General features: G+C 30.7%; 4 protein-coding genes and 1 pseudogene across 11 annotated transcripts; 3 read left to right on the plus strand and 2 right to left on the minus strand.

Annotated features, from left to right (window-relative positions):
- The first annotated feature begins 2,400 nt into the window (after window positions 1–2,400).
- Window positions 2,401–5,288, plus strand: LOC114168862 (uncharacterized; annotated as a pseudogene). The gene is made up of 6 exons (XR_014986374.1): window positions 2,401–2,560; window positions 2,651–2,701; window positions 2,878–2,929; window positions 3,668–3,726; window positions 4,753–4,798; window positions 4,989–5,288. The product of XR_014986374.1 is annotated as an uncharacterized LOC114168862 (transcript).
- A 1,000-nt stretch (window positions 5,289–6,288) lies between these two features.
- Window positions 6,289–9,516, minus strand: LOC114170496 (Endomembrane protein 70 protein family). Its single transcript, XM_028055987.2, has 7 exons — window positions 9,294–9,516; window positions 9,177–9,217; window positions 8,460–9,045; window positions 8,241–8,369; window positions 7,728–7,884; window positions 6,958–7,442; window positions 6,289–6,774 (listed from the first exon to the last, which is right to left on the minus strand). The coding sequence occupies exons 1-7, from the start codon at window positions 9,434–9,436 to the stop codon at window positions 6,558–6,560; spliced, it is 1,758 nt and encodes a 585-aa protein (XP_027911788.2). The 5' UTR covers window positions 9,437–9,516; the 3' UTR covers window positions 6,289–6,557.
- A 4,028-nt stretch (window positions 9,517–13,544) lies between these two features.
- LOC114169858 (F-box/LRR-repeat protein At1g67190-like) lies at window positions 13,545–15,646 on the plus strand. 3 transcript variants are annotated; one of them, XM_085668489.1, is made up of 4 exons: window positions 13,545–13,783; window positions 14,007–14,076; window positions 14,235–15,527; window positions 15,607–15,646. In XM_085668489.1, exons 3-4 carry the CDS (start codon window positions 14,278–14,280, stop codon window positions 15,608–15,610), a joined length of 1,254 nt encoding a protein of 417 aa, XP_085524615.1. In that variant the 5' UTR covers window positions 13,545–13,783; window positions 14,007–14,076; window positions 14,235–14,277; the 3' UTR covers window positions 15,611–15,646. The 3 variants fall into 3 exon arrangements, with proteins under 3 accessions (XP_085524615.1, XP_027911002.1, XP_027911004.1); XM_028055201.2 differs by having other exon boundaries at window positions 14,235–15,646; XM_028055203.2 differs by lacking the exon at window positions 14,007–14,076 and having other exon boundaries at window positions 13,555–13,783; window positions 14,235–15,646.
- An 8,455-nt stretch (window positions 15,647–24,101) lies between these two features.
- On the plus strand, window positions 24,102–31,143 carry LOC114170492 (transcription factor TGA9-like). 4 transcript variants are annotated; one of them, XM_028055979.2, is made up of 13 exons: window positions 24,103–24,335; window positions 24,473–24,634; window positions 24,776–24,864; window positions 25,030–25,109; window positions 25,246–25,482; window positions 26,326–26,370; window positions 26,512–26,571; window positions 26,678–26,755; window positions 26,846–26,891; window positions 27,880–28,151; window positions 28,388–28,609; window positions 30,332–30,474; window positions 30,784–31,143. In XM_028055979.2, exons 2-13 carry the CDS (start codon window positions 24,525–24,527, stop codon window positions 30,869–30,871), a joined length of 1,470 nt encoding a protein of 489 aa, XP_027911780.2. In that variant the 5' UTR covers window positions 24,103–24,335; window positions 24,473–24,524; the 3' UTR covers window positions 30,872–31,143. The 4 variants fall into 4 exon arrangements, with proteins under 4 accessions (XP_085525258.1, XP_085525259.1, XP_027911780.2 ...); XM_028055981.2 differs by having other exon boundaries at window positions 25,033–25,109; XM_085669132.1 differs by having other exon boundaries at window positions 24,102–24,335; window positions 26,326–26,571.
- A 4,534-nt stretch (window positions 31,144–35,677) lies between these two features.
- LOC114168718 (spectrin beta chain, brain) lies at window positions 35,678–46,056 on the minus strand. Of its 2 annotated transcripts, none has more exons than XM_028053627.2 (17): window positions 45,910–46,056; window positions 44,641–45,014; window positions 43,954–44,191; window positions 43,214–43,491; window positions 41,946–42,095; window positions 41,629–41,762; window positions 41,007–41,547; window positions 40,828–40,922; window positions 40,403–40,465; window positions 40,220–40,308; window positions 40,035–40,100; window positions 39,245–39,874; window positions 39,072–39,146; window positions 38,892–38,962; window positions 38,653–38,710; window positions 37,039–37,303; window positions 35,678–36,843 (listed from the first exon to the last, which is right to left on the minus strand). In XM_028053627.2, exons 2-17 carry the CDS (start codon window positions 44,913–44,915, stop codon window positions 36,182–36,184), a joined length of 3,690 nt encoding a protein of 1,229 aa, XP_027909428.2. In that variant the 5' UTR covers window positions 44,916–45,014; window positions 45,910–46,056; the 3' UTR covers window positions 35,678–36,181. The 2 variants fall into 2 exon arrangements, with proteins under 2 accessions (XP_027909428.2, XP_027909429.2); XM_028053628.2 differs by lacking the exon at window positions 45,910–46,056 and adding an exon at window positions 45,418–45,759.
- Between the last annotated feature and the right edge of the window lie 11,402 nt (window positions 46,057–57,458).

Genomic DNA, 57,458 nt, shown 5'->3' on the forward strand with positions numbered 1-57,458 from the left:
TTAAAATGACTAAGTTCACATATTTTGAAAGATAAAGAACTAAATTGGTCCAAAGTTTTGAAATGGACTAATTTCAAAATTCACTGAAAGTTAAGGGACCAAAAACATACTTAACCCTAAAATTTATGACAGTGATGTATTTTATTTTATTATATTTGAATTTATGATTAAATATTTGTTTTTTAAATAATTTTGTAAATATATACAGGTACCCGTCGATACCCGCCCGCGAATATGAAAAAAACAGGCGGTACCCGCATAGCGGATACCCGACAAATATGAGTATGAGTACGGGGTGGATATTTTTCCAACGGGTAGGGTATGAGAGAACTACTACCCATACCCTACCCGCTCCGTTGACATCTCTAAAAATATGTATCTAACAATAATAATAATAACAATTAATAATAATAATAACTATTATAATAATTATAGTTCTTAATAATAATAATAGTAATATAATAATAGAAATAATTATAATTAATAATAATGATAATAATATTTATAATTGATAGTAATAATGATTATTAACTGTAGTTGATAACAATAACCCGTGACTTTTCTTCACCAATATTTAATCCAATTTTGTTAAGTTTATTTGACATTTCAAGTGCGTTTCATAATAGTATTTGACTTAGCATTAAAGCAAAAATGTGTCAAACAGTATAAACAACTCAAATACAATTATGAAATGCATACAAAACATCAAATAAACCTAACAAAATTTGATTAAAATGACTAAGTTCACATATTTTGAAAGATAAAGGACTAAATTGATCCAAAGTTTTGAAATGGACTAATTTCAAAATTCACTGAAAGTTAATTGACCAAAAACATACTTAACCCTAAAATTTATGGCAGTGATGTAAATAACCATATTGTGTTCAAGAAATTCATCTTTCATCTTATTTCGAATTTTGTTTTGATAATCTTCGTTGTAGAAAATGAAACATTAAGAGTTAAATAAAATGAATTAGACAATCAATCAAGTAAAATATCTCTAATTTGTTTGTTTTTGTCAAAGATTGACATAATTCAATAATGGTCAACAAATCCTTCATATTTGAATGGGTATGAACATCAACAATAAAATATTGAAGTGATATTTTAAACTAATCATATATTTATCAATATACCTATTTTTTTAAGTTTAAGACAAAAATAATTTATCATAATCTAATAAAAATTGAGATGTAATTACTAACAAAAATATATAATAGTAATAATATTATATATTACAAATAAGAGTAATAACTTTACTACTAATAATGTTAATAATACTAATAATAATAATATATAATAGTAACATATAATAATAATAACAATTATTATTATTATAATAATACTAATATTTGTTATAATTTAACTACTATCACTATAAATAATATTTATAATAATAATATTATTAATAATTAGAAATACTAATACTTATAAAAATACTACAAATAATATTATTATTTATAATCAATATTATAGTTGAAATCATAAATAAATGAACAAATAAAAACAAATTGACTTTTGTATGATTTGAACCCGGGTCCTTTTGTACCAGAGTCTTAAAATGACGAAAAAACTAATTTTTATGACATGTGTCAATAAAAGAAAATGAGTATTGTAGTAACTTTGGTAGTATCTTCTTTTCTTAATATGTGATATATTTGGTTCTTATATTTGTTATTTTTGTTCAATTTAATGTTTTTAAATTGAGCAATTTTGTTCCTTTCCAGATTGATACCAAATTTAATTTTTATATAAATGTTATATTCATATTATTATTAAAATTCACATTTTTATTAAATATTGTTGATTTAGAGTTACAGTTAATTTAAAATTAGAATGAAATTTTAATAGTACAAAACAATACCATTGACTTAAGATTTTAAAAGGTTAAAAGTCGCATAAAATAATATAATTGATTAATATAATATTATATACATTTTTATTTAATAATTTATAATTTTAATACCCCTTTAATTTTAGTCTCAATATAAGAAAAGATAAAATTGCTTATTTTTTCTTAAAAAAGTTGAGATCGATTTGAATAAAATAATCAATATAAAAACCAAAATATAAAATAATGACTCTATTATGTAAATATTTATTTTTAAATTTGAAAAATAAAAATTATAAATTGATATTGTCTGCTAATTATTTAAATAATTAAAAAAAAACTTATCAAATTAAAAAAAATTAACGAAATCCATATTTGAAAAAAAAAATCAAAGCTAAATTGATAAATTTAATCAAAATAAAAACCAAATATATGTTTTAACGTTTTAAATATTATATATCTATATTATATATATATATATATATATATATATATATATATATATATATATATATATATATATATATATATATATATATATATATATATATTAGCTAATTCCAATTAGACAAAGCCACTGTTTCAACCGTTTCTAGGTTCTACAGCATCAACCAAACTGAACCATTGAGGTGACAAGAGCAGAGGAACATGACAGGCAAAAACCACAGTCACGGTTCCAATGAAAATTTTCGATGCCCTCACTGCGCAGGACCTCTTTCTAAGAACATGGTTTTTTCCAATTCATAATTTCAATACTTTCCCTGAAATCTTTTTTTTTTTTTTGAATTTATTGTTATTTTTTTTTCTAATTTTGTGCAGGAAACCAGTAATTGGACAGTTTCCCCCCTTGTGCGGGACAGTTTTTCTATGGTCAGTTCTTCCCACCCCACTTCCTTTTTGTTCTCAAAATTCAAACTTTTTGCGCGCTTTGATATTTATTGTTGAGCTTTGGATCTAGTATTGTGATGGGCAGTGAAATTTGTTTGATTTTTTAAAAGGGTTTCTGAGCTCTTGATTGTTAATCGAGGGATTTTGATTTTGTGCAGATTGGTTCTGCCGTTGGTGGCACTACAAGTGCATTTTATGGATTCAACCATGGTATCTACTATTTTACTTTTGTTTTTGTTTATATTTGAATAAGATTATATGTTTTTTATCTCAATGTGGTAGTTGTTATTCTGTTCTATTGGGTAGTTCAAGTTGGAAAAGATGTTCCTCTCGTACAATGAAAATGAGGATCAGAGGATGTTAAACAGAGTAACAATAGAGATTGCAGACGAACAAAAGCTTAATGTGGTTCGCATTTATGCCGTCTTAATTAATATTCATTATCCTAAAATAACATTACAAATTTTATGTACAAACTTGAGAAACTTCTCTCACTTCGATTGTAATCTTCTCTTTAGGCTGTGTTGACTTTGGTATCATCTCAAAATTTAGGTTTAGGTCTATTAGACTACCCTCTATTAAGTCATGTTTGGAAAATGGAAAAATGGGCATGCATTGTGCACATGATTTTTTGGTTACCAGTTTTTTAATGTTCCACTCTCACGAGTCAACTAATCTTAGTGAGTAGGATTTGACATAGCTCATTGTTTTTGTTGTCAAAAAACTTAAAATACTGTTACTAAAACAGATATGTTTAATTCATTCAAACTTGAGTTGGGAGATTTAGGGCAAGTAGTAATGAGATGAATAAGATTGTAGTTTTATCTGTTTGTAAATTGTAAATTGCAGACATAGTTGGCCTTCCAAACCAAAAGATTGAAGCTTTAATGTTTGATATTAACAACCTCTATTGTTGAAAGAGTTTTCTTTTTTCCATTTGTAATGCAGTTATGCCTGTTGTTAGGAGATGCGTAAAAGGGCCTATGTGGTTACATTTCCTCATTGGTGTAAGTTTCTTGTGCCTTTTGAACCATTTATTTTTCTTTTCATTCAGTTTTATTTTCTGTCAGCTAGTTTCTTTAACCCATTAACCTGACTGATGTATCCTTCTGTAATCTGTTAAGAGAATCGTGATGCTATAATAGAACTTTAAATAGAAAAAACTTCTTGCGAATATTACTTTATTTGCACCTTGATTGCTACATAGTTGCATCATCCATGATGGTAATCATGTATAGTCCTAGATATTTTGCATGTCACTTAACAAAAGGGGATGTCTCACATTCCTGAAGCTGTTAATGTATTAGCTGCATTTTGTCAACGTCTTAGAAAAATTTCCTTGAGAAAATTTTAGTGCATTTTTTGAAACACTGAAGATGTCCACAACCTTCAACCACCATATTTGTTTCCTCTTGGATCAGTCCTGTTTTGATGCATAAATCATTGATTGACCTCCCTGTAAACTATTCATACTTTTCTACACATGCTGTGGAATTGTGAATTTAGGCTCTCTCTCTCTACATGTATTCTTCTGCTCCACTCAACTTGGTTTAATTGTGTAATATGTATGTTCCGGTACACTCATTAGTTTCACATTACTTAAGAGTTGAGGTTAATGATAGATTAAATATCTTTTCTTTCTTCTACCTTCTGATGCACCTTTTAATGATAAAACAGTGATGGAAATCCAGCTTTCAAGGTGGACAATAACCTAATACAGTGATTGACAATAACAATATCACTCGATGAACTTGACATCGAACAACGTACATAAGTTGTAGTCCTTATATATTTTGTACCACAGACTGGGCTTTAATATGCAGTTTCTACCACACATTTTCTAGATTATTTTATGTTAACATGTTCATATTGGAGTATCTAAAGTGAGTTCATAGTATTCAAGCATTATAGAGCTTTCTCTCATATTGTGCCAGCAGAAACACTCAGAGCTAAACTTTCTGCTTTCTTATTCAAGCGAAAACTTGCTAGTTTTGTTAACAGCATACTTACTGAAACTGTTCTCTGATTTTCAGACACCACCTGTGATAGTATTCTCTTCAGCCTGTGCAGGACTGGCAGGTGAATTTCTGATTGTGTTATTACTTCTCCTGTCTCAAAAGTTAAAATTTCATGGTCAAGAAGTGTTCTAATCCTAATGATGTTTTCTGTGTTTGACAAGTGTCAACCTTTTCATTGGTTTTATCCTTGTGTTGTGATGTATGTTTACTGTGTATCTGAGTTGATAACAGTATGATTGTAATAACTGTAGGTGGGGCTGTTCCTGCTCTTGCACAACTTGTTTCCTCGTCATACCATGCAGCACTATCATCACCTCCTCCTTCAGAATAAGATTCAGAAGTCAAGAACTTCCTCTACCCTCTAAAATTTACACTCATACGTATATAATGGTTTTCTTCCACTATAGTCAGCATTCATGCTACATCTGTGCTGAGAGTTTTGTTTTATGTTTTTTCCTGTGAATGATGCTTTTCAGGTTTAATCTTCATTATGTAAATTAAGCTCTCATAAACTGGTTCTACAGATATACATTAACCGTGATTTTGTTTTATCGTTTGGTTTATTATGTTAATCAACGGCATTCGTTTTACTAGTTAGATTCCGTGTGCTGTAATAGTATACTTATATGATATTCAACTTACTACTATAAATATGTATTTTTATTTTATTATAATAATAAACAATTTTATCTGATGTTCTTATTAAAATAACTTTACTTTTCAGTTATTTTTATTTTTTCCTTGTTTCTTTTTCACTTCACCTTCCATAGTTCAATCCATACTTGTATATCCTATACAAAAGATCAACAGGTGAAACTAAACATTCAATTAAAGGTATATGTAATACTCATCTTCATCCAATCTATTAAGTAAAAAGTTTAGATCTAGATTTTATTTCAAAACAATCCCAGTATGTGAGATTGTTGTCGTTTTGTGAAAAGATATAAAATATTCATATTTAATATAAAACAATATTTTATCATTTTATGTTTAAAATAAATATGAAAAAATAATAAGTTCTGGTCATTGTATGAATTCTCTTTAGCTATTTATACAAGAGATAATCTGCATTGGTAATTTATATTATGGAAAAGTTTATCCTATTTTTGTTAATAGGGACAAAAACTTAACTTTTATGAGCGTAAAAGACTATGATTTATAAGTTTCTCGTTTATAAATTTAAGACTTAAAAAGAAAACACAAGTAAAAACTGAATTGTTTTATTTTCGTAACTAAATCATTATAATTAAATTAGTTTTAATATTTGTAAAATACAATTTACTTTCTCGTTCATCAATGAAAAAAAAATCTGTTAATATTAATGTCAATTCCTCGTTGACAGTGTTCAGTACCACCAAAAAAAAAAAGAAAGCTGATCAAACAACAGTGGACCTGGGACATGTTTGTCTTACATTAGAAATCTTTTCTTCACATTATACACACATTTTTAAGTAGAATTGGTAGCTGGAATTAATTTAGCACATCTTAATTATATTTAAGGATTCAAACTCAATTCTAATAAACTTCAAAACAAAAATAGACACTTGATCCTCCTCAGAAATGTCATTTCACTCATCTTTTCCCAGGGTAAAATGTGCCACCAGGAAGTCTCTTTCAAAATGTGCAGTCATGGAGTTGAGAAAAGTTAAATAAAGGATACATTGTCTGCACAAATGTTCTTGTAAAAGAATTCAAGGGATACCCTTACATCATACTGTGTAGGCTTAACTTCCTGAAGGGTAATTCATCAATTCAAGGAAGGGATACCCTTAAATCATACCTTAAAACCAATTTGGTTTTGTGCTTCTGATGTTGGTGACTTACTCTCTTTTAACATTGTGGTATATAAAGCGAACAAAGAGAAATGAAACTCCGAAACTGATTGCACCAAATATTAGGAAGAAAGCATAGCATAGGCATGCATTATAGCCAATAAAGAAGGATAGCTGCAAGAATCCACTCATATTTGATCTCACATAGAAGTAGATACAATACCCAAACATGAAAATGGCTGTTGAGCCACCACACAGCACTGACCTGCACCCACAGAAAAACAACATTAGTGATAAAGCCTCATACTAAATGGTGTGCTCAATGCTCACATTTTTTTTCCCTCCCAAATTTCTTGTGAAAACATCATCACTACATTGATTTCTCTTAGGATGTCATGGTTATCAAGGATCAAATATTTCAAGAATTGATATCAGCAACACAACATACCTCCACCACCATTCATGGTCTTCCACAGATAGTTGAATGTATGTCAAGCCAATACTGACAAGTGCAATGATCACAATGACAGGAATGAAGGTGACAAACAAAATGCTAGGAAGAGTGTATATTTTGTAGCCCCACATACTAGCATACACCTGGTGTAGTTGCAGAACAATTGCACTAAAAGGAACAAGACCCCCAACAAACATTAGAAATGGTGTTCTCCTGTACCAAGCATGCTGTTGAATGTCTCTTGGGTGTCTCTTTGGAGCAGAGGGGCTTTGAAATTTGGATCTAAATCGGTATCCGATCACTCCACCGAATGCTAGCAATGGCACGGCGAGAAATGTTAATAAAACAAGAATCACAACAATGGAGCCAAAAGGGAGTCCAACTGTAGCCCTGTAAGAGATTGCAACTATGTTGATGATAGAGGCTGCAACAAATACTGGTCCAGTGTAAAGAACCCCTGCAAGACCAACAGTCCTTTCCTGAAATTGCAACCAAATCACAATTGTTTCAGTTAGTTAAAAGTAGGGAAAAGGTTCTTATGACACCATTTGACTACAGTTTGATAACTTTTACAGAAGTAAAATGGTCTTAACAAAAGTTAACTTTTGTATTTCTAAAAAAAGAAAGGGAAGAGTAGCGAGGGGTAATGTCAAATGGGTGTAAAAAAGTTCTGGTGTCAAAGTACCATTGTTCTTAAAAGTAACATCAAAAGAGAAACATTTAACATTTCTTTTTCTTTCTTGTGAAATTGCATATAGAATTACCCATCCATTCTCAGCATACTGGCCATGGAAGGATGCTGCAGTGTAGCCAGCAAATACAGAAAAAAGAGCATACAGCAAGACAAGCCAATTTAACAGTGCTCCACGATTGTAGGGATAGAGGGTGCCAATAAGTGCTAGAAACAGCAATACACAAATCCTGTTTTATATAAAAAAGAGGAACAGAGTTAAAAGAGAGCTGTTCGTAATTATTCTTTTCCACCATTACACACATGAACAAAAATAATGATTAACAAGAGATGAAATCAAGAAAAGCAGAAATCAAGTAGGAGAATGCTTTGGTCTTTGCTATCACTTGATATTCTATATTCAGATTGCTAAAGGATTTGAATAATTCCTTGGTTGGTTGATGCATAAATGAAACTATATATACATCATCACACACCTTCATATGTTATAGTCATGACATTGCCACGTAAAAGACTAGAAGCTGAATGCATGGCTTTTGGGGAGAGGATCAGGGAATGTGTATTTTTGACAACAAGAGTAGCTTACAAGATTAGCAATTGGGTACCAGTTCCAACAACAGCAAAAAGTAAGGATGAGTTAGGAGGAGGTCTGAATACATCGCCATGGAGGCACTTCCAACCAACCTCTCTATCTTCTTCATTTGCATCAGAGTACCTAAATTGTAAATGAAAAAAAAAAATGTTAGGTTAGGCTAAGAAATATAGACAATGCTGTTGTAGAATTATGAACAAAGAAGAAAGTTACTTTTTCAAATCATTCCTCAGATGTCGCATATAAAGCAGGGCAAGCAAACCAGTCAAAAGCAAAATGATGACAATTGAGTTGATGAACGAGAACCAATGAACTTGCTGATGCACAGACATCAACGAAGCCCTTGAGTATCTATCCATCCTGTTCTCAAAACGTGTTTTAGTGGCATTCCAGGTAACAGAATAAGTGAACTTAACATCAACACCAACATCTTTAGTAATATCTACAGCACGATTTGGATCGCCAAATGCATTTACTTGTATGATTTGATTCCCATTGTAAAGAACTTCAAATTGAACATGTGTGAAAAGGTAATAGTTTTGTCCTCCACCAGGAGTCCAACTATCTTCTTCAAGTTTCCCAATGAACCCCCAAAATGGAAGATCATCCAGGTAAAATTGGAAGTAAAATTCACGGTCTATAGCTCGCTTAAAGAAGCCAATTTCATCAACTGTAACCTTCTTTGGGCACAAGGTCTCATCAATCTTGTCCTCTCTGAACTTGAACTCATACAAAGCATTGCTCAAACGGTCACCATTGAGAACTTCCCCCAGGGACTCTTTCTTTTTGACAATTGGGACTGTGAAAAACACAACCTTTTTATAATCAAGTGGTTCAAATTTCCAATCCAATGATCATTTGATCCCATTTTTCAACACCACGAGATTAAAAATTTAACCTTTAACCTAAGACCAAGAGTGAGTGACTAACCTGGGGCGCAGAATGGCAAATCATAGTATTCATAGGTCTCACTGCCACAGAAGAATCGTGTAAACAGAAATTCAATGAACATAAAGGTGAAAAAAGGAATGAGGGAAAGAATGAAACCTGGGGTTGTTGAAGGGCCCCACTTTGTTGACAAACAATGGGACGAGTTCTCCAACATTGTAAAAGTGATCGGAGGGTGAAGATGAAGAGAACTGCAGAGTGGCGCAGAGAAGAAGGAGAATGAGGTGGTGCTTTTCAGCCATGGATGCAGTTGGTGAAGAAGCTGAAGCCAGATGCAGAGTCAAATGCTTACATTATTCAGAGACATGACACACAAGTTAGGAACAGAGACAAGTATTAATTGTACGATCAAAACAAAATTAACCCAAAAAAAAAAATGAAAATGGTTCTATAAACTAGAAACTTAATTTAAGATTAGTACAGTCTAGTTCAGTAATTTGTGAAGATCATGTTAAATTTTCGGTATCGAAGTTAAAATATTTTTTTTCAACAAATAAAATAATTTTAGATCCTATAGGACATATGAAGATCTATTATTACTCTCAAAATTTCTTTTTTAAATATGTTTTTCAGTCTTCTCTTGATAAAGATGTTCATACAAACATTTTATCTGTTTAAATATATATGCTATAATTCAATATTTGGAAAATAAATATAATGACACAACCGGTATGACTTATATGACTTCTCAATATAAATATAAAATATGTCAATACTTTTAGTAATTTAAGGGGGTGAAAAATCACTAATCATATTTATTGGTTATATAGACTCAAGTTCGTTTGACAATATCGTAAGGAACAACCATTATAGATGTGAGACTTATTAGATGTACCAGAAGAAGCCCTTCAGTCGAGGATAGGGAAAGTTGTCGGCCCCACGATGGACGCCGATGTTCCAACTCGATCCAAGTCCGTCCGGCGGTCACCACGTTCTCGAGTTATTATCTACTTTACAACGTAGATCTCCGTCACAATTTTGGCCTGACCTTAAAATGTATCTCAGAAAATAAAGGGAGGAAAGAATATTTAAACTATGCTTGATCTCGATTCTTAAGCGATGTGAGATTTATTAGATATATTGAAACAAATAATAATAATAATAATAAGATAATAATGTTGAAGTAATTCTTAATTGTTATATTGACCCATCTATATGTGGTCATTCAACCCTTCAAAATATATTTCTAAGGCTAAGTAGTTGAATAAAATGAATCGTATTGATAAAATCATTTCTAATAACCAAAATACATAAATTATTATTAAAATTACATAACGTAATAATTTTATGATGTTACAAATTAAAATAAAATTTAAAGCTCATATTTAAAATGCATAAAATTTGTATATGATACTTATTAAAATTTTAACGATATATATTTTACTAACTATTGTTACTAAAGTATATGTAGAATAAACAAGAAAATTGTATACAACAACTAATCGATCAAATATCCTAAGCAGTGGACCTATATATAAGTCGATTGAACCGGTCAAGCACATTCAAGAATAGTGGTCCAACATATAGACCGATCACACTTGTCAAACATCTAAGAGTAGCGGACCAATGTATAGGTTGGTTTGTCATGTTGATTGTTACATTAAATATGACCAATGGTTAGACATCAAGCATAATTAACCAATTTTAAAAAAAAAATTAAATTAGCTAAAAATTGTATTATAACACAATTAGACCGTAATTAAGTAGGTGATAAGTATAAGTCCATTACAAATAGTATAAATAGAAGGTTCATCTAAGATATTGACTTACATTTATTACTACATTTAATACCCTTGCACTCGAAGACCTACCTATTAAGCATCAGAGTGCATTCTAAAAGTATTATCCAAGCGGTTCAAGACGATTATAACATTCCTTATATTGGACAAACAAAAGATAGGAGTGACTCAAAGATCAAGACATCAAAAAGTTAAAATTATGTCACCCATTCTATAGAAACAAAAATGATTAAGATTTAAATTTATGATTTATTTTTGTTGAACCGATTTAATTGTTGACCAATTTGACAATGATTTATCTCGTTTATAATTGGACCAATTTTACTTCTCAATTGTATTATAAAGGAGACTATTCTTCTTCTTAATAATAAGTCAATTGTTTTTAAGAACTATGGCATAAAGAATATTTAGCCAAACACTGTCTAATTTTTTGTTTTGTTTTATTTTATTTATACAAATGAAGTGGAATAAGCTATAGAGGAAGTGTTAATTTTCCGGTGTTTGCTTGGAACAAAAATATTGAAAGGGGGAAATAATTTTTTATGTTATGCACGATAAGATTTTGAAACTAATGTTTTTTCCTCTTTTCAATCAATTAAATTTATAGATAAGATTTTGAACATATCTTCATTCTGAATCTTTTCAATTTAGGCCTATATTATGAAAATGATTTCTCAAATTAAAGCCTCATCAAAGAATATTAGTTCAACTTGGCAAAATGAAGTGACACTTATAGGAAGAAAAACAAAAATGAAACTGAGACTATTAAAATATTTCATTACAAGAAAATTTTTCGTTAACAATTAATTTTAGTGACAAGAATTTTTAGTCACAATTTAATCAATTCACAAAATAAAAGTTTATTGGTGACTAAAATAGTCACGATTCTGAATAAAAAATTATAATTAGTTTCTAAATTTGTCTCTAAAATTTAACTACCAAAGTTTTGGTTATTAAATAAATTAATTTATAAATTGGTCATTAAACATTAGTTATCAAAATTTAGATTATCAAAAGAATTAGTTTCTAAATTAGTCTCTAATTGATTAGTGACTTATTTAGCAATTAATTATATTTTTTTTTCATAATAGTAATTATTTTAGTAACCAATAATTATTTATTTTATAAATATTAGTATCTAAATTTGTCACCAGTGACTAATAATTTTTGGTAACTAAAATTGATTATTATTTAAGATTTTTCTAGTATTGTTTGTATAATTTTTAAGAAAAACCTAGATTTTTTTGAAGAATAACCATTTATTATTAATGCGAGGATAGGCTCCTTAGTTTAATTTACAAGACCAAATTCTTAATTTCATTTTTTAAATACAGCGATTTTTCTTTTTTTGTTTACTTATTTTTGAAATAGAAATGCATGGTTAAAGAATTACATACGCTAAGGTTAGTTTAGTTTTGTTTATTATTTCAAGAACCGATTGCTCTCAATTTATTAATATTATGTTTTCTTCTAAGATATTAGTTTCAAATTTAACTTTATTTTTTAAGATGAAATTACTAGATTTTATATTGTTAGCGTGAATTTAATAGTGATAACTTTTAATGTATTGGGAGAAGAAAATATAGTTAAAAAGTTTATACTTAATGTGTTGAAAGAAGTTAAAATGTAAGTTATAATTAATATTTTTTGAAGTTAGTTACTGAAGTCATTTTTATGGAACTTTTTTTATTTTGTTGAAGTTGTAGTCAAGAAGAACCGATAGGTAGTCATAACATAGTGATTTATTTCTTGGTCCATTAAAATAAGTGATGGTATTTTTTGCTTTATCATCTATAAAAAGTTAATTTCACATCAATTAAAAAACAATTAACTCTATTAGAATTTAGAAACATTATTTCTGAAATGTATTTTTTATATAAGAATACAAATACTAATACTGCAATAAAAAATAGAACAGTAATTGAAGTTATTTTTTTTTTAAATTTGATAAATAAAATATAAGTAGTTAAAGTAGGTTTATATTTAAAAAAAAATATATAAATTAGAACAAAAGATAGAATAACACAAATTTTTTAAACGTCACATACCTCGTCTTTTGTATTGATTGGAACTTTAAGTTATAAAGATTAATGAGTATCACAATTCACTTAATGAAATTTTTCTCTTAATTTTGAATCATTAATAAAATTTAATTAATTAAAAAAATATGTAACTAGGAGTTAGTTCTTCAAATCATAAAACCTGAAAAGTGAGAAAGACAAAAAAAAAAAAAAAACCATATTTGTTTCGAAGTGGGAACCATGGCTGTCATATGATGTCATATTGAACACTAATACGGTATCATGCATTCGAGGTACGTTGAATCCAAACAATAAATATATATTACACTATTTTCTTGAAAATTAAAGATAAAGTTCAAAATATCCATTAAAAATAATAAAACAATTAGCAACATAATTTTCATCATCAATCAAATCACACCTAATTAATTCAACAATAAAAGGAACGAGAAAAAAAAAATTAAAAGCCTTTGATTTTTCAACTGTGTAGTTATTACAGCAGACACAGATAAATATAGTAACAGTAATTAATATTTAAATAATAAATATAAATTAAGTTTTGGATTTCCTTATTACAATAGAGATTATTATTACAATAGAGATTAACACAAATTTTCAGACCAGAACAATTGTAGTATGTGTAACTGAAACGCGTAGGAATAAAATCTTGGGAAATCCTAAATCAAACTCAAACGAACCAACTTTGGTTTGGTTTGTTTGGTTTCAGACTATGAGATTTCACGACTCGTTCTCTGGTCCGATCGCTCTCTTTTTCTCTAACCCAATAGCAATCAACAATAATCCTATTTCGTAATTCATTATTTTACAGGTGAACAACCATTTTCTCTATCCTATACCCACTTTTTTCTGTTTTTTTACAATCAATTATTGTGATTACTACTGTTGTTGTTGTTGTTGTTGACGATTATGGTTTATTTAATTTAAATTCTGATCCTTAATTCTATTCCCTGAATCCCATTTGACCTGCTTGATTAAATCTTAAATCTTGATTACTTCCCCTGATTTCGTGATTTCTGTGCAAACTGATCCAGCGAGAAGAGAAATCGACGAGAGATGTTGAGCATTTTGCATCTGATGAAATGCATTGGAATGATTTCTGAGGTTTCTTCCGAAATTGCTGTTGAATTGAATTGAATTGAATTGAAGGATTTTAAAACAAGTTTTGTTTTGTTGGTTTTTGTTTATGTTGGTTTTGTTTTTTATTGTGGTGTTGGTTGGTTCTTGAGAAAACAATACATAAGACAAAGGTTGTTTGATAGATATAGCGTTGTGAGGGGTTTCCAAGCTGGGAATTGCAGCATCATGGACCAGCTTCCTGTTGAAGTGATTGGGAACATTCTGTCTCACTTGAGGGCTGCACGAGATGTGGTGATAGCTTCTGCAACATGCAGGAAATGGCGACAAGCGTGCTGCAAACACCTTCATACCCTTTCATTCAGCTCCAAAGATTGGCCCATTTATCGAGATTTGACGACTACCCGTCTCGAGATTTTGATCACACAAACCATTTTTCAGACCTCAGGGTTGCAGGCTCTCTCCATTCTGATGGAAGATGTGGATGAATTCTCGGCTTCAACGGTTACTGCTTGGCTCTTGTACACCAGGGAAACTTTGAGGCAATTGCATTATAATGTCAAGACTATGCCTAATGTTAACATTCTTGAAATATGTGGCAGGCACAAGCTGGAAATTTTAGATCTTGCTCATAATTCTATTGTGGGGGTTGAGCCTAATTATCAGCGATTCCCTTGCTTGAAGTCTCTTTCTCTGAGTTATGTCAGTATATCTGCATTGGATCTGAATCTTCTGGTATATGCATGTCCGAAGATTGAAGTTTTGGAGCTTGTGAATCCTGAGATTGCAATGTCTGATGCACAGGTGACTATTGAATTGAGTAGCTCAACGCTGAAGAGGGTGTATGTAGAAGCTATCAGTTTGGACAAGTTTATATTGGAGGCTGATGGGCTTGAGACCTTGCACTTGAAAGATTGTGCACTTGAGTTCTTTGAACTCATTGGCAAGGGGGCCTTGAAGCATTTCAAGATTGATGATGTTAGTGTTATACATCTTGATATTGGCGAGACAGTTGAGGATCTTGAGACTGTGGATATCAGCAACTTCACAATTATATGGCCAAAGTTTTACCAGATGATTTCAAGATCATCAAATCTAAAGAGGCTTCGCCTCTGGGACGTGATGTTCGACGACGAGGATGAGGTTGTGGATATGGAAACAATTGCAACTTGCTTTCCTTACCTCAGCCATTTATCTCTGAGTTATGATGTGAGATATGGAGTTCTTCACTATGGCTTACAAGGCTCTTCCGATCTAGAGAATGTTGTTGTGTTGGAGCTTGGTTGGACTGTGATCAATGATCTTTTCTCCCATTGGGTTGAGGGGCTGCTTAAACGCTGTCCCAATCTCAAGAAATTGGTGATTCATGGAGTTGTTTCTGAGGCAAAGTCTCATGAAGAATGCCAGATGTTAGCCAGTTTCACCACAGCAATGGTTGAGATGATGAGGAGATACATACATGTAGATCCACATTTTAAGTATGAATAGGATTTTTGTTATATACCTTGCTATAGCTCATGCTTTCTATTAAGTCTAATTGTGTAGGCACATTTGCAGGTAACTCATTCAATTCAAAAAGTTTATCCTCAACTTTTAACTTGTTGTTTGGAATCTTCTGAAATCTGGGTGACTCACCAACAAAGATAGCTTCACGATACACATTCATAACTTCGACCACTTCTTAGTAGACAAAAATGGCCACGAACTAATCTGCAAATTTTACACTTTCATTTCTGTTCTGGGAATTCTGATCTTATAATTAAGACTGTAAAAGTAAATCATGAAGGCATTGTAACAGATTCAAGTTTTTAGGTAAGAGTGTTGTTATTGTAGCTGGCCTTCAATATCGTTGAAAGTATTTTTCTTAAGAGTTTCATATTCTTTTGTTTCTCTTGTATTTAGATCTATTTTCTTAGCAGTTTCATACCTCAACTGACTTTTCAGTAGTCTGATTTATTCACATATGCAAAACAATTTTCTCATATATATATATATATATATATATATATATATATATATGAGCTGCAATTAGGAACATGTTTATTACTGTGACATATTATAGTTTCTATGTTCTGTTCTTCCATGTTTATGTCTGATGGTTTTATGCCTGCACTTGTCTGCAAATCCTCAGGTAGCAGTTAGTGACTCTAATCATTCATACCTAGCAAAACATGTTAGAGTCTGTGTTTGGCATGATAAATGTTTATTAATATGACAACTAACTAATCAACTAGATGATGAATTGGTGTCAAATAGTGCTGATTGGTGATAACATGAAACTATAAAACATTGTTTCAGTTGCTACCACGTAGAGGAATGTAAAACATATGTTCTAAACCCCAAACATACTAGACAACCTTAAACACCACCATATTTATTCATCTGGGTCCTTACCAAACTTAATACTTCTTCTACTTCATTCTCTATTTTACCTATTAAACTCTTTACAACCACATGAATGACACACTTAAGACTTATGTTACAACTGTGAAGAAAAGTTTGTCCCTAGATATAAATGTGTTCACTCATGTTTCCTCTTGTTACTTACTAGATGAGGAAAACTCAATGACCCTTATTCTCATTCACTTTCAACTTTCATCTCCAGCTCTTAAAACCTCATTGTCTCCTAATTTTGTACTTAATTTTACAAACTCAAACTAATTTCTACAAGGTATATGTTTTTGGGAAATTTGTGGATGTTCTACAAATTAATTTTCAAAATATGTTAAATACATTCTGTAAACTAATTTTTGGAAGCTATTTTTAGGAATTTATACATGTCATATAAATACATTTTCAGGGTAAATTTATATATTTTTAAAATACTGAAGTTTTTGGAACATATTTAACATTTCCAATACCAAGAATGTTAAAATTTTATTAACCTTGAGAGACTCAATGGGGAAGGAAGAGCGAAAGTGAAAGGCCATGTTATTCGTACCTTCTTTTTCCCATTCCCACTCCTTAGGGCTTTTTTTTTTTTTCAAATTACCAATTTTACTCTTTCAATCTAACCTAACTGGATTACATTTTTATGGGTTAAATTAAACTATTAAGTTGTATTAATTCTTTTATTACACCCAATTGGAATTAAAATCGTATGATAAATTTGATAAATTTTAAATACATAATAACTATATAATTATATATCTGATAATGTTATCATGTAAATATTATTGATGTATGTTAATCGATGATTATGATATTGATAACATAAGAACAAAAATCCAAATAATAACAGTAATATGGCTGAGTTTTCTTACTATTGGATAAAAGCAATCTTGGTTCATCTTCAACTTAATAGGGTCAAACTATCCCAAACAGAGTAAATTAAGCTTAGAAGAATAAAAGCTTTTATTGTGCTTAGCATTAATACTTTTAAATTTAATCATTTTATGAACAAAAAATGAATTAAAAAAATAGTAAATGCTTTCAATATTAATTACTATTTTTGAAATGATTTTTTTTTTCAAAAAATTTAAATTAAAAAATGTAATACGTTTTGTTGGTTGTAACCTATGATGCACCGAAATTTCAACTTGGGTCACGTATTCGTATCCGACATGTACCTGTGTCAGATATTTTAAGATACTTTATTGATAATTATCAACGAAGTATCTAATTTATATAATCGTAGTACACAACGAAAAAATATTAGAATAATGATCAATTTTAGTGACAAAAGATAATTAGTCACTATATAATGACCAATTTAGATACCAATTTAAAAACTAAAATTAATTTATACAAAACATATGTGTCAAATATTTATATAAATAATATTATTTTTATAGAATTTGAGATTGTTGAACCCCATTCTTTAACATATTTGTCGGATTGTGTAGGTATAAATATGCATTTTTCAAGTTAAAAATAAGTTCTTGAGAATGTAATTAGAAGGAAAACTAGTTAAAAAACCAATTAAAATTCGATTTTTGAGAGACTGAAATTTTAAATTGATTTTCTTTTTTCTTTTTTATTTATGCTGTGTTCATTTGAGGGAGAGGATTTGAGAGAGAGGGAGTGAATGAGTTTGAGTGGATTTGAGAGTGAATTATGTGTTATTTTTTTAAGGAATTTAAAGGTGATTATGAGTAGATTTGAAAATAAAATTTATAAAAGTTGGTGAGAAATTTGATTGATGTGATAAATAAAGAAATATGTTTAAGTATTGATTAGATTACCATTTTGCCCTTTATGTAATAAGTAATATAATTTGATATTTGTATGAGTAAATTATTTTGTTAACATTTTTTAACCACTAAAATTAAAAAAAAAACAAATGATGTGGGATTGGATCCAAGTGATATGAGATCATATCCCTTCTCTTAAGCCATGTCCTGGATCCGTTCTAACTTTGCTGGGATAAAATTCTTCACTCACGTCATTCTTCACTATATATGATAGGGTTATTCTTGTAAAATTACAAAATTATTATATTATTTACATACAAATCTCTTGGTGAGGAGTGAGTGGACGGTGAATTTTCGATATCACGCACATTTATATTTGTATTTACGCGCAAATTCCTTAAAATGAACGAAGTGCTCATCCACGAATCGATTTCCTCAAATAATAATTCCCCAATATGAACACAGCCTTAAGAAAGAAGAAATTTAAAAAAAAATGACAAAAAATAATCGTTCAAGATTTGGTTCTCCATATACCTAATTCTATCGTTATGTTATTTGAATAAAGTTTAAATTCATAGGTGAAAAAAATAGTTTTGTTAATTTATATATATATTATTGGTATTATTGGGGGGTCATTTCAAGATTCTGGTGGGTCCATCTCTATTTGGTCTTCAAAGCCAAAAACAAAAAAGAGATAAAGAAACACCAGTTAATGTATGTTCTTTTAGTTACTTGCTTAGACCACAAGTAATAAATAACTTAATTAGCATAATAATAATAATAATAATAATAATAATAATAATAATAATAATAATAATAATATACAGCATATATAACACAACACAATCAACAAATGAATAATTATTGTTCTAGAAATCAACACCAATTACCCTTCTCAACAATTACGGCTGAAGGTAATGAATGCTCTATTTCTGGAAACAATCAAACATTTGCATGTGATGATCATCAACATTGCTTCTTGCTTGTAAGGTATAATGGGAACAAAGGTACATACATACATAAAAATATAAATTGACCTAATCTTTTTATAGCACTTCACACAATTTTTATTTTCAGCCAAATCACTACCTTTACAAATCACCAATCATGAGGGAATAATTGCTGTGAAAAGCATTAAAAGGTGTTATTATTATTAGATGAGCACAAACATATTTAATATTTTATTTTCACCACTTTATAGGGTTCATCGGGTAATTTCCCTACATGTCTCCCTCTTCCTTCTTTTTCTGTCTCATCTTAATCAGCACACACACTATCACACACCACATTTTCAGTATATAAAGTTCTATACACCCAATCAAACAGAATTTATGACAGATTCTTAAGAGGGTTTTATCACCATATATATTTATTTGTGAATAATGTTGACGAAATATGATGCTTAAGTTAAGACCGTTGTTAAGAGTGTTAGAAATTCACATGGAAGTGTAACTTTCACATTGAATACAAATAAAAAAATTAAATTAAGTATAGAATTTCAACAATAGTTTGAAGATGTTAAAATCTTTATATAAATAATTGATCTTTAACAAATATTTTAGGAATATTAAAATCTTTATATAAATACATACAAGTTTTTAATGATATCAAATATATTTAAATTCAAAAACAAAATAATTTAAATTATATATCAATTTATATAAATATAACAAAAAATGGGAGACAAAGACTCTCTAATTAAATATTATATAAGGATAAAAATTCATAAATTTATTATTTTAAATTTTTGGATTGAAAGTGATGTTGTGAAGGACTTATGTTTCGATAATATTGTCAAAAAGTTGACTTTAAATTTAATTTAATTATTACAAAACTGATTTATAAAATGAAATTTGAACTTACTTATAACAAATATTAAATCTTTCGGGTAGTACAATAGGTTGAACAAACAATAAATCTAGTTATGATAGGTTCTAGTTCATAATTCTGATATTATATTAAGTCTAACTTAATCCTACAAAACTGATTTGTAAAATGAGATCTATATTACTTATATACTATAAACTTGTGTTATCTCTAGTTAATATAAGATATCCAAAAAGTACTGTGTCTCCTAAAAGAAAAAAGCAAAAACATAAGGTAGATAGATAGATATATAAGTATGGATTTATGATAGTAATTTGAGAAAAAAAGGAAAAAAAGTTGGAAGTGATTGATGATTGTGGTGTGGTGGAGAGAGTGGAAAAGAATGTTAAGATGGCATAGTTATAGGTGGTGACAGGGAATGGATGTTGACCTATGAACGAAGGGGAAAAGACGAAAGAAATGGATGTGAGAGAGAAAGTGGAATATTATTGTAATGTTTTGGTTGAAATGGTATGAGCACAAGTTGAGTGTGTGATGTGTAAAAGAAGTGACTTTGTTATGGCTCTTGGTGTTGCTGTAAAAAAGAAGAGAAAATGAGCTTTAGTTTCAGATCTTTCTCTTTTGCCATCTTTAACAACAAAGGAAAACAAACAAAAACTTGTCTCATCTTGGTGTTGTAGAACTCGTAAATCGATGCATCACTTTATCCCATTAAGTACATGCAGTTCTGTGGAACCAATCAGATAACACAGACGGTTAGAGAAGAGAGAGAGAGAGAGTTGAGTGGGACTCACTCGTACTGCACAACTTATTTCGTTCATCGCAAATAAAAATGAAAACAAATTCGTTTGGTGAAGAAAAGTAATTTAAGAAAAGTTGCAGGATTGTCAGTTTTGAATAATGATTTTATTATTTGTTGATATTGAATTTATTTGTGGGCTAATATATGTGTACGAAGTATTTTCTTCCTTATAGTTTAATGGATAAATATGGTTATAGAAACGTTAAGTTTGGATATTATGTGGATCCTATTCTGCAGATATTGTCAGCTTTAGAGTGTGAAGTTGCATTATTTCTAAGATATTATCTATTTTGGAGTGTGGAACTCAGTTACAGTTTTATTTTTAAAAGGTGTTTGGAAAGATGAAGAGAGTAAAGAGTATTTAAACTATATTTGACTTCAACTCCTGAACTTAAACTTATTGGATGTACCACGCAACATCAACATATACATCTTTGCTTTTAAATTTTAAAATTGAATAGATTTAGTCAATGACTACCTTAAATATTTTTTATGTATTAAACAACTAATATTTAAGTTATCTGTGGTATAAATAATATTATATGCGAGCTTGTTGGCAGGTTAAAAATATTTAGGATAATGGTACTTTGATCTACTTTTTTTGACATACTTTTAACGCATTACTCCAATCGCTCTTCAATTATCTCAATTATCTATTTTGATTATATTTAGTGGTATGATGTGAAAATTTAAGGGTGATTAAAGTGGATGGTTAATAGTGAGTACAAAAAATGGGTCAAAATATTATTATCCAAAAATTTAATGCGGTTGGATTAAAATAATTATATATACTAATTTTTAAAGTTTGACAAACAAACTATATCAAAATTTAAAACATGAACGAATTTTAATTTTGTATTAAAGTTTAGAAATTAAAAAATTATTTAAGGAGTATTTTAATTATTTAGATTTTTGTTATCTTTAAAAGATGTATCACATGATAAAAAGAGAAAAATATATTTAAATTATTTCTAATTTTAATATTTGAGTATTTAAGCGATATTTTAATTATTTAGAGTTTTATTATCTTTAATATTGTATTTGGATCCACATGAGTACTGTCCATGCGGATAGAAAGTGAGTTGCGAATGTGTTTGTGTTTGGTTCTAATGATTTGTGCTGATTTGAGATGATGAATTTGTGCATGAGTTGCAGATTTTGACACTCTCTAAGGTGAAAAAAAAAATGCAAGAAAAAACAATTCATCATGTTAAAATTATTTCATTGTTCCTATGTATAAAAATTGATTTGCTTTATATGTAATTGTGGTATATATATATATATATATATATATATTTATATATATTATATAGTAATTATACATATATATTAATAATAATAATTATAATAATTACTATTATATAATAAATTATTTAAACAAAAAAAAATATTTAAATTATTCTTAATCTTAATCTCTAATCTTTAAGCAGTAAGATGTGATATTATTGAATATATCGAAACATTAAAAATTATTTTTATTAATTTTATAGCATTTAGATGATTCTTTTGTGTGCATTGACGTTACTATAAGAGTGATGTAAAATAAAGATGAGAAGGTTAAACCTGAAATTCAGAACATCCAATATCATTTCTTTTCTTCTTAGCGGAGCAAGCGGGATTAAAAATTAGGATGAATGATTAATTTTTTAACATAAAAGAGTAGTTATTTTAGCATTTAAAAGCTCAATGCGAAACAAATAATTACTTAATTTCTATTTAGATTGTAGATTGATTTGAAATGTTATAAACTCTTATTTTTAATACGAATATATATTTTAGAATTTTAATTGAACAAAATGCACACGATTAATTATATCACGTGCCATCTACCTTTATATATTTATTTTATTAAAAATAAAATAAAAACAGTTACACGGAAAGCAAATAACTTATAACATTAAATTTGGAGATAAAGGGTCAATATTCTTTAAGTTATATCTATTAAATTTTAAAGTGAATTTGATATAAATGAAAGTAAAATAATTATAAATTGTGCAAAAAGATGGTACAAATATATGAGAATAAGAAATAAAAAGATGGAAAAACAAATAAATGTCTTGCAAAATAATTTATGTACAATTATAACTTAATTGAAATTAAAAAAAAAAACTATTAAGAATAGAAATGACACTAATATTTTCTTTAGATTTAGTGATCTCTTATGTTAGGAGAAATAAATACGTGAAACTTTATATGACAAATCCTGTTTAAAATGTATTATTTGTGACGATTTGCGAAAATAGAAACAAAAAGACAAGTGTCAAAAGCACTTTCCTATAATCTATTACACTTAAACACATAATTGATTATGGATTGGTACATTTATATTTGTAAAATTCTAAATTCAATTTCATACATTAAAAAATAATTCACCTTTACCTTTTTATATTTGTATGAAAAAATTTGAAACTTATTTTAAATTCATTATTTATATACTTATATATATATATATATATATATATATATATATTAATGTTACTTTCATAAACTAAAAAACGAATCTATCCCATATTTTTAGGACAAATTTAGACAGATTTATCCCTTTACCCTAACAAAAATAGAAGTACCTCTTTTTTCTATAATTTTCCATTTCTTTTTCATATCAAATAGTTTTCTTCAACTAATTTCTACCATTCTCAAATTTTCATGTACACCAAATAATAAAGATAGTTATCTAATTTTTTTGAACAACTAAAAGCATGAATGAAAGGGAGGAAAAAGTTATTTCAATCAAAGTGATTTTGAATTCAAATCTTACAAATTCAATGTAGTAAATGCATGTTTGGTATATAAGAGTACATTCAATAATAATGGTTCATTTAAAAGCAAAAACAACACATACATATTACTTATATTTTTATCGATATGCTAAACAAAATAGATTGGTAATATTTTCTAAACACATACAAAACAAAATGGTTTTCTTAGTTTACAATTAATGTGTGTTTGATTTTCAGTCTGAGAACTCAAACCTAAATCAACACACCCTTAATAATCTTTTACATTTCAATCAAACAAAGTTAGAGTTTTACATCCTTAATCTACTCTAACTTTTCACACTTAGTTTAACACATGAAAGTTAAACATGAATTTGATGAAAGAATTAAAACAATACTCTAACTTTTATGACCTATTTGATGAGAAGTTTGAAACTCCAGAAGCTTGGAGAGACTGACACACACAACTCACAAGGTTGGTGAATTTGCTAGGACAAAGTTTGTGGTACCACACTTCCACATGATGAGTTACTGAATACAAGTATTTACAAGCAGGGACAGTGATAAAGCAAGCCAAACACACTTATCAATCAGGTTTCTTCCCAGAGAAGGAGAAAAGAAAGATAGAGACACCCCAATGAAAGATAAAAATGTTGCAAGGATGAGCACACATGAGAAAAAGACCGCACCCTCTTCTTCTGCCAACTTATATATTACTTTGAAAACAAAAGCTTTGATCTTTCTTCACTGTGTCAACTTCTCCATATACTATTCTTTTTTCTCCATTCAATTCCAAACAAAGCAGAGGTATTTAAAAGTCATAACACTACCCTCTTTTCATACACACAATTCTCCATCTATAATATATATATTTATATGGACACATGCACACAATTTTTATATTCCTCAAGTTTTGTTCTTCTGAACTGAGTTTCTGATTTCAGTTTCAGCTTCAGAGAAGGTGAGAATGTTCTAAGCTTGTGAACTCAGCTTTGCATGGCGGGCCAAAGAATAGGAGAAACGGGTCTGTCTGAATCAGGACCTTCAAGTCACCATGTTCCTTATGGAGTTCTTCATGGGATTAATACATCAGCATCAAGCCTAATGTATTGTTCTTCAAATTTTTCTCAATCTCAGTTCTCAGTGTTATCAACACTTTGAAAATTTTTCTTACATGGAACTTCTGTTATATTGTGTTTCTTTCTTCAGTTTTGATTTCTGTTTTTTTTTTACCCTTTGTTTCTTAGGAATCAAGGGTCTGGTTTTGATTTTGGAGAGCTGGAAGAGGCTTTTGCTCTGCAAGGAATTAAGATAAGAAGTGATGAAGCCAAAGCATGTATGTTTCATTGTTTTTCTTCTTCTTGTTCTTCTTCTTATGATGAGCATAATCTTTGAAACTTGAATGATGTTCTGACTCCATGGCTACCTTTTCATATGATTGATGCTCATAAAAGCCTTTATTTTTGGTGATCCTCTGAGATTTTTCTTTCTGTGATTGTAGCAGCTTTATTCACAGGAAGGCCTTCAGCCACACTGGAAATGTTCCCTTCATGGCCAATGAGATTCCATCAAACCCCAAGAGTACTACTCTCTCTCTCTCTCTCTCCCACTTCTCCATCTTTGACCAATTCATATCCAAAAAGATGCTTAATTAAGTACTAACCAATGAAACAAAGAGACAAGTTTGAACATTTGAATGAAAATTTATGGTACACAGGGAGGTTCAAAATCAGGAGGAGAAAGCACTGATTCAGGATCAGGAGTGAACACTCTTTCAAGCAAAACTGAGCTGCAATTTGAAACAGAATCTCCCATAAGCATAAAAGCATCTTCTTCTTCAGATCATCAACATGCTTTTGATCAGCTTCAACAACAACAACAGGAGACAGCAACTGATGCATCAAGGGCAGGGACATCACAGACTCAATCAGCAGCCAAATCACAACAAGAAAAGGTTCATGAAATAACTATTGTTTGCACTGTTAATCTCTCAGTTTCTCTCTTCAGAACACTGGGAAAGTTGACCTCTTTAAAGGCAACTATTATTACCCTGTTGCTTGGTCTTTCTCTCTTTCTCTCTCTCTCCCCTCTTTCTGCACTTATCTTCTCAGCACAGATCCCAACAGCCCTCAGAAAATCAAAGAGACACAGAGTTTCTCTGATTCCTGAACGATTTTCTGATGAATGTCTGACATGAAAGTGAGAGAGAGAGGGAAAGATGAACGTGACAAACAAAAAAACAAAGTGAGAATCTTTTCAGTACTTATCAATCAATGTTTCTGTTTTTAACAGTGACCCACTCCCACTTCACTACTCCTCCTTAGACAAAACCTGTGCTTTCTTTCTCCCAATTTAATTGTGGTGTTACAAATCTGATTCTACAACCACACTATACACCAACACAATGGCAGATAAAGATGCTTTTTGCTACCCTTATCATGTTCATGATTGCACACCACCACAAGAGAAATTGCCTAATAAAGGCTCTTTTCATTCAGAAATGCCTCCCAAAAATTCTGTGAGCAAATCACATTCATTCATTTCATCTTGCATTCTTGTTTTAAAGCATGACATCTCTTTGTGCTTTGGTTTCACCCAACCTCAAACCTAGGATGAATTTGAGTAACGTTGACCAATTTTCTTCATTTAGTAGCCACAAATCTACAATTTTTCTGGTTTTTATTAAGTCCCTTTAAGCTAAGTTATTTAATCTATTATTCGAGTTCATCTTTTTATGACTTCTCTCTCACCTTTCAAATCCCTTAATTCTTTTTCTTTTGGGGTGCTTTTTATTCAGAGAAAAGGAGCTGGTTCCACATCAGAGAAGCCACTTGATGCAAAGGTTTTGAATATGACACACAATCACACAAACACGCATTTACATACAGTATTAATTAATATATATTATATTTCAAGGTTGGTTATTTTTTGGATTTTTCACATGGGATTTGTGTCAAGATTTTCTTTTTTGGTGTGGATTCAGACACTGAGACGTTTAGCTCAAAACAGAGAAGCTGCAAGGAAAAGCCGTCTCAGGAAAAAGGTGTGTCCCATCAATTGATAAAAACAGAAAAAAGATCATATATTATAGTGAACAAAATGTAACCTCAGACACATTCTGTAAATGTGCTGTTCCATTGCAATATTAGGCTTATGTGCAGCAACTAGAGTCAAGTAGATTAAAGCTCACACACCTTGAACAAGACCTTCAAAGAGCTCGCTCTCAGGTTCTTTTCTCTCTCTTTACACACACAATATTGCATAATGTATTTTATTATTTATTGACTTCTGCTGATGATTATTGTTTATGTTATTAGGGAGTGTTTATGGGTTGTGGTGGTGCTGGTGGAAGTATAAGTTCTGGTGAGTTTAGCTGTTTTTTTGTTACTGGTTTTTTAAATGCAATTTCATTTTCTAATGCCTCAAATTTCATCAAAGATAGAAAAGGTTATTGTGTCATAATTTTCTGACATATCTATGATTATGGAGCTAGAAAAAAACTGGTATAAGAAGTACCTCAAAGATTTTATTGGCCTGATCTTTTGACCCTCTTGTACAGTTTCAAAAGGGGAAAATGAGGCAAAGAATTAAGAGACTCGGTAGGGAGCCATTGTTACATTTACACGTAACTTCTTTTTGTGCCCATTTGAAGCCAAAAACAAAAGTCAAATTTTGATTTTGAAATGGACTTTCAAAATCTAGAATCAGGTGGACAAGTCTCAGAGTTTGACCAAAATCTGTGGCCTAATTCGCGTTTGAATTCTGATTAATAAAACATAAAAATACTTATAAAATAAAAACAGTGGATCATTATTCTGAAAAGATCGTACTGTTACACATTAAAAACTGTGCAATCCTTTCTAAAGTCCTTTCTAAACATGCATGTAAAGCCTTGTTTAACTTTTGAGCGAATTATTGATCCATCATAACTGCTTTTTCCACTTTTAGTAAAAGAGCATGGTGTTCAGATAAAAAACAAAGAAAAACAAAACAAAAGTTTTGAACATAGAATAATAATACCTCCCTAGATAATGCAGTTAAGAATGATGATCAATCCACTGATTTTCTTTTCAGAAGATGAATGCGCTATGTCTGTTTCATTACAAACCACATTGCACTACCAAACAACCTACATTTAACTTTCTATACAAAAGTAATCATTTCTTACATTATATTCACCAAATATTTCATACATAAAACCAACATCATATGAAAAATAATCTGTTAAAAGTACTTAATCAGTTAGTTATCAGTTTCTAACTCCTAACAAGACTATTCTCCATACCATAACACAGTAGCAATATTATGCTAATATGCATATTACTGATATAAGAAAATGGAGCTGTTGCAGGAGCTGCAATGTTTGACATGGAGTATGCAAGATGGCTAGAAGATGACCACCGGCACATGGCGGAGCTCCGGACCGGGCTGCAGGCGCCGCTGTCCGACGGCGAACTAAGGGTGATTGTTGATGGATATCTGTCTCATTATGATGAGGTTTTCAGGCTGAAGGGAGTTGCTGCTAAAACCGATGTGTTTCATCTCATCAATGGCATGTGGACTTCACCAGCTGAAAGATGCTTCCTCTGGATTGGTGGTTTCAGACCATCAGAACTCATCACAGTATGTGTTCTCCATGCACTATAGTATATGTATATATGTATATATCAGTGTTCATTTTTTGAACATGAACACAGTTTAGAGAGTTCAGTAAAAACAATAATGATGTAGTATAAGAACTGTTTCTCATCATACAAGTTTTGTTTTTCTCAAAGACCCTCATAAGAGAACCCTATTTTGTTGGTAAAAATGTTAACTTTTTTTACGTATAATGAAGTTATGTGTGTTATTTTGGTCAGATGTTGATACAACAGTTGGAACCCCTTGCTGAACAGCAAATTATGGGTATATGTGCTCTCCGCCAATCTTCAGTGCAAGCAGAAGAGGCTCTCACTCAAGGCCTTGAACAGCTTCAACAGTCTCTCGTTGACACCATCGCCGGTGGCTCCGTCGCCGACGGCGTTCAACAGATGGTCGCCGCCATGAACAAGCTCGCCAACCTTGAAGGATTTGTTGGCCAGGTAAATTATAGTACAGTATATATATACATACATAATATATATATATATATATATATATATATATATATATATACATAATATATATATATATATATATATATATATATATATATATATATATATGTAGATATTAGAAAAGAAAAGAAAAGGGGTAACTTTTGAAGCAAAGATGTGATATTATTGAATTGATTGATAAATCACATTATCTAATATTATAAATAGCTAGGGCTATGTTTTTCTTATGTCTTAGGGCTAAAGTAATACTTTAATTTTTATGCACTCAATTTGGTGGGGAAGTTGACGTAAAGCCTCAGGTGACATCTGTTTCGAAATTGTTTGCATGAAAAATTTTCCATTTTACTGTAGATAGGAGAGAGAGAGAGTTCTTCTGCATACATTCATGTCAAAGTTAAATTTGAATTCATAGGTGACTTGTTTGTTCATCCCTGGATTTCTAATTTTCAAACAGCAATTGGTTTAAGAAACATGGCGTGTTTGAAATTACTGGAACATTAAATTCTTGTTGTTCTATTTGTTTTGTTGTTGTTGACTTGAATGAAACATGTCTAAGGACCACATCTCATTAATCCATGACACGTATTAATGAATTTCAAAATCTGGTTTTAGGATAATGATATCTGTATATGAATGAAGTGGTTTTAGCAACGGTTGATGAAATGTTACTTTCTGATCCATTTTGTTTCTTTTGGTCATTCATTGTTCTTCATCCTCTCTTTTGCATGTTTTGCGCCGCAATGCATATAAAAGAAAACTTGAGCTTATATCTTAGGTCACACCTTCTTCTCACTTCAACTTGATTTAACATGCCAGTAATTTTCTCTATTTTTTTTCTTTCTTTCTACCTTTTCTTATACTTGTAAAATATGCAGAAAGTCAAAGAATAAAAACTTGAAATATACTCTTTGTTTTATGAGTAATACTCCTTATATATATATACACCACTTGTCAAATTATAGACACTACACCTTTAGTTCTCTGATAAGCATCATGGAAAGGTAGACTCTATTGTCTCAAGCTACAATCTTATTAGAGAACTTATTTCAATATGATTAAATAACTTAATAATTTCCCATAATTAATTGGGTTGACTTAACTCACCCACTACATGTTAATTAGACATTAGACAGGTATTTATTAATTCAAATAATTAATTGTTTTTGGGTATTTTATAGTTTATTAACATGATCATCATTTTTGGTACTAGTATTTAAGGTGCATGATGTTTGATTTGATGTAGTTTTTTCATCTCAAAATGTTTCAATCAGAAGTTGGTTGTGGACAGTGATGGGTTGATGTTTATACATAAACCCTAGGTAGACTTATAATCATGAGTATTTTAAAAACCAAATTGACAAGTGATTCCTAATTGATTATATTAAATTCCAGTGTCATAAAACAAAAATGAGAATACACTATTTTAATTATATATATATACTTGTATTAATTAGAATGAGTCTAAATAGTTCATAGATAAGACAAGTTCATATACCCTTTGAAAGCAAAGTCTTGTTGTCCATTTGTGGATTAGCTAGGGACCCATCTTATGGGGTAGTTGGGTTTTCATTATACTATAAGCTTATCAGATAGATAGATATATAATTGATTAAACATCATACTTATAAATTTTCTTTTGACTCCATTGTTTCAGAATTCTCACCCAATTATTTTAATCAAATTTTTTTGTGTTTATATGAATTGAAGGCTGATAATTTGAGACAACAAACCCTTCACCAGTTATGTCGATTACTCACAGTTCGACAAGCTGCAAGATGTTTTGTTGTGATCGGAGAGTACTATGGTCGTTTAAGAGCCCTAAGTTCTCTTTGGGCATCAAGACCTAGAGAGTAAGATTTACACACCATATCTTATCATAATTTTCTAGTTTCATTAATTCTGAGAAAGAAAATTGATATTTTAACAACTAAATTTTGACAAATTTCTCTTACCGTCTGAAATGATACTTTAAATGATTTTGAAATATAGAAAATAAGAAAATGAAAAATTACTCAGAAAATATCACCTTGTAAAAAAAAGTGTTAAAGTTTAGTTGTTAAAAAATTATTATTATTTTTTTTAAAAAAAGAAATTTAAAGTACTATGCACCATTGAAAACAAGATTGAATCATTCTTTTTTGATTTGGTTGAAATTACAGGAGCATGATGAGTGATGATAACTCATGTCAAACAACCACAGAACTGCAGATGGTTCAACCTTCTCAGAATCATTTCTCCAATTTCTGAAAGATAATGTAATTGAAACCTGACAAATGAATTTCTTTGAGCATGCTTTAGAAGAAAAGGAAAGGGTGTCACCACCATCATCATCATGAAGAATTAATTATAATATTTTTTTTGTTTTTCTCTTTTCAATCTTCTGCTCCTGTGTCTCTATGTTTTTTCTGTAATTAAATGGAATCTGAGTTTTAAGTGAATGATGAGGAGGCTTCTACTTTAGCTAAAAGAGTATATATAAAAGTTTCATCATAAATAAATCTACATAAATTGATGCTATACTTTTAATTTTCTTTCACACACACCATATTTTATATTAATTAATGGCTTAGAACTTGGAAATATAAGGTGGCAGAAAGTTGGTGGAAGAGAGTTGCATTTGTATAGTAGTGGTTTTGGTTGCAAGTGGAGAATCCTATATATATAATATTTAATGCAGAGGAGACAAATGATAAAAGAAGAGGTTTTTTTATATTTATATATAAAAATTAAGAAGGTTGTTGTATGGTTTTGGTAGTTATTCCACAATTTGCATAGGATTGTGTCTCTTCGTTTATTTGAAGTGGTTTGGTTACATACAATACAAAATACAAAATAAAATTTATATGTTAATTTATTTTAAAATAAAATCAAAGAAGGAATAAAGCTTTTGTGTTTTGGGGGGCATATGTGTTTATATATATATATATAAAACATGGAAATGATTTTTTTTATTATCATTATAATGCAGCAGGATACAAAGAATAAAAAGTATTCAAAATATACTAAATTAAACTTATAATATTTGATTGGGGAAAGGTTCACGGACATTGGATTTCATCAATTCAGCTCAATGCAATGACTCTTAATTAATCTCAATATGAAAATATTAATCTCTTAATTAATTTACACAATATTTGCTTTAAAAATAGATGTTTAATTGACAAAGAGATAATGATCTATGTATAGAATCAAACCTCTAAGTTGTTCAAATTTTAGCTAAGTTATAAAGCATTTTACAATGTTTAGATACAACTAAAAGTATAGATTATCAACCATGCAATATTAAGTGCAAAGAAAGGACACAAAAGAAGCATGAAAGATATTTATATTACAAAGATAAAATTTCATCTAGAGAAAATTAATTATATCCAACCTTGAAGAAGTTAGTTACTCCTAAACATGTGAAGCACAAAAAATGACAAGAAGGAACAGTGAGACTGAAGTGAAAGTAGTTCTAGAGCTCCTCCTTAAATCTTTGCCCTTCCTCTCATCTTTGGTTCGGTTTTCCTCCCAAAAACTCATTTTTGTTCAAAGCTCAACTTCTAAACAAACATTTTTTTTAATCAAAACAAGCTTTCTTGATTGACTGAGCAAATGATTTTCTCGTTGGACGAATGAACTGATTCTCATTGGGCAAATACAAGACTAGTTTTTTTTCTTGTATAGGATAATTTTACATAATTGTGAAAATATATAGGAAGACGAAAATGATCTTGATAGTTAAAGTTATATGCTAAATTTGTTAGATTTGTATGATGAACTAGTTTTTTCTATGTAAAAGGATTAAAACACCTCAAATGCTTTGTCATTAACATATCTTTTATTTGCTAATAAAAAAAGAAGAAAAAAACTAGCAAGACAAACATGGGACTAGCATGAAACAATTCTCATTAGGCATGAGAAGTGCTAATGAAGCAAGAAGATCTTGAAAATACTTTATTAAATTAATGCCTTTATCGGTAGTGACACTTCTCTTATGTGAATGTCTTATTAGTGTTTAGAAAGAAGAGTGGGGAAAGAACGAAAACAATGAGTAGGAAGGAGAGAACGAAAAAAAAATAGAAGAGAAAATAGAATAAACTTTATCAAAATTGTAGTTTTTTTAATTATTTAATTATTTAATTGTATATATTTGTTGAGGTTTGAAATAAACCTAAACTATTTTGCAGACGTCTATAAATAAACCTTCAGCACTTAATAAACCTCTGTTACTCAAATTTTGTACTGAAGTTACATTATCGTCTAGTAAATAACCTCTGTTAAACACAATATTTTTTAGGTTAAATCATTGCAGGTCCTCATTTTTGTAACACGAAATCTTAAGTAGGTTCTTTTATTTTATTGACTTAATTGGGTCTTTATTTTAAAAATTTTGTTATAATTAGGTCATTTACGTTAATAATACACTAATGGTATTAATTATGTGTCACGTATCAACACATGATTTTTTTTAATTTACGGTAGTGTTAACTCATTCTGTTGCATATACATATATTGAACTGCTGTTTAAGGTCTTACAAATATCAAACTAGACACTAAATTTGTTGTACCTTTGACATACGAAGCATATATTAAAAATCTCACAACTACCATAAATATAAAGTCATCATTTGGTAAGGGTTTGAGAGCATCCCAAAAGTCTGCAATGGTGTGATTAAAATGCATGAGAATGCAGAGAAGTAAATAAGAGTGAAGAGTGCATGTGTTAATAATCTTCTTCTACAGAGGGAGTTTTATCGGAGAGATACAAACATCAATGAGATATGAGCCCAACCATATAAGACATTGACACTATTCTCAATCCAAAACCTTAAGACAATAGGTTATGAATCTTCATCCTTATATATGGTGTTCAACTTTCTCAATTTTATCGGATGTGAAATTTTAAACTCGTACTTAGGATTTCGAACGCATACACACCCTATCATTATAACTTGAATCGTAGACATAAACTTTGGGTTCTGACACATTTGTTCCCGATCTTAGAGTCTCAAAATTAATCAGCAGCAGCAACCAAGTCACTGCTTCTGGTATTGAGGTTGAGTGGAAAGGGACTAAACATAACACATTAATTACGTGCATGCTCATAGTACTTCATGCACCACTGTACCTGCACATGCATATCACTCATTTGTCTATGCATTAACCTGAACTCCTGTTCATCATTTAATCTTCCACCATAAGCTCTAATAATACCAATTTTCTTCCCTATATTTCTAATAATTATTTCATATTTTTATTCACTTAAACTTTGATCCAAGAATGTGATATCTATATGTTTTTTTTTCGTGTAATCTCTTTCGTTCGAAAATAAATGATCTAGAAGTTCAGCTTCATTTTGTTGTTTTCCATGTTGGAAGTTGACTGTGCCTAGAAAAATGTAAAGATTTTACATTAAATTAAAAATAAATTGTGAAAAAGTATTAAATAATTACCATAAATATTAAGATAAAAAATATTATTTTAAAAGATAAAGCAATTAGTGTTGCTGTAAGACATAATTAGTACTATGTTGTTGCACTACAAACAGTTAAGCCTACTTTAACCTAAAAGGGATTTGATCTATTTAGTGGATGACCACATGGATAAATGTAAAAGGAAACAAAATTCTGATTTCTCTAATTTAATCAATTTTAAAAAAAATGTACATGTATTTTGAATATTTAAAAAAAAAATGTTATCGTACATCATTTTAGTCGTTTCAAACATGATTGTTTTTGAAAAAATATACTTGTAAGCTCAAATCAAGTTACATAGTCAATAAGTATTCAATAAGGTTTGAATGTTGTATATTAATATTTTATTTGTATTTATTTTATGTGAAGTTGTTAATTATAAACACTTATTAGAACACAGAAGAAAAATCTCTTTACTTAAGAATTTTAATGACAACTTTTCAATATATTTTATTACTAATTAAAATATATTGAGTGTTTTGCAATGGTGGGGTCATTTCAATGCTCAAGTTTTGCGTATATTGAATTCAAAAGTTAATTAAGGAATAGAATGAATGCATCTCTTGAAGTGATAGGTTGAGGGTCTTCATAACCTTGTTCTTATAACCAAAGACAATTATTTTTGTCTGATATTTTTCAAAATTTTAATATTTTTATTCAACTACATAAAAAATACTTAAAATAATTCATTGATTATTCATCAAAGCAAGTGTCTTATTCTGACTCGATTTTTCAGAATAAATCTTATCTTGTCCATTTATACATTATATAATGTTATACTCTTTTGTAAACCATATCGTATTGATTTAGCATGTAGCAGGCTCTTATATTCGATCATTAAGAATTTGAAGGAACCTCCAATTGGATTTAGGAATGGGAATTAGTTGACATGCTCTAAGAAGAGTGGTTATAATATAATTTTTATTTTTTTCTGAGAATTTATTTTTTATTTTTATAGTTTGAATAGTTTTGGCCTGTGGATTTGTCTACTACTTTTGAATGAATAATGAGCAAATGGAATTAAAGTATTTGGAAAGATAGCAATATGGGTCATTATCGGCGTGCTTATATATTAACCGTCCAATCTTGAAGAGATTTTAGAGGACAACTTTATTTTTTGTTCGTAGTTTAATTAATGCATACGTCTCTTTAGATTAGGTACCATTTTATAATTTATAGCAAAGTAATGTTTCTTTTGTCTTTTCTTTTTGTGTATCGGATTGAGAGTGGGGACCTGCATTAAAGTATTGAAACGAAGGAAAATGGAAGATTTCTTCTGTTTTTAAGTTCTAAAATGACCACACTTTATGTTACTAGGTTATATGATGATTCTTGCTGTGAAAGGAGCAAAAAGAAAACTAAGTTAACAGTGAATCATATAATAATAAAACGAAAATCAAATGGTGCAGTCAGAATTGGCCTAGTATTATGGCATTTTGTCATGAGAAGTTTTCTTGAGCTTATTAGAATAAAATATTAAATAATTTCTTAAAGCATAAATGTCCAGTTGAAAATGAATACCAAGCATAATTGGAACAGTAAAACAAAGTTTACACACGAGGAAACTGGTATTAGGTGGCTGCAGATGGAACTATAATTTATATGTTAAATCCCAGAAAAATTATATTAAAATTCCATTCCCCATTATTCAGGAGAAAGCAATCAATAATGTGGGAGTCACGTTGTACAAGGACAAAATAGATTATACACTGTAACTTAGCTGAAGTCACAGCTTGAGAAATGAAAACACTGATATAATCTAATGTTCTATATAGATAGCAATTTCTGAGACAATGGCTAGAAACCCAGAAAAAACTAGTTAGATTCATGAGAGAAGTGATGCAATTTCATGAAATCCATGTTTGAAGCTTCCTCTATACAACTTTCAGTAAAAGAATATGGAATTGCAATAACAAGTTTCTCCACGTCTCCCGTTTACTCTAAAAATGTGTCAAAATTCGTTAACCCAATCACAAGTTTTCTCTGCAGAGAAACTCAAGCACCATCAAGATCTTGATGCCAACAAGGTTTCAGTGAATACATACAAACTCTCCTTCAGACATGATACGTGTAACGCGTAGAGTGTGAGCTATATATCCCTTCACATTAGCATATTTAAGTCTGATAGGTCGTCCATTGGAATTTCAAGGCCAATAGAATCATGGTCTTGCAAGCCATCTTCATCAAAGTTCAACCAAGAACTAAGATCATGTGCGCCACCAAATTCTTCTATTGAACTTAAATCAGGTAGTGGCAAATTCCCAAAGTCATTGGATTCCTTTATTTGAGAAGTGTCCACAGCAGATAATGTAGCCCCATCTTTGGTACCATTTTTTATTGTATCATTAGCTGGTAAACGAGCAGAATCCTTTGCTTCCATAAACCTATCATGTCCACTACCACTAATCTTTTGTTTCTTAGCTTTTGGTTTGTTCTCATTTTGGCTACTGTCCAGTGACATCCGTCCAGCTCTACCAATAGGGTTTTGCCTGCTCTGGTCCCGGCTTTGATTCCTGTCTCTCTCACTTCTCTTTCCCTTGACTCCACCATGAACAGCGCCGTCAAGATTTGATGCTCTTGAGGAAGAACCACTGACACCACCATTGACCAGCATTTCCCTCTTCTTTTCTTTGATAAACACGGACCCATTCTTAGATGATGCTTGTTCAGATGACTGAATTGAACCTTGAAAAGAATCAACCAATCCCCTGTCTGCATAATCTCTATGGCAATCATACTTCTCGGATGCACTAGAAACTGCACCTGTAGCAATAGACACAACAAAAATTGAGTGGAAAAAAATCAAGTCAACTGGTCAACACAGACAAATCTCTAACAGTCAATGGAAAGGAAGAAACAGGGTGATTGCTTATCAATGTTTTCTAAGGCCTAATATATACTAAAAAGAGTAACAACGCATCCAATGATATCAAATACAAAAGCAGAATTTTGGAATACCTGATTTTCTGGCTTCAATTTGATGGGAAATTTTGTTACATGTATTACTGGCTGTGCCAGAGACCATACAATCTGCAGGTTGAGTATCATTCTCACGTGAAGGTGGGGCAAACATTATATTTTGTAGGGTAGGTTCACTAAAGCAGTTAATCCCAGCCTCTTCGTATCTTTTACATCTTCCAAGAGTACGCTTAATAAAACCCAATGCAACTTGCTTAGACACCTTGTGAACTGCACCTTTTGAATTTTTGCTTCCACGGCTTGCCTGCAAACATTTTAAAGTGATGAACTAATTATTACAGCTAATTAAAGGACTCCACTCATTCATTAACAAAATATTCCCAATTACCAATGACCTTCGAATTCTAACCTACATTACCCACAAATCAGTCAACTGATTATCTAGGAAAGACTAAATTATATATGGAGAAATTGTCTACCGGTGAGACACGTAAATTCTCAGGCAGAAGATCATCACCATTATCATAGAAACTAGAAAGAACTTGCGTGGAAACAAGGCAGAAATAGAATGGGGGAAGAGTAAACTATGAATCACTCCCATGTATGACTCAAAAAGATAACCAACAACACAAACTAAAAGACAGCTATCTAAAGAAGTAGAAATCCATGTTCCCAAGACAGCAGGAAACAAGACGGCATGTTCACAAATTCTAAGACCCGAACAAAGAAAGAAAATAACTTGTCCGAATCAATAGGAATTCACTCTCTACACTGAAACCAAATCTAACAAGGACCGATTTGGTGTTTAAGCATGTAGGTTTTACAAAGCCAGTCTGAGCTTCCTACAGTTAGAATATAGAAGCCAACAATATCTGCAAAGCAACCAAATATGTTGCTCTGCATGACTGTATGGCGGGTACAAGGCCAAATCACTGTTATGCTCTGCCCGGTTATCAGAGCCGAGCACATAACTGGGTTGAATTGCTTACTGATTCATAAATGTATCCAATTATGATACCAGCAACCACCCCAAGCAGTTTAAACTATCTAAACTTGGTCCTGGAAAACCATTTTTTTAGTTGGGGACTGATGTTTTTCATGCAGTCGAAGGTGAAGAAAAACTGTTGTACTAAATTGCAAGAGCCAAGATGGAGGAAAGTTGTCCACCATGTGTGACCGAAAGTTTTTGTTTGATTTAGAATGAAGCCTAAGACATTTGCTCGCTCTAGCTTTTGAGGTATCGGACAAGGTGTTTAAGCAAAATACACAAAATGCAGTAACAAGAACTGAACCCATTGACTCGGAAGGCTCATGTGCAGTATCGTACCACCAGATCACCAAGTTTTCTTTGAATAAGTATATGCAAAAAATACATATACAGACATATTTTAAACTTTATTTTACTTACACTGATTCAAATAATTCAATTAGTAACTATGGTTCAACCGGTACCCAATGCCTAGTTCTGATAAAATTGGTCCGAACTAGTGTAATTGTGTATTATATTATAAAGTACATGATTTTATGACTAGTGGGATATTTATTACAAATCTGGTAAATCTTAAATAAAATCATGTATAAAAATGGTAAGAAGATTTGTAAATCATATCTTAATAAAATACAATAAAAGGTTAATAGAGGAATATTTTGTACCAATCTCTTTCTGTAAGCCGTTTCAGTAAGATAGTCAAATGCAGATTGTTCAATCTTCCTGCACATCAAGCACAAAATCTTAATAAAAATCAATTACATCTTAAGCATAAATTCAAGAAATGGAAAGTCGTTACTCATGAATACTGGAAAACAAAAGGAAATTAGGACAAAAGCTATAAATATAATGAAATTAAAGATACAAAGAGGGATCTCAGAGGAAAAACATATTTAGCACTTACCGCCTTTCCACATCCCTCTCTTCTTGAATAGCTTTATCAATTTTGTCCAAAGTACTCTTCTTCCTTTGATTCTATTAATAAATCAAAATAAGGGATACAGATATAAGAATGGACCAAATTTAAGGTCAATGAGATAGATTTGATAAATTAATTAACGTGAAAAATTATTTCAATGTACACCTGTTCATATAGTGCTTTCTCAAGTTTCACAATATCTTGATTAATAATAGCTTCATCTTCCTCAGCTAAATCAGGCTGTCCCAAGCAAAGTAAGATTAAGGATTATAGACATAAATCTAGTAAGCTTCAAATAACTATGATAAATGTAATGACATATATGAAAAAAGGCCTACCAATATTTCAGGATATAAGCCAATGCTCTGCAACTCAAGCAGCAGTTTGTCATCCAGAGACATCAGCTGATACTGGCCATCAGGAGAAGGAAAGCTAGGAACACTTAACTCAGCATGCTGCAGTTGATCAAGATCATTTGAACATATTTCACCAGTGTGCGTGATATCTGAGAGGGAAAATTCTTCATCACCCTGCCAAACTCCAGTGCTTTGTAAAGAACTGGATGTGTTTGGGTATCTAAATGTGTTGGATGTGGTGCTCTTATCACAGGATAGTCTATCCAACACGCAGTTCTTCTGAATTTGAAGATCCACCTCTGATTCAACTTCAGAATCCATTCTATCCCGATCTTTGGGTTCAAAATCAATTTGATTACAAGAACCACAGTGAGAGTCATCACTGGCACATTGTCGGGATATATTCTTTGCATCAATTTGGTGATACGATTCTTCACATTCCTCTTCTTCAATTAAAGCACAGAGAAGTCTTTGAAATAGTGGGGTAACCTTCTCCGGTCTTTCCATGTCCTTCTTTCCACCCAAAGCATCAAACTTAGTTAAATCCTCATCACATTGACTTCTCTTTCTTTCTTCTGAATCTTGAGTGGCCTTGTTATTTATAACAACACCCTGAGGAAATACAAACTTACTATTAACCACATTCCTCCAGATGAAAATTGTGGTTTAATAGAGAAAACCTTAAATTTACAGAAGAAGATCACGACAGGAGTCCTTCATTATCGACATAATGAAAGATGTAGGATAGTTTTTTATAATGCCAAATACTTACCAAAAGATCTTGATCAATGCCAAACATATGAGATAAACTTTTATCAAATTCCACGGCAATATTGAGCTGATTAAACAACCAAAAAACAAAAAACCAGTAAGTCGGAATCTATTCACCAATTGGGAGTCAGATGGTAACTTCACATTTCAAGAAAAAACACAACATGCTTAAGACCCAGTTGCTACCTGTTGCTTCAAGTAAGATGCATCATCCAAGCTGATAGAAGCAAAAATAGACTCCATTTTATTCCAGAAAGGACCCGAACAAGCAAGGTCTACATAAAATAACCCACCAAAGTAGTGAAATATAAAATTACAAACCAAAAAGAAAAACATTTAGAAGAAGGTAAAATGGTTAAAGAAGCATACTGCTAGCATCACGAGCGGCATTTGCAGCTTTACATAACTCTTCACGATCATCATCAGATTCACCTGAAAAATCACATTACAGTGTGTGAAAACATAATGAAAAGCAAATATATATAAAAACATTTAACCGGCTACATATTAACCTGAAAACAAAATTAAACCATTTATTGAATACAGAAAAATAATTTTAATGATAGAATAAGTTATGCGTAAAATAATATATGTATAACTACAGAAAATTTCGTTATTATAGCCTCTACGCGCCTGAAAGGTTCAGTGTGATATGACATTTGTAAAAATATTTCAGTTGGGTAAAACCTACACACTAATATCACTACCACACATAAGCAAAGTGAATGAATTTAGCCAACCCTATCATAGAACAAAATTTCCCAAATAAATAAGCTTCTAAATATCAACAGTACCTCCAAAATCAGCAGAACCAATGTTCAGTTGCTTCCCTACACGAGCCACAACTTTGCGCTCTTTCTGCTTTTTTGAAGGAGGGCGACCATATTTGCTGCATTCAACAAAAAGATACAAAGACAGTTTTAGAAATGAAAGGAGAAAAGATGAACTAGATCTAAAAGTAAAGTCAACTCACATTTTACTCTTATCATTAGGCTTCATGTCCTGTACTGGCTTCATTATTGGTCCATTTTCTGCCTTCTCCCTTCCAGAAGGGAGGCCCGGCCTAACTAATGATAAATTCCTTCCATTTCTTCCATGTCTCTGCACACTATCTCCAGATTCATCATTTGATATCTTAGTCTTCCTCATTTGAAACATTGAAGCCCCCGCCTTATCTGGTGCCATAGCAAAGTCACTGCCATTCACTCCTTTCTCTTTTATTTTGTTTTCCCCAGCTCCAGATTCCTCACTTTCAGATAATCCAAAGGGAGATGAAATATCATCAGGCGGTCTTTTATATTTTGGATTACTGTGGTCTACACTGCTTGGCAGTGGAAATCCATTGTTGCCAGCAGAAGAAGCTTTAACACTGAAATCGGAAGTTAGACAGCCTTCAGATGAGGCCTGAACTTCAAGATTGCGTGAGGCAGGAGAAACTACTTTAACTCTTCGTGAGCGTGAATTTTTAGGTGGTCTCTGACCAACCCACTGGGTCATTGGATGTATAGAAGAACCTATGGATGTAAAAAGGCTTTTAATTATTCGTTATACCAACCAATGAGATTTCATATTAGAATTTGAAGGCAGTTACCAACCAGGAAAAGCTGTAGATGAAGGTTGAGTGTTTGATGATTCTAGTGCACTAACTGAACCTGTCCTTGGTGCTCGAGATACCTTGTTTTTAATTATCATGTTAGGGCTGCTCGCCAGGTCCTCCTGAGTGCTAGCCCTATTTATAGAAACATAAAAATTTAATAAATTTGTAAATAGCAATCAAAACACCTAAATGTAAACAACAACCTGTGTAAAACATTATTGTGATAAATCTAAGTCTAGAATCAAACAAAATTGACAGATAAAACAACTAGGCTGTAGAAGTAGAAATAAAGACCATGTCAATATAGGTTCAAACCTGGTGTTTCCTTTAGCAACAACTCTCTGCTCAGCTATGTGCTCCCTGTGAACAGAAACACCTTGCTCACTTGTAAGCATCATGCGCACACCTGTATTAGTAAGCTCTGAAGAGCCCTCAGACTTGATTCCACCAGATCCAGACTTCAATCTACATCCAAAAAAGGGTATTAATACACAAGAGAACTACTTTTGCTTTTCTGTTCCCCAATAACAAAAGTTTCAACAAACTATTTGCCAATGATATGAAAACCTAATATTTGTTGAATCACACAGGTAAACAATATTCCAAAGAGGAAAATTAATGGACTAAAAGATTGGTGGGAGAAAAAGACCATGCAACATAATGTAGATGAACTTCTATCTAATGCTAATTGTGATAGGTTAGTCAAATGAAGAATATAAACAAACAATAAACATGTAATTCAAACTTAAAAGCATTCCTGAGTCTATCCTCTAGCAGTGAAGCTAATCAACATAATTAACCTAAATACATTCATCAATTGTGAATGTAATATACAGAGAGGTCTACGAATCATCTATCTATGACTAACAACCTCCATCTTGGATATATTCCTGCAATTGATTCATAAATTATTTCACTACCAAACATAGAACGCAAAACATGTAACTTTCCAAGTAAGGAATAAAAAAGACCTTTAAACAAGTAATTATTCAGAGAACTACTTTAGTATAAGTACTTTTCTAACCAAATTTTTTTCAATAGAAATGGGGATTATCAGAAGTGTCTGAATTAGATATCAATCCCTTTCGCAACTACAAAAAATTACACCATGAAAAAAACTGCATGTCCAAGGGATCATCCAATATATTCTCTGAACACTCACCAAACAGGAAAAAAAAAGCGTACAGAAGGAAAGGTGAGAATTATCATCAAAATCCCCAAACTGAAAGCTGTAATTTTACCAAACAAAAACAAAAATGCCCAGAGGCCCAGGCTCCGCTTCTGTTTAATAGCCAATGAAGAGAATGGAAGTAAGAAAGTTTTTTTCCCCTCCTAAACAAGTAAACAACAGGAATGCTTTAAAAACTGAACAAATAGCAACAGATTACTGAATGAACCAGATAAGTACAAGCATCAATATTGCGACACACTAAATGGATTCATTTGGAATGCTTTATTTCACACTTAACATAGTGAAATAGTCTTCATACGTAATAAGGCGTCCAAGACACTCTCCATCTACAATTTACATTTGAAAAATATATATTGCAATTGAGAATAAAGAGAAAAATAAAACTAAATACCTGAAACCCTGAGCATCATAAAGTCGCATCTTCAAATCAGTGTTTGCCTTTGGATGAGCAGTTCTTTTTACATCCCTTTCAGTAGTTGTAATTCTGTTTCCTACAGTTCCAACAGACCTCTTTTTCTTTATTTTTTGATCCAACCCTTCACCTCCAGCAAGTAATCTGCGAGTTTTCTCTTCGTTTCGAACAGAGCTACCTCCAAGTGTTTGAACCAGATTTGCATCCTTCTCTGTGACCATCCGTGACCTTCCGATAGCAGTAGACCTACTTTCCTCCTGGGAGCATTACAGAGTGTGCAAAGTAATGAAGAAAGAGTGAAAGTAAACACAAGCAGATTATTAACATAAATTAATAAATAAAAACCAAGAAGAAAACAGAGCAAAAAGTTGCCCATTTTTAAATATGACATTTGTATTATCATGTATCAACGCTTTACTTTGAGATTTAGATGACAGATTACTCAAATTATTCCATTCTAAAATGTTTAAACTAGGCTAGAAGCATCTTGAATATTTGCTTTTGGGATTAAAAAGGAGCTTCAAAATTTAAATGAGTAAATTGATGTGTATATGCATTCCTATTTGACCCTCGTAAATATTAAAGTCCATATTGTTAAAAATTATGTAACAATATACATGACAGGTCAGCAATATAGTATTTTAGAATAATAATAATAATAATAATAATAGCATCTTTCATTACACAGATAAAGAATGTAATATACAACATGTACGCACCCGCACATCTGCCACTGATGTACGAATTCGCTTGTTCAGCATTGAATTTGAGGTCCTTGCTTCTGATCTCTGGGTTAGATTATCATTAGGGATTTTGTGAATCTGGTTACCAATCTTTGTCAAGTTTACTCCACTTCCCCTATCAGTAGATAAATCACTCCTTTGTCGCTTCTTTATGTTTAATGCCTCGTACTTTTCCAACTTAGACAAAGATTCCCCAAGCATTTTTGATCTATCCCTGATGAACATTACACATTTGCATTAGGACATCAACATGAACACACTGTGTAATAAAATGATTGGTAAACAATTTACATTTGAAACTAACTTCTACAGTAGACAAAGCATAATCACAAATATTGTACAAATCTTAAGGTCGTATAGAATTAAGAAAAAGGCCAAGCATACTGATATTATGTTAAAAGCCTTGACAGAATAAACTACTTTATCTAGTACTTTCTCCCACCGACCGAATGGACTAATTTTTGGGTTCGACTTTCCTCTTGTACTCAATTCCTACCATTCTCATCAATTACACCCATTACACCAACTGTAAGGTAATGAGACCATTCATTTCACAGTTGACTAAGCCGTACTAAATTCTGTTTTTCATTCAGCCATTTAAATAGAACTTTTCGGGTGTAAAAAATATGTTGGAGGAAATTGGGTAGAAAAACAATCATATACCTTGCCTTTCTGGAGGCATCCTGTACACTTTCTTTGAAGTGCTTTAGTTCCCCTGAAGCTCCAGGAGCCATGGGTTTAGGATGTGGACCTCCAAAAGATTGGTCTTCAGACGTGTTTCCAGCAGAGACACCAAGAACCCTTCTTAGCTCTCCTGTATATTTTCTATTGCCTACGGTAATTGAATCTAGTGGCAAACACTGTGGCAAGGGTGGCATATCCGAAGAAGTTATCCCGCTGCTGCTGCTACTGTTCAAGTTATTTCCAGAACTCAACATTAAGCTGTCAACCTTACTAAAGCTTAGAAGGCAGGTCAAAAGAAATACTTTCTTTTGCACTGCCAGATCAAACTGAGTCTCCCAATTCCTGCCCGAATCCTATTAATGCAGAACAGAAATATTGATTATTACCCGCTAGATAATATTTAGATAAACTTTTCCGTAAACATTGTAAGAGAAGAAAATAAGATAAAATGAATTGAATTTCCCTCATAAGTTAAAATCAACTTTGGCACTAAACTTCAATATAAGTTTCTCATTAAACTTGTCCAAAAGATGAAGATGGTTAGTTTTAATTTACCAGAAAAACCCAATTCATTTTACTTCCTTATGTTCTTCTCCTTAAGTGTACGAAAAAGCTTATCCAAACAATGCTAAAGTACATTATTATATTATAAACAAATTAATAACGAGTCCATATACAGCTCCAAATAGATTTATAGCACGAGATCGAGCAAGACAAAAGGAAAGCTGAAACAAACTACTTATGAAAACTCCTTACTGAATGATGCTCAATAGAAAAATGAGCAAGCTTCCACTAACATCAATGAAGCCATCCCATCCCATTTCAACGAAGGTTGACACTCCCTAACGTACATTGCCAATTTAACGAAATCGCAACACCAAATTCCCCCGCAACGAAAAAAAAACTAAATGCCCAACACCGCATAGTTCAGTTCAGAAAATACTAGTAAAACCGAAAACGAATTTCCCCTCTCTAACAGTTAAAAAGAAAAAAGAAACAAAATTAGACCAAAATTTTGCAGTAAAACCGAAACGGCAACGAATAAAGAAACGAACTAGATAGTGGCAACCACCATACAGGCAAGGGTGTAGGAAAATTCACGAAAGATCGGAATTGGGGATACGAGAATCAATTCGTTGGAAAAAAAAACCCTAGGTTGAATTGGGGAAATTGGGGAAAAGAGGGTTGGAGCTGAATTGAAAGAGTGAATTGAAGCAACGGAAAATTGACGATCGGAAAAAATAATACCTTGAAGCGGAATTGAACAAAGTCAAGCGCAGATCAAAGTCGCAGAGTTGAGTCCCAAAAAGGTAAAGATATATTCATATATATTCATATGTATTATATTATGTAATTCTGTATTATATTATATATTATATAATATTATTATATTGTGATTAAAATACACAGTGTTATATTATATACTATATAGGCATAAAAGAACAGTTGTAATGTGATTAAGAACCATTATAAGACCCAAAAAAAAGAAACTAAATTTAGGAAAATAAAAATAGTACTGTGAACCAAAATAACGCGGGAGGGTACATTCTACGCCGCCTCTACCTTACGCCATTCGTATGTTTGTGGTCGTGTATCTTTATGAATTATACACTAAGTTTAATAAATACATATGAGATTATTAATTTTCGTCATAATTTGAATTACTTGACATAGTACAAAATTTTTATATTAATAATGTCTGAAAATTAAATTTCACTTTATTTAAGCTCATAAAAAAACAAAAAATAAGCATAATTTTCTTATAACAATAAAATGAAAGTTTATTTATCAATTATAATAAAAATAATTGAGAAATTATATTTAAGATTTTTATTAATTTTTATTTAATTGAATCTTTATCTTTTTAAATACTCAATATCAAATTGACTTAATGTTATACTTTTTTTTCTACTTTGAAATTTCTCTAATTTTTATTCTTCTTTCACTTCTTACCGCATTCTTTCATCTTCCAAATTTTGACATAAAATCTTCTTAACAACATTAATGTTAATTTAATGAAAGAAATTTTATTAAAATTTTAAAAAATGACTAAAAAGATAAAGAAACCAAAATAAATAAAAATTTAAAAAGTATAAAAACAACATTACTAATTAAACATAAAACTCAATAAAAGAAACAGTATAGGAAAATGAATATATATTTTGTAAAAGTCCTCTTTTAACAACTAGAAAAGAAAAAAAATGATATTATCTTTTACAAATAAACCAAATGGATTTAATATTATTTTGGTCCTTCATCTTTAATTATGTGTTTGAATCAGCATGAGTATGCGGATGGAAAGTGAGTTACAAACATGTTTGGTTTCACTAATTTGCACTGATTTGAGAGGACGGATTTGCACATGAGTTGCAGATTTTAGTACTCTCTAAAAAGAAGAGAAATGCAGAGAAAGACAACTCATCATGTTAAATAACATTTTTAATTTTATTTTAATATCATTTCTTCTATTTATATTGAAGGGTAAAACGGTAATCATACAATTTACTTTACTAAAAAATATAATTTATTAAATTTTATCAATCACATCATACATAAAATTTTATAAACTTTCCACTCATATCCACTCAAATCATATCATCTTTCTCTTAATCCAAACAATCTCATATTTACCTACAAATTAATTAAAATCAACACAAATACACTTTCTCAAATCCACACCTCAATCCAAACAGAACATAAGTGAAAATTGAAATTATTCCATTTTCAAAACTTTCATGGCAATTCCACACTATGTTGTCACGGTTTTGGACAGTGCTAGTGGTGTTAACCTCAAATTCTCAGTCAAAAAGCAATTTTCATGACAAAGCTTTGGACGGTGGTTTGTACTGTTGGCGCACCTATTTTAGAGAGCTTCAGTGGTCTTTGGCATTGGTTTTCACCTTGGGTGCGATCATCACAGAGGGCTCCAAGGGTCGACAGTGTTGGATATCAACTTAAGTCATTGGGTGCTTAATGGGTTCATGGCCCCTAGAACATATTTTTGAAACTAGTAACCGGTTACTAGTAGGTTGCAATTGATTACCATAACCAAACTCGTAAAACTCGCCTTTTTTAGCTAGCATACTAGGCGTGCCATCAGTACCGCAGATAGTGCAATGATTAGGTTTTGCTATATAGTGTTGTTTTCACTAGCTTTTATAGTTTTAATTGTTGGTATTGTTGATTTTCCAAGGGTTGTAGTAGAGGTAAGAGTTGATGTTATGCAAGGAATTCCACGGGGGAAATTTCCAATTATTGTGTTTCTTTAGAGTATGCATTATAATATTGATTCATTAATGGAGTTATCATGAAACTCTACTAACCATTCACACTCAAGTAGAGTAGAATGTGTTAAGTGGAAAGAGTGGCAGAAAGTCCTAGTTCAGGAGTTTTACCATGGCCTAAAACTGTAGGAGGATAATCTTGTGCATGGTAGGGTGAAACTCGTTGGCAATGGCTTGCAAAGCAATAAATGTCACTACAAGTGTCTAACTCCAATGAATCTAAACTTAATGCATGTATCTGGATAATTGAGTTTAGAATTATTTGTTTTGTGTGAATTTGTAATGTCTTTATGAATGCTTGGTTTATTGTTATAACATGAATTAGTGGTATATGATATCTCTTTTGCATATTAACTTGCCCTTTATTGTGTTTGTGTTTCTTGTATTGATTTCTTCTTTTACAATAATCATTATTCATTGATGTGAACAAATGAAGAAACAGGAGTTAGTCTAGTTCAGGATGATGGAGATGCAGTTGTCTAGCTTTTGCATTAGAGCCTTCTTTAGATTGATCTTTTTGAAAAACTTTATGCAAGTTGTGTATATGACATGTTATATGGTCATACCTTTAGATAACTCTAATAACATTTATCTAGAGAATGGTGTTAAAACAGATATGTCTAATCACCTTAACCACAAGGGGATCTGAATTGATTAATAGGCTTTTACTGGTTTAAGATGAATCTTGGAAAGATCTTTAGGTTTTAAAGCTCAATTAATCAATTACACAGTTCTGGGTTAATGGACTGTTTAAATCAATCAAGAAGGATTAAGAGAGAGAAAAAGGAATCAAGACACACAATTTATACTGGTTCGATTCAAAAAGAATCTACATCCAGTCTTCTCCTAAGTAACACACTTTGGAGGATTCCACTAAACAGAAAGGTTCCAAGAATTACAAGCACACCTATGTAATTCTAACCCCCCAAAACCCAAGAACTTGATTCAATAATCAAGAACTCCCCCTAGGAGCAATGCATCCACACAATTGCACCTAGGTCCACACTTCAAACACTGAAGCTACTGTAATCAGAAATACAGAAAACAAAACAAGAAACGAAAACACCTAAGTTGTGCAGATTTGACTTGATGCTCCTTGAATCAAGCAAGATCCATCATGGTAGAATCAACCATCAATTCTTCTTGGATCTGTACTTGAGTTATCTTGCAGAATCTTCTGAAACTTTGAGTCTCTCAGATGGCTCTATCTCAGATGAAAACTGCGTGATCTTTCTGATTTTTCCACACCCAAAACAGATTCCAAAACAGCTTTTATACAAAGGTTTTTGCTGTCACTAATTCGATTAGCAATTTACCTAATGGATTATCGTGAGTATATTTTCACTTACTTTGTACAATACTCACAGCTAATCCATTAGTTAAAGAACTAATCATATGCAGAATTACACAGCAGGCCTGAAATACATTTGATAAAGAGAAGCTAATTGCCTAATGCATATCCTAACTGGACCAAGCTATGTTTTATCCTAGATCAGTAGACATCATCAAAATTGTTCTTCATTTATGGATGAAAGGCTCCCCCTTTCAACAATCTCCCCCTTTTTGATGATGTCCAAAACATGGACTGTGATAAGCCTGTCTGCAGCATATTAAGCAAACACAACAGCAGTACAAGCACACAAAGCAAACAACAGCATAGGCATATAACATATATCATTTTCATTACATACTCCCCCTACCAATAAACCATCAATATATCAAATTCTCCCCCTTTTTGGACATTAGCAAAAAAATCAGACAGATTTAGGATGCAATACAAGACAGCAGGAAAATTGTATCTAAACAGCGCAGCAATGTAAGAGATGCAGCAAGAGATAATGCATAACAACCAGGATAACAACCATAATGCATAACAATTTTGCATAATGGATTAGCGGGCTCCTTTTGAGAAATTAAGTAACAACTATGTGATGCAGAACTTAACACAGACTAAGCTTCAGACAGAACACGATAATGGATTAAGGCCAAGGTTAGGCAAGCAGCTACACAGTTTGAACACAGTAGGCATACAAAGTATGACAATACTAACAACGCAGCAGGTGAAATCAGTAGCACAGGTTAACATCAGAGTGCAGACATTTATGGAAGTATAGAGCAAATAGAAACCAAGACCAATGTGATGGATAAAAAATTTGACCTTTGTTATTATCACCTCTTGTAACATGACCAATAATTGGCTTTGTAAGATATCCTACAGAAGTTCTTCACATCTCCTTTCATGTGTCTTGAGCATCCATTATATAAAAGCTACATTATTTTCCTTGCATCAAGACACACCTGAAACAAAGATTAAAGAGAAGATGCAGGTACCCAATTGAACTTGGGTCCTTTCATGTTAGTGGTTTGAGGTGTTCCTTTAGGTACCCATTTGTACTCTCCTTTAGGAACCCCACAATTTTTAAAATAGCAGGAATTTGATGCATGACCAAGTTCAGAACAGTAGGAGCAAATGACAGATGTTGGTTTACTCATATCTAGAAAACTTCTGGTGCCTAATGGATTAGATTTGCCACTGTAACCTATTCCCTCTTTATTAAGCACACTCCTTTGAGATCCTAACACTGCATCAAGGTTTGATCTTCCCAAAGTGAATTTTGAGAGAGTTTTCATTAGGTAATCTATCTTTTCTAGCTGTCCTGGGCATTTTTCACATTGGGGAGAGCTTGTGTCATCTTTGGACCTAGAGTGTTTCTTAGACTTCTCTAGTTTTTCAAGACTTGTTATCAAATTTTCATTTTCCTCTTCTAGTTGTTTTACTCTACCTTCAAGCCATTTAATTTCTCCTCCACGCTTATTATTTGACTTTTGCAATTTTGTGGCTTCCTTATGCAATTCATTAAAAGCATCAAGTAATTCATAATAGTTATTTTCATCATCATTGGAGTTAAAACTACTCACACTGCTATTGGAAGAGCCTGTTCCAGCCATGAGACAAAGGTTGGTTTCTTTCTCAATGCTTCCGTCAGATTCACTAGATGAGCTAGAGTCATTGTTGTAAGCTTTCCTTTTCTTCTTATGCTTGTTTGCCTCACTTTTCTCTTCCAGTTTTTGTTTCATCTTAAGTACAGGGCAATCTGGTTTGATGTGTCCTGTTTTGCCACACTCATAGCAGGTTTGAGTTCCAGATCTGGTCTGCCTCTTGTTTCCTGCATAACTGTTGTTAGTCTTGTTCTTATACTTTAGAAATTTTGAGAACTTTTTCACCATTAAGCTCAAAGTTTCACTGTCAGAGTTTCCATCATTGGAGTCGTCTGTAAAATCTGCCTTTTTCTGTTTTACTGCAGATTTCACTGCACTCTTCAAGGCTCTGCACTCTTCAAGGCTATAGTGTGCCTCTTTTCTCCATCCTCTTCTTCCTTGAGTCTACCAAGCTCTAATTCATGTTCTCTCAATTTTTCAAAGAGAGTGGCTATGCTCATGCTAGTGAGGTCTCTAGATTCAGAAATTGTTGTCACTTTGGGTTGCCATGTCCTATTTAAGCTCTTCAAGATTTTGATATTGAGTTCCTCTTTGTCAAAGGTCTTGCCAAGAGCTAGGAGGTGATTTACTATATGTGTAAATTTTTTCTGCACATCACAAATGCTTTCTCCAGCCTTCATTCTAAACATCTCATACTCTTAAATAAGAGTATTCTTCCTTGCCCTTTTGACTTCATTTGTGCCCTCATGGGTTACTTCCAAGACATCCCACATTTCTTTGGCTGACACACAGATACCCTGTAAAATTCATCCAAAGTTAGTGCAGAAGATATAATATTTTTGGCTCTAACATCATAGTGTGCCCTCTTATTCTCATCAGGGGTCCATTGTGAGAATTCTTTAGGAAAAGTCTCTCCATCCACTATTTTAATTGGTTTAAAAGGTCCATTTACCACTGCATCTCATACCCCTTTGTTTACTGATTCAAGAAAGATTTTCATTCGAATTTTCTAGAAGGGATAGTTTTTCCCAGCAAACAGAGGGGGCCTGTTAATGGATGCCCCTTCAGGAAAGGTTTGAGATGTATTAGACATAACAGGATCTTTCTAATCGATTAGCGTGCGATTAACCAGCTCTAGTGTCAATTGTTAAACCAGATCTGTCTAATCACCTTAACCACAAGGGGATCTGAATTGATTAATAGGCTTTTACTGGTTTAAGATGAATCTTGGAAAGATCTTTAGGTTTTAAAGCTCAATTAATCAATTACACAGTTCTGGGTTAATGGACTGTTTAAATCAATCAAGAAGGATTAAGAGAGAGAAGAAGGAATCAAGACACACAATTTATACTGGTTCGATTCAAAAAGAATCTACATCCAGTCTTCTCCTAAGTAACACACTTTGGAGGATTCCACTAAACAGAAAGGTTCCAAGAATTACAAGCACACCTATGTAATTCTAACCCCCCAAAACCCAAGAACTTGATTCAATAATCAAGAACTCCCCCTAGGAGCAATGCATCCACACAATTGCACCTAGGTCCACACTTCAAACACTGAAGCTACTGTAATCAGAAATACAGAAAACAAAACAAGAAACGAAAACACCTAAGTTGTGCAGATTTGACTTGATGCTCCTTGAATCAAGCAAGATCCATCATGGTAGAATCAACCATCAATTCTTCTTGGATCTGTACTTGAGTTATCTTGCAGAATCTTCTGAAACTTTGTGTCTCTCATATGGCTCTATCTCAGATGAAAACTGCGTGATCTTTCTGATTTTTCCACACCCAAAACAGATTCCAAAACAACTTTTATACAAAGGTTTTTGCTGTCACTAATTCGATTAGCAATTTACCTAATGGATTATCGTAAGTATATTTTCACTTACTTTGTACAATACTCACAGCTAATCCATTAGTTAAAGAACTAATCATATTCAGAATTACACAGCAGGCCTGAAATACATTTGATAAAGAGAAGCTAATTGCCTAATGCATATCCTAACTGGACCAAGCTATGTTTTATCCTAGATCAGTAGACATCATCAAAATTGTTCTTCATTTATGGATGAAAGGCTCCCCCTTTCAACAAATGGATTACTTGCTTTTAATTTTTTAAGTTCCTAATACTTTATTTTAGTAGAATTATTCTATTAAAATGGGATATTACAATAAAAATAAGGATTATTTAAGACATTTGTAAGTTAAAAGAGGTAAAGTTTAAGAATTGGGAAAAAAATATTTCAAAGCACCTATCAAGAGTATAAATTTTAAGTAATAATAAGATGGTAAGTGTATAAGGGGTAAAATTTAAAGAGGTTAAATATTTGTTATTAGTTTACTCGTTACTTGTCTTTACAATTTAATACATCACTCTCTCTGTCCAAGCAATATATAAATCCAACATAATGTATTTTTAAAATAAAAAATTAAGTCAATAGCTTAATCTAGAGTGCGTGTTAGTTTGTGTAAATTTATTCACATATAAAAAATACTAAATTTTAACAAAATTTGACAAATTTGGTGGTGAAATGTTTCTTCAATTTTAGAATATTCTTGTGTTAGTTTTTGTACTTATAGTTTTTCATCCGTTATGTTCTTTTCTTTATTTTGTAATTTAAGTTTCATTTTTTATTTGATTGTTGTAATCCATGTGTCACACGCATGTCTTCTTTCTTTTTTTACCAAAATTTTTGAAAGAAGAAAAATTTTTGTTCCTTCTCTTATATTTATCTTTTTTATACTTTATCTATTTTAGAATTTGATTGCATCTCATTGTAGATAAGTAGTTAAAGATTTCGATAAGAAATTCAAATAAAGTAAGTTTCTATTTGTTCTATAGTTGCCTTATTCTCTTACTTTAGTAAAGTTATAATCATCAATTTTTGCCGGATCAATCGAGAGAAATAGTCATCTCAACTTAATATAACACATTATGAAATTTTTATCATGTTCGTTTTACTATTTCAAATGCTTTTAGTTTAATTTAACTTGTTTTAATGTAATATTGAGAGCGTAATAGTAATATGTAGAATTCGTTCTTTGTATTACATAAAATGTAATTAAATAATTAATTAATTAATTAATATACATGTATGAATGAAGTATAACTCATTATTCATGTTACATATTAATTTGATAAAAAAAGATACATTGAAAAAATCGAATTAGTCAAATTCTAGATAATAGAATAAAATTAAGAAAAAAAAAATACCATTTTAACAAGATTAAAATATCTGAAGGTATTATATGAATGTATAATACAATTAAAAATAATATGAATGTATGCTTATTTTCGAGAACTTATTTAGTATATGATATGATCAAATGTTTCACGTAAATACAATAACTAAACATAAGTAATATATTTAAGTATTTATGATATTACATATGGGAAGATTATCTAAATTAAATATAACTCATTTATTATTCAATATAAATATTTACATATATTGAGAAAGCTACTTTTTAAAATATATACCGTCAATATTTGTTTAAGTCTGCATTTTGATCTTGAGCGTTTAATGCGGACTTAATTGGATGCGTATTTATGAAAATTTAAGAATCAAATTACAATATGAAATATTATGAATCGCATACTTATTATCGTATGAAATATTATAAGTGTTGAGGATTTGTAAGGATTCTAAAAATATAAGAAATATAAAATATATGACAAATATAAGAGATATATTATAAAAGAAACTTTTTATCCTATTTTATTCATATATTCTCTCTCTCTCTCTCTCTCTCTCTCTATATATATATATATATATATATATATAGGGTCTTGTTAATCAGGGCACTGGTTAAGGATAATTAATATACATTGGATTCTACAAAAATATATAGATAAATATAATATTAAATAAAATCTGACCTAATAACCATTAATGCAACTTTACTTTCTTTAAAGGACAAAAATGCACATAAATATTGTACATGTGTATTTAATATTTTATTTAATGTTCACAAATAAAAGTTAAAAATTAATTAAATAATAAAATAACTATATTTTAATGTTGTTAAAAATTAAATATAATTAAATATAAAAAAGTTACACACACACATTATTAATACCTTTAGTTACAAATCATGGATGACCTATTAATGAATAGATTAAAACACTAAGGCCCTGTTCTTTTGAGGGGATGTACTGTTCAATAGGATTGGAGAGGAAGACATGGAGAGTGATCACCTTGTTCTTTTTGGGGTGATGCAAGGGAATGGTAGGGATAGATTAGAGGGATGACTAAAAAATTCCATCCCTCTACTATGGAAGAGATTAGAAGGTGATGGATACAAAATTACCATTTTATCCTCGTCATATTTATTTTTTACCTCTCTTATCCTCGTAATTTTTTGACACGTGTTCACACAGTGTTGTCTTCTTTCTTATTTCTTCACATAAATTTATCTTTTAATTTTAGTTTTAATTTATTAATAAAAATAAATAAAATTTTATTATTAACAAACATCTAAAAATCTAAAAGTTAAAAATATATAAACAATATATAATTCTATAAAATTTGAAAAAAAGAAAAAAATTTATTAAAAAATGTTACCTATATTATTAACAAACATAATCAAATTAAAAAAATATGTTCATATCAAATAAACAAAAAAAATTATATTTCAAAGACTTAAAAACAAAAAATATATATAACATAAATAAATTATTTTTCATGTAAATATTAAATTGGTAATGTTAAATTTAATTTCATACCAAATAAATTTGATTATTCATTTTTTTATAAATATATTTATATTATTTCACACAATTAATAGAAATTAAATAAATTATTCTAAATGATTTATATAGCATTTTATATTACTTTTAACATTAGGGATAATTTGGTAATCTTATTTTTTTATCTATTATTTTTTAATATGTCACATCACTCAATTCAATCACAAACTTTCACAAATTTCACTCTCTAATCTACTCTAAAATCACTTCCTAATCCCTTAAAAAGAACAACATCAACTTCACTCTCTAATCCTTCCCATCTCTTTCTCTCCCTCTCCTTTTAATCCTTCCTCTCAAAAGAACAGAGCCTAAGGGTGTGTTCCTTTGTGTAGATGAATATTGGGGAGAGTGTGAAGATGGATTTGTGTAGATTTAGGTGAATGAATATTTGTGTTTTTTTTAGTGGAATTAGAGGGTAAAGTGAGTGGATTTGGAGATAATTTTTATGAAAGTTAGTGAAAGATTTGATTGATGTGATAGATAAAATTATATGTTAAAATAGATATATTTATTAAGTTACCATAATACCCTTGTGTAAAAAAAGAGAATGATTTTGTAATTTGATGTTGTAAAAATAATTATAATTAATTAATATGAATTAAAAAATATTAAAATTATATAAAATTTTAATTATTATATATATCTATATATAATTAATAATAAATATTATTATTATGCATGTATTATATTAATAATTATATATATATATATATATATATATATTAATAAATATGATATTAATATATATATATATTATTAATTATAATATGTATTGTTAATTATTTATAAATAAAAAATATTTGTGAATGGTATTTTATTTTAAATAAATAAAAAATTAGTATGAAACTCGACCACCAAATTTAAATTATTATATTGTATAATTTATTATTTATATTATTATTATTTACAGAATATTTATTAAGTTAAAATAAATTATTATTATATATATATATATATATATATATATATATATAATATAATAAAGTATGTTAAGGTTTTTAAGTCATTTTCTCAAACTTAACCGCAAATCTCTTCTCTTACATGGAGTAACAAATTTGCATTGATTTCTGTGTTTTTTTAATTTTTTTCTTTTCGTAAACCGTGCTTTTTATATTTACAGAAAATCATCTCAAATCCGTATGTTAAAACGAACAGACCCTAAAAGAATTTCATGTAAAACTTGATGATTAATATTTAATTGTCTTAAAAGAAATAATTACACTTAAATCTTTTTGAGCGAAGTTTACATACAATTAGAATATTAAAAATCACTCTTGTATCAGAAAATGGATTTTAAATTTTACTTTACCGATTTGAAAAACAAGATTGGTATACATTATAATTTGCGTTAGTGAGATCTCCAACTCACATTATTACAAAAATTGATTTTGTTTTAAGATACAGATCAAATTTATTCAAATGCATGTTTAAAAGAAACCAACCGAACCCAGATAGTTCCTTTTATCTTTTTCTCCCTTCTGAGTTATTCTATCATGAACTACTCACCAAACATTTTTTTTTCTTAGAATCATGCAACTGGTTTATTTTTACCAGTTTCTGCTATGTACTTCAGATGCACATTAATTAGTTTCAAACACCTATAGTTCTGATATTCTGTCATTAAATGCAGATTTAATAACATGTATGTACAAAGTTCAAACTGTTTATGACCAAAATCATACATAAAAGCATAATTGAATCATTACAAGTGCTTAATTATTGTTCATATTTCATCCTTTCTGTGTTCCATTTCTTCAAATACCCAGACCAAATATCCTCAAGTACACTTTAAACTTCAACAATTTGCTGTTAATTAAAAGA

This window comes from Vigna unguiculata, chromosome 11, assembly GCF_037176805.1.
Source record: "Vigna unguiculata cultivar grain cowpea cultivar isolate G323 ecotype 2 chromosome 11, ASM3717680v1, whole genome shotgun sequence".
In the NCBI taxonomy this organism is placed as follows: Eukaryota; Viridiplantae; Streptophyta; class Magnoliopsida; order Fabales; family Fabaceae; genus Vigna; species Vigna unguiculata.

Bases quoted from the DNA above. Each gene is read 5' to 3' on its own strand.
- LOC114170492 (XM_085669132.1), top strand. From the start codon at position 24,525: ATGGCGGGCCAAAGAATAGGAGAAACGGGTCTGTCTGAATCAGGACCT. The intron at 28,610-30,331 runs GTAAATTATAGT...TATGAATTGAAG, and splicing joins TTGAAGGATTTGTTGGCCAG to GCTGATAATTTGAGACAACA. The intron at 30,475-30,783 runs GTAAGATTTACA...TTGAAATTACAG, and splicing joins TGGGCATCAAGACCTAGAGA to GAGCATGATGAGTGATGATA.
- LOC114169858 (XM_028055201.2), top strand. From the start codon at position 14,278: ATGGACCAGCTTCCTGTTGAAGTGATTGGGAACATTCTGTCTCACTTG.
- LOC114170496 (XM_028055987.2), bottom strand. From the start codon at position 9,436: ATGGCTGAAAAGCACCACCTCATTCTCCTTCTTCTCTGCGCCACTCTG. The intron at 9,046-9,176 runs GTTAGTCACTCA...TGTTTTTCACAG, and splicing joins TTTGCCATTCTGCGCCCCAG to TCCCAATTGTCAAAAAGAAA. The intron at 8,370-8,459 runs GTAACTTTCTTC...TTTACAATTTAG, and splicing joins CTGAGGAATGATTTGAAAAA to GTACTCTGATGCAAATGAAG.
- LOC114168718 (XM_028053627.2), bottom strand. From the start codon at position 44,915: ATGTTGAGTTCTGGAAATAACTTGAACAGTAGCAGCAGCAGCGGGATA. The intron at 39,875-40,034 runs GTAAGTATTTGG...GTATTTCCTCAG, and splicing joins GCATTGATCAAGATCTTTTG to GGTGTTGTTATAAATAACAA. The intron at 37,304-38,652 runs GTACAAAATATT...AAATGTTTGCAG, and splicing joins CGGCTTACAGAAAGAGATTG to GCAAGCCGTGGAAGCAAAAA.